General features: G+C 40.6%; 4 protein-coding genes across 8 annotated transcripts in view; 2 read left to right on the top strand and 2 right to left on the bottom strand.

Moving 5' to 3' along the window:
- LOC148428310 (carbohydrate sulfotransferase 11-like) overlaps positions 1-6,252 on the top strand; it is an 86,469-nt gene extending 80,217 nt beyond the window's left edge. For all 4 annotated transcript variants that reach the window (XM_088404361.1, XM_088404353.1, XM_088404371.1 and 1 more), the window contains 3 exons: positions 2,797-2,873; positions 4,107-4,268; positions 5,422-6,252. In XM_088404361.1, coding sequence (XP_088260487.1) covers positions 2,797-2,873; positions 4,107-4,268; positions 5,422-6,102 — 920 coding nt within the window. In that variant the 3' untranslated portion in view covers positions 6,103-6,252. The remainder of the gene's footprint in view (positions 1-2,796; positions 2,874-4,106; positions 4,269-5,421) is intronic.
- A 5,320-nt stretch (positions 6,253-11,572) lies between these two features.
- tmem201 (transmembrane protein 201) lies at positions 11,573-26,933 on the bottom strand. The gene is made up of 11 exons (XM_088404329.1): positions 26,717-26,933; positions 26,407-26,527; positions 26,121-26,315; positions 25,870-26,049; positions 23,942-24,285; positions 23,673-23,870; positions 16,268-16,485; positions 15,096-15,158; positions 14,101-14,385; positions 13,816-13,935; positions 11,573-12,672 (listed from the first exon to the last, which is right to left on the bottom strand). The coding sequence occupies exons 1-11, from the start codon at positions 26,815-26,817 to the stop codon at positions 12,578-12,580; spliced, it is 1,920 nt and encodes a 639-aa protein (XP_088260455.1). The 5' UTR covers positions 26,818-26,933; the 3' UTR covers positions 11,573-12,577.
- A 388-nt stretch (positions 26,934-27,321) lies between these two features.
- On the bottom strand, positions 27,322-31,291 carry LOC148428308 (uncharacterized). The gene is made up of 2 exons (XM_088408371.1): positions 30,716-31,291; positions 27,322-28,176 (listed from the first exon to the last, which is right to left on the bottom strand). The coding sequence occupies exon 2, from the start codon at positions 28,154-28,156 to the stop codon at positions 27,509-27,511; it is 648 nt and encodes a 215-aa protein (XP_088264497.1). The 5' UTR covers positions 28,157-28,176; positions 30,716-31,291; the 3' UTR covers positions 27,322-27,508.
- Positions 31,292-60,555: 29,264 nt separating this feature from the next.
- hes4 (hes family bHLH transcription factor 4) lies at positions 60,556-63,503 on the top strand. 2 transcript variants are annotated; one of them, XM_088407496.1, is made up of 4 exons: positions 60,556-60,820; positions 60,891-60,986; positions 61,083-61,170; positions 62,594-63,503. In XM_088407496.1, exons 1-4 carry the CDS (start codon positions 60,713-60,715, stop codon positions 63,121-63,123), a joined length of 822 nt encoding a protein of 273 aa, XP_088263622.1. In that variant the 5' UTR covers positions 60,556-60,712; the 3' UTR covers positions 63,124-63,503. The 2 variants fall into 2 exon arrangements, with proteins under 2 accessions (XP_088263622.1, XP_088263623.1); XM_088407497.1 differs by having other exon boundaries at positions 60,557-60,820; positions 62,597-63,503.
- The last annotated feature ends 8,586 nt before the right edge of the window (positions 63,504-72,089 follow it).

Raw genomic sequence — 72,089 nt, 5'->3', positions numbered from 1 at the left:
GAAATTTGCTATACTATGAAATCAAGTTTCTGCAAAAGTGGCACAATGCTGAAAGGGTGCTTTACAAAACATGTTTGCATGGATACTAATTCATTATTTTTAGCGGTAAAAACGTGAATAATGTGTCAATGATAAACTCTTTTTGTAGCAGCCATTTTTAGTCAGTCCTTTAGCCTAATGCTTAAAAACATTTGAAAAAAAAATATATAAAAAGTGTCTGGGATTGAATGGCTGGATGCTTAAAAACTTCAAATCACAGTGGACCCCCGTGTCACAGCGTTTTTTTCATGTTGCCACCTGGAATACTGAGTTTTTTTCATCCCCTCTTTATGATATTTTCCCGATTTGCGACAAAAACAACTGTCATGACCCTAGGGGCTTGGCTGTATTTGTGTTGTTTTCCCTCCATCTGCTGGCGTTTTTAGGTAATTGCACTTGTTTACTATTGCTGTCTAACTGCTTCCATGCAACGCGTCACTCCAACAATGCTGGTCTGCTATTGGTCAGCGTCTCCTCACGGAGATGCTGTCGACCTCACTCGATTCAAAATGGCAGAACGGTAAAACTTTGTTCTGTCGCGAGAGGTTACAAAAGCTTATTTATAGTGCAGTTTACTGCTTAAATCAAACTTGAATGTTAGCCATGCGTCCTAATATTGCTCGTGATGTTAAAGAGAAAAGTAAGAAGATTATTTCTATGAAAAAAGGGATGGAGATAATCAAGAATTACGAAGCTAGCCTAGCTAGCTAGCTACCCTTATTAGGGAATATGGCCATAACAAAGGTGAATAAATCCTTTCTATATTTTTTATGTATGATGTTTTCTGATTGTATACATATATGTTATATATACGTAGCACATACTATACTATTTTGGTACCAATTTTGAATTTGTATGTACAATTTTGATGTTTTTACCTGGGGTTCTAAACGCATTAGCTATTTTACATATGGTTGGATTGAACGTCGTACGGTGCATTTGAGCCCAACCGCGGAACGGATTCACCTCGTAACACGGGGGCCCACTGTACGTCTTTGGGATTCAATGAATGTATTCGATAACTAAGTCATTTTTCGTGCGCGGCTCATACTTTTAAAAACACATTTTTTCACTTGCAAAATAGAACGTGCCGAATGTCACAAGACCCACGGGTGGGCCGTGATTGGTCGTTATTTTGAACTCAAGTGACTCGGTCAACGTCAAGTAGAAAAATGTGTTTTCTAAGGTATTGATTGCCGGTGAAAAATAATTTAGTAGTTAAAATGAATTCTTGGAAGGCTCCATAATCACATGATTTAAGAAACGGTATGCATGACACATGGACCCTCCCTTCGCTTGTCACTTGCACTTTAAAATGTCGCAATCTCAAGAAAAAAAAAAAACCTTATCTTAGTATTCTCAGGCGATTTAGCGTCTGACTTCCTTATGTAGTCACATCCTGAGTACTGCTGAGTGAGAGGAAAAATTTTCGAAGGTCATTTACTCACATTAGTTTTCAATGAGCCTATCGTTTTATTTTACTGTACAGGCATATTCATTTAGCACATTTTCTTGAGCATTCCTAAAGATTGTTGATTCAGTGACCTAAATGATCTCACTTGTCTAAAAAAAGTCTTTTTTTTTACCGTAAAATCCTGGACAGTTACATAATAGCAATTTTCTCATTACTGTAAATTTCAGACTACAAGCCCCACTTTGAATCCTGCCTTTTTTAAACTCGCCACCAGGGGGCATGCACCACCAGATTCTGTGAAAGCAGCCGTTATGAAAACAAACAAATAAAATATTTACAGCCACTGGACATCAGCGTGAATCGTGAACGGATTTAGTGCAAAAGTTTTTTTGGCGTTCAATCGGGCCTGTTACTGTTGTGTTTGTGCTGCATTCTAGCAATCCGAGCATGTTGCCGTTAGGTGAAAATAGGTTAGTTTCTAAATGTGTCGACAAGTTCGGTCGGTTTTGTAAGCGTGAAGTTGTTGTTTGGAAAATGAGAAAAAAAATACATAAAAATTCTGTGTTCTGTCTGTATTCATGTGTGACGTTACAATAATGTAACGTAATTTATAATTTGTAATCTGTAATTTATAGTCCGTCGCGGCCTAAACGCGACAAAAAAATAGACTATTTGTTCAAATTTTTTTGGTGCAGTTTAGACATTTTATAGTCCGAGAATTGCGGTAATTTTTAATTAACCCTTTGTTGCATTTTCTTACGGTAAGACTCGGGTTTTCGGTGTGTAACGTGGAACTAAGCTATACATTGTTTGGGCCACATGTGCAAAACAAATCAGTTCTCTTGCTCAGCTTTATTATTTGCGCAGCCTTGGATGGGGGATGGGAGTGGTTAAGGGACTGTGCAAAGAAAAAGAAAAAAAAACAATAGAAAGTTTCCATCTTTGTATCCATTTCTGTTAGTACTGGCTCGACTGGGACTTTCTTATGGGTTGTAAACGGAGATACTCTTTTGTAATCATTACGCATTGGCTCAAACGACTGTTGAGCAAGAGGAAAAAAAATCTGAAGAAACGTATGTACTGATTATCGCAAAATTTTCCGCAGTTAATCTCGATTAATTGCATTCATGAACAATAGTTTTCCTGGAAAGTTGCTAAATTTACTTGAGTAAAACCTTGGAATTAACGTAAGATAATAAGGAATATTTCAACGGTTGTATCAGCTTTCTTTTACTGATAAATGCGATTTATAATTACAGGCTTTTTTTTTTATCTCATGGTCCTCTCGTAGAAACAATTCTCACTTTTCGGTTCCAATGTGAACTCAAAACTTGCGATTGCAGAATTTACTATCGGGACTGCGAGCAGATCTGACAAAAGCAGGAGAAGTCCACTGCAGAGCCTCTATGGTGGAGACCAGGTGAGAACGCACACAATTTGACAAATTGTACATTTTCTTGTGTTTGCTACGTCAACATATCTCAAGCCCATCAAAAAGAATCAACTCCTTTCTGTTTGGTACGGTACACAAAATGCACAATTTTCAAAATGCTTTAAGACAGAAATATAGCACAAAACAAGTATTTGGACTCATTCGTTTTGTCAAATATAAATATATATCTATTTTCAACCCAAAAAATTGTCCACTGGCATCAGCCCTATACATGCAATTTTTTTTGTACAGCAACTCTAAGAATGTGATAATAGCAAAAGTAACTACGCTGTATATTTATGAAATTGAAATAGCAATATTTACTAAGTCATAATTCGAGTTTAATGACTTATGAAGACTATGGCATAATGGAAGTCCAGGCTAAGCCAATCATCGAAGCCATTGAAAGGCTTGCAAATGTCATAAATTGCCTGGTGGTTTTGGGGTATCAACACTAAAAATTTCAAAAATGTCTATTGTGCCATGTTCACAGGTTGCCCTTGAAAGAATGAATGTAAAAATCAGGGGAAATACATGATAAAACAATGGGTTTTCAGTAAGCCCAAATTTGACACTATTTCCAATTTTCAATGGCAGTAAATGAGCCTGACATGGGCTAAATTTGATAGTGTCGCTCTCGACCTCCTGTTTGCAAGCATTTGAAGGGACGCCAGCGCAGCATATTGACAGTCGTCATATTTGGACAATCTAGGCAATATTTTAGCCGTCTGTCTAGTGTTTTTTTTGTTTGTTTCTAAAAACCTCAAAAATCCCAGGACTTAAACAAGGTTTCATTTTTAGAGGGAATGCACAATGTATGAATTTTAAATATAGAATAAAACAGACTTAAAATACAGTGGGTATTTAATATTTGTGTCTATTTTTCTTTTAACTAAACCAGACCTTTAAATAAAGCTTTGCCGGGTTTATTTCTTCCATTAAAATCGTCCAGAACGATGAGGTTTTATTCCTTTTTTTTGATTGATAGCATTCAGATTCAGAATAACCGTTCTATTACTTCCGTTCTACTTAATTAGCTGCCGCAATTGTCCCCGTTCCACCTCAACGTACGAGTTTAGCGAAGCAAATTCAAATCTACTGCGAGGAAATCAAGGCTTGGCTCCAAATTTGTGTAGTACAGCCCAGCTGTTCGCGACCAAAATTGCATTTCAAGTCAATCCTGCTTGTATATTATTTTAACCCCTGTCCTACAAACTGCAGCTGCAGCTGGTGGCCGATCAGAAATCGCTTCAAGGTCGCAGAGAACTGCTGGAGCAAGCTTGCCTGAGTCACGCAAAGAAGCGGCGCGTCCTTTCTCCGCAGGACCTCAAACACCTCATTGTGGACGACAAGCACGGCCTCATTTACTGCTACGTACCCAAGGTCGCTTTCCGTCACCTTCCTCGACGTGGTATTCCTGGTTTCTTTGGCGCCTTGAGATAAGAGTTGAATTTGTTCAGTGTCCACACTCATGACTGAAATGTGCAGTATTCAGGGTTAGGGGGGTTAGGGTTAAAACTAGTGTCCATGTGAATGTTAGTTAAATGAGGTCTGGACTCAGCACTCAGCCTCTTTGGCGTCAAAGCACTCCTGCCTCTTGAGACACTGCAAGTATTCGTAGGAAAGGTCCATGTAGAAAGCGGTGGCACAAACGTGCTTTCCGGAGAAACTTTTTCGACTTACCGGACTTGGTCGACATTTTTCCTCAGTCCTTTTTTATTTGTTATGCTCAAGACTGCGTGTGTCTGTAGGAAAGGGCCATGTAGGAAGCGGTGGCGCAAACGTGCTTCCCGGGGGAACTTCTTCGACTTACCCGACTTGGTCAACATTTATCCCCAGCCCTTTTTTTGTTATGCTGTTAGTAGCTCAAGACTGCATGTGTCTGTAGGAAAGGTCCATGTTGAAAGCGGTGGCACAAACGTGCTTTCCGGAGAAACTTTTTCGACTTACCGGACTTGGTCGACATTTTTCCTCAGTCCTTTTTTATTTGTTATGCTCAAGACTGCGTGTGTCTGTAGGAAAGGGCCATGTAGAAAGCGGTGGCGCAAACGTGCTTCCCGGGGGAACTTCTTCTACTTACCCGACTTGGTCAACATTTATCCCCAGCCCTTTTTTTGTTATGCTTTTAGTAGCTCAAGACTGCATGTGTCTGTAGGAAAGGTCCATGTAGAAAGCGGTGGCGCAAACATGCTTCCCAGGTGAACTTCTTTGACCTACCCGACCTGGTCGACATTTTTCCCCAGCCCTTTTTTTTTTGTTATGCTGTTAGTAGCGCAAGACTGCGTGTGTCTGTAGGGAAGGTCCATGAAGAAAGCGTGCTTCCCGGCGGAAGTTCTTTGACTTACCTGACTAGGTCAAAATTTTTGCCCAGCCCTTCTTTTATTTGTTACGCCGCTAGTAGTTCAACATTGCGCGCTTCTGCGGGAAAGTTGCGCAAAAGTATTCCTTCGACTTGCCCGACCTGGTCGACTTTTCCCCCTGCCGTATTCGTATCCGTCACGGTGCTCGCAGTCACGTAACGCAGCGTGCCTTGCAGGTGGCGTGCACCAACTGGAAGCGTGTCCTCATGGTGCTCACCGGCGACGGGCGCTACACGGAACCGCTCGCCATCCCCGCCAACGAGGCCCACGTGGCGGGCAACCTGCGCTCGCTGTCCGAGTTCTCCGCCCCCGAGATCAACCGCCGCCTCCGCGGCTACCTCAAGTTCGTCTTCGTGAGGGAGCCCTTCGAGCGCCTGGTGTCGGCCTACCGCAACAAGTTCACGCGCAGCTACAACACGGCTTTCCACAAGCGCTACGGAACCAAGATCATCCGGCGGCACCGCCCTGACCCGGACCCGGAGGCTCTGGAGAAAGGCGACGACGTGACTTTCCGCGAGTTCGTCCAGTATCTGGTAGACCCTCGGACCCAACGCGAGGAGCCTTTCAACGAGCACTGGGAGAAGGTGCACTCCCTCTGCCATCCGTGTCTCATCCACTACGACGTGGTGGGCAAATACGAGACGCTGGAGCCGGACGCCCGCGCCGTGCTCTCCTTGGCGGGGGTGGAGGGCGCCGTTCGCTTCCCGACGTCGGGGAAGAGCACCAGGACGGACGGCGACATGGCGGCGCGCTTCTTTAAGCACATCAGTCCCTTTTACCAGAAGAGGCTCTTCAACCTCTATCGTATGGACTTCTTGCTCTTCAACTACTCCACTCCGGAGTATTTGAGAACTTGAGGAGAGCCTGGAGCCTCAGCGCTTTTCATGTTGGTCCATTTGCACTTTTTCCATCACTGTGGACTGACAAGACTCCTCGCTGTATGTCGAGCCTCGTATGCAGAAAATTGGCTCATTTTCTCTTCTGCGATGTGACCCAGAAGTCCCCCCCCCCCCCCCCCCCCAAAGAAAAATCTGGTTTTTGATACAGTACAGTACTCATCAATTTCTGATTTTTTTTTTTTTTTGACAGTCTACACATTCAATCTCATTTATTTATTTACCTTATTTATTTACTGAGTGACTGATTCGTTCATTTTCCGGAGGAGGATCGAAAAATGGCTAATACTCAAATAATTAAGTAGTAATTCATTAATTACTTAATTACTATAGCAAAAAAGTCATTTAGTAGCTAATGTAAAATTGATTACCGTATTTTCCGCACTATAAGGCGCACCTAAAAGCCTTAATTTAAAAAAAAAAAAAAAAACTGATGGCGCGCCTTATAATCGGGTGCGCCTTATATGTGGATCAATATTGAGATTGGTAGATGGGGAATGAAATAATAAAGTAATCTTTACCTGTTTCTTTTGTGTGTTTACAGTTGAGTTATGATGCTATTGAGAGTTTCGAGTTATTATTTGAGTTATGATTGTAATTACTTTGAGTATTACTGTATTGTGATTGAAAAAGTTTGAAAATATGTCATGAATTGAGGGTGCGCCTTATAATCCGGTGCGCCTTATATGTGGGAAAAGTTTTAAAATATGTCATTAATTGAGCGTGCGCCTTGTAGTGCGGAAAATACGGTACTTAAAGAAATGGATTATTTTAGCTACTTAGTTTACTTAGTTTAATTTACAAAGTATGACTAAAGTAATTGATCACCTAAAGTAATCGAATTCAGTTTATTACTTGAATGCTAAATTCATTTAGTACCAGAGATTGAATGTTTAGACTCTTGTGAAAATAATACCAAATATCCCTTGAGATGCATTCAATATAACCCACAATAACGCTGATAAACACTTCAAATATCTTCTTTTGATTATACACAAAAGATAATCAGTCTGCGTTCATGAAAGAAATCTTAGAATTACTGTGCGTCTTAAATCAATTACTCTAATATTAAAAGTTGGTGATTCAATTGAAATTAATTTCTTGTCGATTATGATTAGTTTTGACAGCTCTTGCAGAGTTTATTAAATCAGACGGGCTTTTTTTTTGGTGGGAAGTCTTTTGTTTTTGTTTTTTTTTTTAATCTAAAAATGATTGAAAATCGGTTGAGAACCACTGGAAGAAATTGATGAGTTGCCCAGCCCGATTTGGTACATGGTCACATGACTTTTCTAAGGGCCAATGAGTGAAGTCTTTTTCCTGAGGAGCAGGTTCTCCTCCTACGTGGAGGTACTGACTGTGAACGTGAACATTTTTTTTTCCCAAAGCATCTCTGAAAAAAAAGAAAACTAAATTATACATGTCCATGTATTTGGCTATTTATTGTTGTAAAGAAATATATGGAGTCTTATTATCTTGGGGGGAGAAATATGCAATCTGATATTGTGATTTTTTTTTTTCTAACCACCAAGAACAACGATGACATGATGTGGATTATGCAATAACATTGTTGGATGAAAATATTTACTGCATGTAACTGAAGGAGGAAAAATTTTGCATGCTAAAGAAAATTAGCGAGGCGCATATGAACTCATTCAGCCCTCGTGACATAACATTTTTTGATAGATAATTGGATGGATAGATACACACACACACACACACACACACACACACACACACACACACACACACACACATATATATATATATATAATAAAGTAATCCATTACTTTCTGTAATTAGGTATTAGGGTAATCTATTACTTGAGGTAATCAAGTGCTAATCTAATTTGTAATTTAGGTACTAAATTTCAAAGGTAATAAATAGCTTTAGGGTTGGTAAATACTAATATATTATTTTCAAGTGTTTGGTGAAAGGACGAGCTAAAAATGGCTGTTGCTAAATGTATTGAGTAGTAAGGTAATCTATTACTTTCTGTAAATAGGTACTAAAATAATGAATTACTTTAGGTAAACAAGTACAAAAGTAATGACTTCAGGTATTAAAGTACTGAGATAATACATTCCTTTAGAGGTGGGTAATGGATTACTCAGGTAATCTATTACTTGAGGTAATCAAGTGCTAATCTAATTTATAATTTAGGTACTAAATTACAAAGGTAATAAATAGCTTTAGGGTTGGTAAATACTAATATATTATTTTCAAGTGTTTGATGAAAGGAGGAGCTAAAAATGGCTGTTGCTAAATGTATTGAGTAGTAAGGTAATCTATTACTTTCTGTAAATAGGTACTAAAATAATGAATTACTTTAGGTAAAGAAGTACAAAAGTAATGACTTCAGGTATTAAAGTACTGAGATAATACATTCCTTTAGAGGTGGGTAATGGATTACTCAGGTAATCTATTACTTGAGGTAATCAAGTGCTAATCTAATTTGTAATTTAGGTACTAAATTACAAAGGTAATAAATAGCTTTAGGGTTGGTAAATACTAATATATTATTTTCAAGTGTTTGCTGAAAGGAGGAGCTAAAAATGGCTGTTGCTAAATGTATTAAGTACTAAGGTAGTCTATTACTTTCTGTAAATGGGTACTAAAATAATGAATTACTTTAGGTAAAGAAGTACAAAAGTAATGACTTCAGGTATTAAAGTACTGAAATAATACATTCCTTTAGAGGTGGGTAATTGATTACTCGGGTAATCTATTACTTGAGGTAATCAAGTGCTAATCTAATTTATAATTTAGGTACTAAATTACAAAGGTAATAAATAGCTTTAGGGTTGGTAAATACTAATATATTATTTTCAAGTGTTTGGCGAAAGGAGGAGCTAAAAATGGCTGTTGCTAAATGTATTGAGTGCTAAGGTAATCTATTACTTTCTGTAAATGGGTACTAAAATAATGAATTACTTTAGGTAAACAAGTACAAAAGTAATGACTTCAGGTATTAAAGTACTGAGATAATACATTCCTTTAGAGGTGGGTAATTGATTACTCGCGTAATCTATTACTTGAGGTAATCAAGTGCTAATCTAATTTGTAAATTAGGTACTAAATTACAAAGCTAATAAATAGCTTTAGGGTTGGTAAATACTAATATATTATTTTCAAGTGTTTGGTGAAAGGACAAGCTAAAATGGCTGTTACTAAATGTATTGAGTAGTAATGTAATCTATTACATTCTGTAAATAGGTACTAAAATAATGAATTACTTTTACCCTTAGGTAAACAAGTACAAAAGTAATGACTTCAGGTATTAAAGTATTGAGATAATACATTCCTTTAGAGGTGGGTAATTGATTACTCGGGTACTCAAATATTTAAAGATTACTTTGGAACAAAAGTATTTAAAGCAATCAATTACTCTAGGTGCTAAAGTACGAAGCAATTACTTTAGCACCTAAGTACACCAGGTTATTTAATACTTGAGTCCTAAGGTAAGTGATTACTATATAATTACCTAAAATACCGAATGTAATCATTGTTTTTTTTTAAACTACCAAGGTAATGGATTACTTCAATCGATTACTTTTATTCATTTGGTACTAGCCATTTTTAGAATTCTGAAGACTAGAAAAAAAACCCACAAAAATATAATTAAGTTACCTAATATTGAGTGTTTGGACATAAAAAATAAGTCCAAATATATCTTTGGGATTGAATGAGTTAATTCACTCATGAATTGGGGCAGTTTTGTGGACGTGTTCATGAATAAGAACTTGAGTAGCTGCAAAATTAATTCATTTGAATCTTAATGTGGTTTCAAGTGAAAAGAAAGTGAATTCGAGCTCCGTTCGCAGACGTCCGATGTGAAACAATATTTTACAACACTGCCAAGGAAACTTGATTTCATAAAAAACAATAGACATCCATATGCGACGTCCATATATTAATACTAGGAGAGATGATTGCAATAACGAGCCCCAAATATTATTAGACGTTTTCGTACAGCTCGAATAACTTTGGATGTTGTTTTTTTTTTTTTTTGGTTGTTTTTTGCACATGAAGCGATGCCAAATAAAAACCGCCAATTTTGATATGTTCACAAGTGACCGGTCGCCTTCTTGGATTGCTTCTGGCTCAGCTCAGCTCAGGGCGGGTGGTCACAGCATTAAAAAAAAACTTTTTTTTTACTTTTACTTTTTACTTTTTTGGGAGTACTTACTAGACTATTTTGGTATCAAATTTTTACTATGTATGTACAATTTTGATATGTTCACAAGTGACCGGTCGCCTCCTTGGAATTGCTTCTGGCCCAGCTCAGGGCGGGCGGTCACAGCATTAAAAAAAAACTTTTTTTTTACTTTTACTTTTTACTTTTTTTTTTGGAGCACTTACTAGACTATTTTGATATCAAATTTTTACTATGTATGTACAATTTTGATGTTTTTACCTAGGGTTCGAAACGCATTAGCTATTTAACATCATTTTGGATTGCCCGCCTTACGAGCCCGACCGCGGAACGGATTCATCTCGTAACAGGGCCACCGTATATTTAAAGGCGACAAACAGGCTTTTCCAGTGTATTATTATCAGGGTGTTTATAAAAAGAATTGACGAAATTCTAGCATAAACAACAGAGTGCTAAATTGAGAGGAAACCTCCGTCAAGGTTGATATTTTGATGGAAAATCGAATTGTAGGGTTTTAAATATGAGTACAGCTGTTCATCTTGTTTTTTACGGTACGGAATTTTTTTTTTGGGGACTATAAGGCCTTGTCTACATGTAACCAGGGCTTTTTAAATCCGCATTTTCTTTTACCTAGATTTCTTTTGTAATACACTGGAATTACAAGTGTAGGCGCTATTGTAAGCATGTCTGGTCAGGCTTCACTTTAATTAGACTTCTGGGCGTCACGCTGATGTAACCGCGGCTCTCCGTGAAACTACGTTGAAAAAGAATGGGAATGAGAAGGGACAACAGTACAGTTACTGTACAAGGTTTAATCATTTAAGACTGCAGTCGTTCGACATCCGAGGAGTGCCCGTGGCAAGATCATTTATATTTAACTTGTCTGTCTGCAATGCAGGAAACTCTCACAGCAGTAAAAACATGAAAATTGTACATACATATTCAAAATTGGTACCAAAATAGTCTCGTAAGCGCTCCAAAACTTTTAACCGTGAAAAGCACTTTGAATGACCTTGTGTAATTAAAGCATTATATGGATAAAGTTGCATTGCCGTGTCTTGAATTTCGCTAGGCTTCTAGGCTAACCTACACTCGTGAACAATGGCTAACACCCAGCTAGCAGCTAATTTTTCCACTATATTTTATATATTTTGGTTTACGGTAAGCGCTGCAGCTTGGCTTTTCACTTTTGTGCATATTTACAGTAGCTTTTACCTCCGAATCCAAGAAAATTCATTTAATGGCAAGTTTATGCATGAATTAATGAATTAAAACTGGTACAGTTAGAAAAATATTTTTTATTCCCTACTGCACAAAATCAATCACTTCACTCAAAAATATTCACACAACAAATACGTAAATCATTCCAGAGCCTTCAAGATAAAAAGTTCAAGCTCAAAAAGGCTTTGACAGCAAAAATAAATAAATAATACTTGCAGTGAGCGGTCGGCAATACATTTTTACATGTTAATTATGCACACGGCGTTACTTTTACATTCAAAGGATCCAGCAGTGTTGTTTGCAATATTGCCATCATTTTGATCCAAAATATTAATATAATATAATATATTAATTAAGATCAAATACTTTGGCAATAATAATTTCCAAATGGTGTTTTTCTGCTATTTCAACTTTCACGTTTCACTGTATGACTTTGAAGACCGATGCGTCAATATAAAACGAGACGTTCTCGCGCTCCAGAAATCAAAAACAGTTTCGATTGTTTCACCGTCCTCCGCAATTCCCAACAACAACAAAAAAAACTTGGATGGGGTCAGTCCAATTGAAAATCCCCAACTCATTTAATCCCAGCGGTTCCAACGCTGGCAAGTGTCCAAGAAGTTCAAGGCCGCTAGAGGTCGCCAAAACGTCAGCAAAAAGCTGCTCTTGTTTTGAGTGTGTTCAAAATTTCTTTGGGGCGAAGAGCAGCGCAGGTGAACGCCTGGCGACCTCTGCCAACTTTGAACGAGCACCGTAGGAAAAAAACAAAAAACCGCACAGCTAAAACACGCCATAAAATATCAACTTATGTAACTGTCATTTTTAATACGACCCCTTTCTTGAGCAGTCCGCATTCAAAATCGAGCAGAGCAGTGAAAATACGCACAAGTGGAGAGCCGGTCACTGCAAACCGTAACGTTAAAGTTCCTTAACGGATGCTTTCAAAATTCTGCATCGAAATATCCAGTGACGAGCAGATCCCAAACTCCTAAAACTGGAGACCTGGTTTTGGATACGACGGAGTCTTTCTAAGCGTGTTGAACCAACCTGCTCATTTTCTGATCACCTCCATTTATAGGACATCCAGAGCGTGGCAAACAGCAGGTTGGCGCTCAAGCTGACGAACAAAAGCGCCATCCACACTCGCCGTGCAGTATCTTTGCAAGAAGAAAAAAAAAGAAAGAAATATTAGCTGTTAAGATTCCTTTGAAGTACAAGGAAGCACTCACTTGCGTTCGGCAATACACTCGAGGTGCGTTCAATGACCACATCCACAGAATGATAATTACAAACATAAAAAAAAAAAAAAAGGAACGACGAGGACGTGGAAACATTTTACTTTTTTTTTTTTTCTGACCAACCACAATAATAATTCAACACTGGTGACGCACAATCCGGGCAAGAATGTTGATTTTAAAATCAATTCACTTTGTTCCTATTCATGTTGATTGTTTTTATTCATTTTAGAATTGAACTCTTCTTTCCTCTTGACCTACGTTAGAATTAAAACTTTAGAACTTATTTGTTTGAACAGAATTATATTGAAGGTGATTTTTCACCAGGGATTTGGCACCCCCTAGTGTCCAGCACTAGTAAGCCCAATGATTTAGACCTGGGCAATACAACAACAAATTCTTGATTTTCTTAAATCGTATAAAGATTTCAATCAATTTTAATGGAAGGATAAACCAAACAAAACGTTTATTTGAAGGTTTAATTTACTTAAAAAAAAAAACCTATTCAGACAAAAACAATCCTGAACAACATAATTTGCTTAAAAGGATAGTTCATTTATTCTAGCATGTTTAGCGGTAAAACAAATATTTTAAGAACTAAAATTCATTTACATTTAATATGTTTAAAAAGACTTTTTTTTATTTGCGTCATGTGAAAATGACATCACCTGTCCTCAAGCCTCAGGGAATGACCAATCATTACTCACCTGTTGGTCATGTGACATTCATAAACTGAACCGTGAGCGATTGGTCATTTGCCTTCAGTTTAAGGGACGTCATTTTCATTGAATATGAAAAATAGTTATCAAATTAACTCATTCAATTCCAATAAATGTCACTTAAAATTTAAGAGTCCAGACATTCAATCCCAGATATATATTTTTTCCAATATTTTCTTGTTAGTTCAAAGTAGTGTCTAAAAATGGCAGCCTTGCAGCCGCATGAATCAAAAATTATTCGCTTGCATTGCTTGACCTCTCAATCTTAATTTTACGGCGTTTCCAATTTTTCTGACTTCTAACGTCTGTAAATAAATCAAGCGCGCGTGAAGGTTTGAGAGCTTACTTTGCGAGCTGGCCCTGGTCTCTGCCGATCTTGCCGTAGCGTCAAGCAGCGATGTCGAAGATCCCGACGTGCTGCTGGCTTTTCCCTTCACGCTGCCGTCTTCATGAATCGAAGTTAAATCTGCGAGACGTAAAGTTTCTTACACACGTCTCGTCTTTTTCGCAAGTGGAGGTAAATCTGTATTTAAAAGTCATTGTCAGGATCTAAATAAGGTCAAAAGGCTCTGGTACCATCTGTGGGGCTAACGCGTTTATCTTTGACCACGAGTAATTCTAAACTACTTACCGCTCTGGCTCGGAAAAAAGGCCATGCCCGGTGAAAAGCGTCCACTGTAAACGGAGGTCTGGTCCATGTGCGGGACAGGCGACGGGGAGACCGGCGGCGACTTGAACACGGATGCTGTCTTGGCGGGTTTCGGCTTGGGGCTGCTAAAGTTGAGACGGGCCGGGCTGATGAGAGGACGGGTGTGTCTGTCTGAACCTGAGCTGGAAGTCGCCGAGCCGTCCAGAGAGGGAGTTGCCGACAGTCCGGGCGATGATGGCCGACTCCAGGACTTCATTGAAAAGTAGTCTGTGGTAAACGGGGATTTAGAAATACATGTATATACACGAATCTTGTAGGAGTGCCCCAAGAGCTGTGCTTCCTAACGAAACTCACAAGCTGTATGTGTATGTATGTGTATGTATGTATATATATATATATATATATATATATATATATATATATATATATATATATATATATATATATATATATGTATAAATCTTGTAGGAGTGCCCCGAGAACTGAGCTTCCTTACGAAAACTCACAAGCTGCGAGATGAGACGCAGGGACGGGTAACGAGATCTCAGGGTATCACGTTTTATTAAAAATGATATGACATTATTAATTGTTTTCACCTGCCTTCTTAGTTTTGGTCATGTGACACTCATAAGCTAAGTCATGATTATTAGTGACCAGATCCATCAGCAAAGGCTTAAAGTCAGGTCAAATATTTTCGTCACAGTTCTTTGCAGTCCCAGTTGTGGAAACACATGATCCTGATTCATAACGCATTTTTGGAATAAGATTTTTGAAAATGACATCACACTTACCCGCAGCTCAGGTATCAATCAATAAGAGATCTGCTTGTGAATGTCACGTGATCTAACTCAACAAACAGGTGCGCCGTGATTGGCTGTTGCGTGAGTCCCATCCCATATGGAAATATTTGGTTTCAAAATCAGTAAGCTCTGCAAAGAGGACTATATTTGATCATTGAGGGTATTGCATGTAAATACCTGAGGGAGGGGATTCTTTGTAGACTGAAGCCGGTCTGCTTCCACTGAACAAGTAACCTGAATCTGAAAAAAAATGATACTTTTGTTTTTAAACATTCATTTTCAGCAGTTGTTGGTGATTTGCCTGTCTCCGTTTACATTAACAAGGTTTTTAAGTGAACTGGACAAATTGAGCTGGTATCAAAATTTTGGTCTTTCACGCCTCCTAGTGGCAGAAGATTATGAATACAGCCTTGGGAAACCGTGGACCAGGGGTGTCCAAACTGGGTCCTCCAGGGTGGATATCCTGCATGTTTTCCAGGTTTCTTTCCACAACACAACTGGTTCCAATGATCGGCTCATCTGCGGGCTCAGCGGAAGCTTGATAACGATCTTGAATATTTGAATTAGGCGTTCAAGAGGATGGAAATATCAAAAAGCTGCATATAGTATATAATGGCCCTCGAGGACTGGATTTGAACACCCCAGGTCGAAATTGCAGTGGATTGTTTCTGAAACATATCAGGTTATTTATTTATTTATTTTTTTGCGGAGCGGTTTTGTGAAAAACTAATTTCCGACTGGAAAAAAAAAGATCTACAAAATTAGGAAGTTACTCCTGAAAGACAAGGAGCAGGAGCAATTTCCTAATTTTGTGGGTCATTTTTTTTTGTTTGCCGGTTAAAACCTGAAGCAACATTTTTACTGACCAACAATAACAACATTATTATTTTATCATCAATAATAAAAAATATTAACATTAAATGCATCAATGGCCTTTTTTGTCGGAGTTGAAAATGACGGAGTGCATTTGAATGCACCGTACGGCTAATGGTCACGTTAGCAGCCATCGTAGATCAGAGATTGAATATGAATGCGTTAATGTTGGAAGATCTGTAATGTGATGGGTGCCAATTTGGGATAAAGTCATCACGAGGATGTGTCAAGCTAAACCAAACAGTGTAATATTTTGAGTAGCAATTTAAAAACTGTTACTTTTCCCCTTAAACTTAACTACGATCTTTTTTCACAGGCATTTACAGAAATTCCCACGTTCCTACTGCGCTAGCGTGGATGAGTGATACACGACGGGGGAATTCCGACTTGGGACAAAACTTTGCGCCGGGAATAGAACCCTTCAAAACCGTGAACTTAATATTGAAACGGAAAGGAGTCATCGGTGCCAAAAGTACCGTTTGCGGCGAAGCTGGAAATGGTGCCGAGGCAGAGGGCGTTCTTGAGGCGGCTCGGTAGAGAAGACAGCGACCCCTTGGCTTTCGGGGGGGACTTCTGCTGATTTATCAACTTGGAGATGTTGGGGGGAGGCGAAGGGATGAAAGAGCGGATCATTTCGGGAGTGAGCAAGGCGGGCTGGTCGCTTAGGGAGCGCATGGAGGAATCTGTCAGGTTCCTGCAAAACAAGAGGAGTGACAGTCTAATAATGGGCAACTCGAATCATGAGGAAAAAAAAGGACATGAAAGCAACTGCAAGAACTGAGTTGAGAGCAAAACTTCTTTTGCAAAATCATTTATTTCACCTTTAAATAATTAAATAATTATTTTAAATAATTTATATTTAAATTTTTTTTTTTTTAATTTTATTTAATTTATATTTAATATTTAAATATATATATATATATATAAATATACACACATACATATATATATATATATATATATATATATATATATATATATATATATATATATATATATATATATATATACTATATATAAATATACACACATACATATCCATACATATCTCTATATATATATATATATATATATATCTATATATCTATATATATATATATATATATATATAGTATACACACACGTGTATATACAGTATACACAGTATATATATATATATATATATATATATATATATATATATATATATATATATATATATACATACACACACACACACACACACACACACACACACTCACACAGTTTTTTTTTTTTTTTTTTAAGTTTGGCTGAGGGAGGTCCAAAAAATTACAAAGTAATGAATTACAATAAGTGCCCTAGTATTTAAATAATCAATCACTTTAGTAACTAAAGTAATTGATTACTCTAGTACTGAATTACGTAAAATAATCTATTTTAGTCTATTTTGCACCAGCCATTTTTAGACACACCTTTAGCAAAACAATGAAATATGTACCGGGGATTGTATGTCTGTACTCTTAACATAATAAAAATACACCATTGGGATTGAATGGGTGAATACTGAAGTTAAAGTTCATTCACTACACTCTCCGTCTTTTCACGTAAGATCATTTGTCTTACTTCCTGTGAGGACAAAGCCTGAACCAGTACATTGACCCTCAGAGGGATATCAGAAACTTAAATAAATAGTCTTGAATTTTGACTTACTTATTGTGACTCCACTTTTCTAGTAGGAAATTTTAACATGAGAAATTTTGGCCACAATTTGGACAATTTTAGCGTTGTGCCATGACAAAATTCCAAAAGTTCATAATTAGTGCGTGGTTCAGAAATGAATCTAAACAATCACACTAGTGCTGTGAATCATTTGACTTGAGAGGATGAAGACGATACTAGTACGGAGTTGAACGGCTTCTCAAGAGGCTTTTCACGGCAAATGTTTTATCCAACGGCAGCAGAGAAGATGCTGCAGCTGTCGAGCAGCAAGGCAGCACTTGCGCATGCAGCAACTTGGCGCAATAAAGCCGAGTGAGACGGTTAGCGGCAGTTAAGTTTGGCTTCGGTGAAAAGATGCCCATCGGTGCGTCAAATAACTATTTGAGCAAAACAGCTTTCCATACAAAAAAGGACACGTGCTTACATGAGCCGTTTATTAAATATTCACAGCAAAAAAAATCCTACAAAGGCTTAAATAACAAGATTACAAACAATTCCAAACAGGTGAAAAATAGGAAAGATCTTTAAAGCACGGGTCATCAACGTTCTTGGGTTGGTGATTAAGGGAAAAACTACAAGTTTGATTTCCAGTTCGAAATTACTTTCATTGTTATTAAACCCTTGTGCAGGATTTTGACCATTTTGGGATCATTTCCTTCCACATCGCCCTTGCAGTATTTTAGCACACTCCTGCTAGTGTGATAATTAAGAATTTGGCCATTTTGAACTTTGAAAATTCCCATCTGGGTGAAATTTCAGCTCCTTTGCGCCTTTCCCTTTGATGTGAAATCCCTTTTATGAAGGGACCAAAAGAATAGACAAAATAAACAATTGTGATTACTCACAATCATGATTTTACAAGATTAATTGGAAAAAAAAACCAATATGAAAGCCTTACCTCCATTTCCGTCAAGCTCTGCAAGAGCTTATATTTTCGAACGATCCCTAGGAATTCCCAAAGGCCAATCGCTGGTAAGCATTCAGAAAAAATGCCCGCCTTCCATTCATGCGACGAATGGTGCTTGCCAGCATGGTGTTGATGACCCGTGCTTGAGACTTTTTGGACACTTCACCGGCTCCTATCTGCTACTTGGTCTATCTCCAATGAGAATAGCTTTTAACTTCAGGTAAATAAAGTGTAAATTCAAAATGAATTTACTGCAGGCCGCAGGACACAGCAGCTGCAGGTCTCAGAGCGTTCTTCTTTGCTGTGTGTAATTTTAACATTTTCTTTATCGAGAATACTTCATTTTCACTATGTCCATTAGGGCCGCAAAATTAATGGGATTTTAATCGCGATCACGATATTGGCTGCCCCAAGTAATTAAGATCATCCTCGGCGATATGAACATTTAAAAAGTCAAGAGCTTTATATGTATGACAAGTCAAATCGTGCGCTTTGTTATCCTACCAGCAGGGGGCAATGTTTGACCAAAGCTTCTGCTTTTCTCACCCTAATATATTATTTACCAGCGTGAAATGGCGTTGAGTTTCTCACCTGATTTCTAATCTATACAGTGCTAACTGTCAATTGAGACCAAAAAATGGCAAAAATTGGAAGAAATTTGTGTTGAAATGACCGAATATGACATTTTGACGGCTAATTGATTCAAATTTGCTAAATAAATGGGCCTAGTTCTAGGTAGGCTTCATTTTTTTTAATTGTTTTGCACTCAGCAAATAAGTTAGCTGTGTTGCCCCGTGTACCAAATATTTTGCCATGTCTTGGGGGGTGAACTTGTTTTAATGATTATTTACTTTATTTATTTATTTTAACCCTAACCCTTCTTATTATTTGTAAGTACCAAGCGTCGAAGCCTTGTTTACTGCTTGGTTAAAAAAAAGGGCAATAAATAGACATGTCTGACCAAACGTTTGATGAATAATCGCGATTTAGAATCGTGATTTCAATATTGAGCATTATAGTTGTGATTATTATTTTGTCCATAATCGTGCAGCCCTAATGTCCATTGGACTTCACATAATGTTCAGGATCATTGGTACAGTGCATTTAAAAAAAAACATTCACTACATTAGTAAAACACAAACAAGTTTGGCATATGATGCTGTGGCTACACTCGAAATAACAGTAGTGCTTCAAAAGACGCGTGCTTAACACATACAACATCCCAAATAAGACTAGATTCACACTGCAGGGCTTAAAGCTCAACTCCGATTTATTTATTTATTTATTTTGTCAAATCCGATTTTTTGGGGTAAACTTGTTCACATTTCCAAATAAATGCATGCGCATTGAGGACAGTGTGACGTCGCAGACAACGGGCATGCTTGACGTTAGTGTTTACAGACGTAAATAAATGGCGATGTTAAAAATCCTGTCATACCGATATTATATTAATATTTTTAAATTTGTTAAACTTAAGGAGTAAATTATACTGAAGAGGGGACGGGTGTAATTTTTTTCTTTGCCATGACCTTTTTCAACGTAGAATTGTGACGTTTGTCGCTTGCTTGTTACGTGCGAGTAGGATGAATTCGACAAGGGTGTTCAAACTAAAGATTGCATAAGTAACGGATTTAGTAACACGTACACGAGTGGCCTGGATCGCATTCGGAAAAGGAGGAAGAAAAAGAGATGTGTGTCCTCCACACTACCACCATTTAAAAAATAACATAAAACATTAAGAAAAAATAATCGGAATTGGGTCACTTGAAGTTGCAGTGTGAACCTAGCTTAAAATCAGTTGAAATCAATGTTTCCCAACCTTTGAGCCAAAGGAATAAACTCGTAACACAACACCAAACAAAAATGCTAACACAAACCTGACTTGGTTTCAATTTAGCCCTAAAGTTTGAAATCTGGGCACCAGTTCCACAAACTCCAGTTCTGTTTTTAGGGTTTTCTCTCTTCAACACAGCCGAATTCCAATCATTAGCTCAGATAGATGAACAAAACGTATAATGCAATTTATCATGTCATTTCCAGGCAGATTTTGTGACATTTGTTTATAGGCTGCTGCACTCTGGTTGGGAATCATTGCCTCGGATTGAGAGTTGGATAGTTGACATCAAATCAAGCAAGTTGACAGTGACAAAGGCTGAAGTAAAGGCACACACCAGCCAAAAGAGCCGCTGTAGGCCGCTGGAAATTTGGAAAACTTGTACTAGCTGGACACACATTGTTGGCCTGGGTGGTATAGCCAGAAATTACAATCTCAATTTTCTTCAATCGTTCTGTGCTATTAAGTCTTAAATGGAAGAAATTAACTCCTAAAAAAAAAATATATATATATATATATGTGTGTGTGTGTATATATATATATATATATATATATATATATATATATATATATATATATATATATATATATCTGTGTATATATATGTGTGTGTGTGTGTATATATATATATATATATATATATATATATATATATATATATATATATATATATATACATACATATATATATATATATATATATATATATATATATATATATATATATATATATATATATATATATACACACACACACACATATATATACACAGATATATATATATATATATATATATATATATATATATATATATATATATATATATACACACATATATATATACATATATGTGTGTGTGTATATATATATATATATATATATATATATATATATATATATATATGTATCAATAAACAAATATAAATAAATAGTGACTTTAAATGAGTTCATAGATTGTGTATAAATTGCTTTGAGGGATTTATTTAGCCATTTTAGCAGTAAAAAGTTGATACTAAGCCGATAATTAATTTTAGAACGAAAGCTACCTTTAAAGATACTTTTTACTAGCCGTCGACAGAAAACGACTTCCTCTGCGCGCAAGGCTCGGGTAACAATCAATCACGGCTCAACTGTCGGTCATGTGACATTGGCAAGTGAACGGGAATTGACTGGTCGTTACCTGAGCCTTTAGCATGTAATGTCATTTTAGGTACACAGAGTGATAAAATGTGTAAAAGCACTAATTGTATGAAAAATCATTTAGCATTCAAAGTCAATTCATTCAATCCCAAAGACGTAATTTAACATTTTCCAGAGTCCAGCATTACATCCCTGGTACCTATTTACGCATATATTTTTCAAATAAGTGATTGAGTCTAAAAATGAAAGCTGAAAGCTTTTTATTGCTTTTACTGTCCTTGACTCTAACTTGTCCATACAACGGTTCGATATTTTTTTTAAGCACGCATATCTTATCAAGTGCCCAGTGAGCATATTGATTTTTTCCTATCTATGAAAAAAAAAAAAAGACTCCGCACATTGGCTGGTGTGTGGAAGACAGAATGATCAGACAGTAATGGCTGCATTCCAACATTTAACAATCAGATGGTGAAAAAGAAAAGAAAAACAAACTGCTATGTGCCTATTTAGAGCAACAAACCAATTCCTTTTCCAAAAAGACTTTCGACGCTGATCTTTCAAAAATCGCCATTGCGAAACTACGGTGCAAAATTATATCAGCAGCGATTTCTCAACTTAATTCTAGAACTTGACTAATATGCAATAAATACTTCAAAATGAAAAGTCGTCCATTGAGGAAAGCATCGTCACAGAATGTTTAAAAAAAATTGCTATTACAACGATACGTTTTTTTTTCTTCGTTTCACAAATACTGACGTTAATTGCACGGAAGAATTTAGCGTTTCCCACTGTTTTATAGATACAATTTTTGTACACTATTTGAATATTAGCTTGAAGTTATTTATGGTTTAACTATGATTAAAATGGTGCAATATGTGAATTTTCTTGATTCAAGAAAAAAAAAAGAGATTTTATAGCTTATAGTGACCTAAAAAGTAAAAGAAAAAAAATGCTACAAGTTTTAAAATAAATGTGTGCGTGGTTACATTTAAAAAATACAACCGGAGCTGCATTTTTAATAGTAGCAACACGCGACAAACTAGTTTGCGCAGTAGTGTAAAAATACTGCATGTCTTCACAATCATTTACTAACATAATTAGTAGGGATGCAGCAAAATTTGGGCCCCCAAAAATCCATCCATCCATTTTCGGGAGACGCTTTATCCCCTCGGGGGTCGCAGGCTTGCTGGCGCCTATCTCAGCTGGCGGGGGACACCCTGAACTGGTTGCCAGCCAATCGCAGGGCACGCAGAGACGAACGACCGTTCACCCACCCAATCACACCTAAGGACAATTCAGTATGGCCAATTCGCCTGCCAGTGTGGGAGGAAGCCGGAGTGCCCGGAGAGAACCCACGCGGGCTCGGGGAGAACATGCAAACTCAACACAGGAAGCCCGGAGCCAGGTGGATTCTAACCGGGACCCTTGAACTGTGTGCTATTCACTGCGCAACCAAAAATGTTTGCTGTAAAATGGTATAAAAAAAACATTTTTCGGTTTTGAGTCAAAAGATAAATAAAACCAAAAAAGAACGTGCCTGAAAAGGGCTTTATTGCTAGCTGCTAACTCCGTATGAAAATAAATGTCAGAATAGTGTGACTTTCCTATTTAATGGTCCATCTAATTAAGTAAATAGGCTTCTGCCTTTTGTTGTGGTGTTTGTTGGTATGTCAATGAATTAAAAAAAAAAAAATAAAGAAGAAGCCTGCCTTTGCTTTTAATACGTCGTAACAACTACAAAAAAATGTAGCACATTCAAATGTGTCCCCTTTAACTGGCGTTAAACAAGAATAACACTCACTGTCGCAGTGTTGATTCATTTTTTTTCTTCTTTTTTTTCCCATCAATTATTTGCAGACTTGTGCAGGACGCAGCTTGTGGCGGGAAAAGTTTATTATAATTCCTGTGCATCCCTAATAATTAGTGCTGTTCCTTTAATTGTTTAATATTGAAGAGCCAGAATTATTTTTAGACAAATGTTCACTATCGCATGTTTTAAATTGTATACAACTTTGGGTTACGTGGCCGCTTTACGAACGGAACTCCAAAAGCGAGGACTCTAGTTTACCAGCTATTTATTTAAATATGTTTTGTTTTTTCCACGTGATGATGCGGTGACGCAATAATCAAACAAGTTTCAATTTGCTATTTCTAAGTACTATTTGTAAAAACACAGAATACTCTCCACCATCACCATTAAAGGTTGATGCTAAGGTCCCTTTGTCTCAAATTTTTCGGCGTGATTCCGGTTGTTAAAGATGAAAAAATGAACATGTGGCAGCAAGTGCAGCCGAAGCACATCAGCGCCGAGTTTCTGACCTTGGATATCCGCCTCTTCGATGACTCAGGGGATTGCGCGTGGCGGCGGCGGCGGCGAAGCAGACGAGGCAACAGAGCGCCGCCGTGACGCGCGCGGCGGTCCAGCTGCGCGCGTCAGCCTCGGCGTGCGCTGCCAGCAGGTGGCAGCACAAAAGCAGGAACCACAGCACCGAAGACACAATGTCGATTCTCCTCAACCTGACGATCGCACCGGAAAAATGATTGATTTTAACTCCTCGGACGGACATCCGCACATGAGCGCCACTTACCTAGCGGCGCCGGCTAATAGGAGACCAAAGAGGCACGACGACAAGCCCGCACAAACGACCGCCGTTTGATTAGCTCGTCCGAAGAACCACAAGAGCTCGGCGTACTCTGTGATCGGAGCGGAAAGTGGGAGGAGCTCCAGCAGGCTCCGCCATGCTTGCGGGCCTCCGTCGTTGCCTTTGTTAGCAGCGGACGCATTTTGGGCGCCGGGCTGGAGAGGGGGGAGTCCCTCCTTTGCCGTCTGGCGCTCGGGCGAGAAGAACGTGGCGAGCAGGAAAGCACATATGAGAAAAGACAGGCATCTGAGGAGGATGACTGCCAGAGGGCAGGATGCGGAGAGGGAGCCCTGCGGAAACATAGCGCAAGGCTCAAAATAAGCGCTTTCGCGTCGCTGTTTGCAGAGGTAATTTTGGACTTCCTGCTTGATATAAATACACGGGGTCCCTCAAATGAGAACCAAGCTGGAAGGTCCCAAATGGTTTTTAAAAGAAAACTACTTTGTGTTCAATACTGCGGGGGTTTGTAAGAATTATTCCATGATCTGGACGGATGATTCGCTTCACGTGCTTTGTGGATTGCTTGGCGGGAAAAAATGTGAAGGATGCATGAAGGATGCATGTTTAATTCATATTGCACATTGGCTGTCGGAGGAGGGGCAATTGTGTCAATTGATCATGTTAATTCAGTGGTGTCAAACAAATTTTTATTTTGGGCCGCATTATAGTGATAGTTTCTGTCAGAGGGCCTGTGAATTCAAATACATTTTAAGTGTGTTGATCACACATTTACCAAGATTTGATATCAGAAGCCGGCAAAAACAGTTCAAAAGAGATTTGGAGAATAAGATAATGTTAGTTTTTCTTCCCCCAAATTTTTAAAAGTTAAAGACAACTTGCAATTTTGGTATTTTAGTCAGAAACCTGAAGTCAAATCAGCATTTCAAGGGCCACAAAAAGCGAGGTGGCGGGCCGGATCTGGCCCCCGGGCCTTGACTTTGACACCTGTGTGTTAATTGCATGAATGGGAAGACTTCAGCAACATGGGGTGAAACAAGTACGTGAGTAACGAGGGTGCTTAAAGGGACACTGTGTAAGATTTAGACCGTTTTTCATTAAAAAGGAATATATTAAACAATTATAAATATCAAAAACTTGCAGATAAACGTGTTTTTAATGACCAACAGTATGTTTTAAATATAATCATAGGCCGAGTTCTCATTAAATTATAATACGTGGGGGGTGGCACTCCTCCGGAGGCTGCCGTGTCTGTTATAGCTACAGAAATGGTAAATGCAGCGCCTCCTGCTGTTTGCAATGAAAAACGGTTGAAATTGTACACATTGTCCCTTTAAACTATGGGATTTTTGGTATTCCTGTGTTTATAATTGATGCCCACCAATATAACACTAAAATAATGAAACACACCTCCAACGCTATTACGTTGACCTACTTCAAAATAAACACAAAATTTGATGCCAATGCTGGAACGCTTTTGTTTTGAAGTGTTTCCTCCGAACAGTGTTTGCATTTTGATTAGCTTGACTTGTCATTGTGACTCAAATATCTGAAATTATCATCAGTTATTATCAATTATTATCACGAATGAAAAAAAAATGGTGGTAATAAAAACAATCGCGATTATTTTTGCACTATGTCTCAAAGCCATCAAGTCTTTACCACCTTTCAAAAATCATATTCAATTGACGATAAAGGAACTACCAATCTGTTACATTGTCATTGTGGGAAACGGCAGAATATGCTGCTAACAAGTAAGAAATGTAATTACGTCTTTGTTGTTTAACCAAGTTTGTTAAACATGTAAATAGAGTTTAAAAAAAAAACATACTGGATAGGCATTGGACTCTGAAGCGTTGTGCAAATTCACACTTTGTTTTTCCGGTAACATTCCCTCCTGGCAAATCTGCACATACGTTTATGAAGCCCTTTAGCGATTCTTGTGTGCGTCTGAGATGATTGCTGAGCAGCACGGTCCTAAGTTGGCGGTTCTGATATTTGATGTAATAATCCACAGCTGCCTGACACGGCCTGCACAGCTTATAGTGCTCCTCCAGGTGACATTTGTAAGCGTCGATCTCCTCATCATATTTGCCCTACAGAATCGAGAAGAAAAGATTACTCTCGCCGGACATGACGGCGGCAGATCGAGCGATTTAATACGCACGTCATCCTTTGGGATGAAAGAAGCAAGCAGCTTGATCTTAGTTGACTGGTTGTGATTGCACTTCCTGCAAAGGAGCATCTTGGAGTTCACCCATTGCATGGTACCAAGAGTCACTTGCGTAGGAATGCTGCCAAACACTCCGTGGTTCAGATCCTCTGTGTACTGGGCCGGAATGGGCTTGTTGTAGTCCCCGTTCTAATATCAAGGCAAACAAACGTTTAGCTACGGAGAATTGACACATTCTACTTCTTGTGCAATCAATCATGAAGATTGAGGCGAAACTTACGTCCTGGAAGCCATTGTACTGGTCACAGCTGGGACAATCCCAACAATTCCTGTTGCCATATGGAACTATTGTGTCCTGATTGCAGAACCAGCAGTTCACGGTGGCATTCAAAGGCTTTTTCCTGCAAATTGATGAGTCTGTTTTGAATCATTGCACACGAACGGATACATGATGCAAACTCATTAAAAAAAAAAAAAACACCATATCGAAATCAGTCATTTAGATACAGCAACATTGCATCATGCATGTTCAAATACTTTTGCTGGTTGTGTTGACACGAGGGGGATAAACAATCGTGCCATGTTGTTACCTATTAGCAAGCTTGTAGATAATAGCGCCGCCGGTCAAGAACGCTGTAGCGCTGCACAACACTTGAGGGTAGAGTTGTATAAGGTCCTTGAGCGTCTCCATTGCAAGAACGGGAAAACTGGTTGCGGGAATAAATAACTAATTTGTTTACTTGTAAAAACCGTCAACATTCATGGAAAAAACAGAATCAAAACGCGGCAAGTAAGCCTGTCTTTGTCTACGCCCATGTGCCGGAAACGGAAACACGTCATCTCTAGGACGCGTCCTAATATGAATCTGCTAAATTATTATTTAAAATCGCATACGCACTCAAGGAAGTTTTTTAAAATATTCGTCGGATTTATTTTTTTGTATTCGAATTAATAAACCACTAAAACCATCATTTCGCGTGTTTCGATGAAATTCGATGTATTGTGAGGCATTGGGGAAAAAATTTGAAAAATAACAGCAACTCTACTCCTAAATGTCTTTTTTAGCATAACTTAGGAACGAAAATAATCCAAAATGTGAAGATACTTTCGAGAACGGCGTGCTTAATCAAAACACAATTAATGGTCACTTATAAGCTTGCAAAAAACGTTTATTTAACAAACATGATGCAGTTTACCTTCAAGTAAAAAAAAAAAACTTGAGGTAAAACGTGGTTGAACTGCTAACAAACATAAACAACAGCATATGAACATCAACCAAAACAATATGAGCATCAAGTATCAATATTCGACAATTATTCCGGAACTCGGGAGTGAGAATTTGAAACGAACGTCTCACAGCTCAAAAGTCTCCACTTTGCCTCCTACAGCGGTGAAAATTGGTAGGCGTACTCCAGCGAGCCGGTGCCCATATTGGGGTACACCTGCGGTATCACTTCTCCGCCCCGCTGCACCAGAACCGGCTGCGGATGGTAGACTGGGCCATACTGGGTCGGCATGTAGTAGTTGCTCCCAGCAGGGTAGTCGCTGTGCTGCACGTGGTAAAACCTCGGTTGGTGCACGCTCCAAAACGGGCTCACGTACGGCGCCGGGTTGTTCTGGGAGGTCTGACCGGAGCAGTCACCCTGGGCGCTGCCGCGCACCTTGGGGCGACGCCTCCGCCTGGGCTCGCTCTCGGTCGCTCTTTCGGCTCGGTCCAACATCCAGTAGTTGCCCTTCTCGCTCTCGCCGTAGCTCGCCCTTGGCACCTTGACGAAGCACTCTTTCAGGGACAAATTATGCCGGATGCAATTTTTCCAGCCGTGTTGGTGCTTCTGGTAAAAGGGGAACCTGGAGGTGATGTAATCGTAGATGCCGCTGAGAGTTTGCCTCTTGTCCGAAGTGTCGTTAATGGCCATGGCGATGAGATCAGTGTAAGTATAAGGCGGCCTTTTTTCCTCCTCGGCGCCGGCGACTTCGGGCTCAGGCCGGTTCGGGTTGATGCTGAGGTCCAGTGGAGATTTGTCCACCATGGCGACGTATCGTTGGCGTCCTTTGAATATTGAGCAAAGCAGGTTGACGACGCAGATGCCCCGCACTTGACCCTTCTTGTATGTAGCTATGATAACACTTAATTGTCACGTGATGATTTTCCCACGGCAATTAAGCGTGTGAACTGCATCTTCAAAGCTCTTCTTGGACCGAGTGATTTATTTTTTTGAAAGTACGTTTTAACATTTACAGTGGTGCAGGAAAAGTTTGCACGTACTGAATATATTCATATGTTGTAATATCTTTCTCATTGTGTGTGTGTGTGTGTGTGTGTGTGTGTGTGTGTGTGTGTGTGTGTTCAATACATCTGTATTGTGTTATCGTTTCTTTTGGAGATGGATTATTTTGTTTGAAAATTGAAAAATAACAAGACATCTGACCCCACAGCAGCGCTTCCCAATAAATATACTTTTTTGCAAAGACACACTTTTTCACTTGCTGGTTCATTAGGGACAAACTATGAAGTTTTATCGCTACAAATGACAAAACAAACGGACAAAAGTTCAATCTCTTAGTTAAATATGTTTTAAAATCACTATCAGGCATAAACAAAATGAAAACACGACTCTTAACAGGTCAAGTAGAATGCAGGGCACAGATTAGCAAACAAACCATCGATCGGAATTTTCCAAATATAAGTTACACTTTTTTTTCCCAAAAAATAAAGGTCAAAAATATGGGTGCATCCTATAAACAGCAAATTGAAACTTCACAGCTAATAGCACTTGTGTTATAGCTGAGGTTGTTACGGTGTTATTTTCAAGAAAAGAAGCAAGCAGGCTGAACCGCCGTCCGAGTCCATCTTTGTTCACGCGCAGGAACGTTACTAAAACAAAGAGTATCGCGTAAAGGTTATAATGTCTCATGCTTATTAGAAAACACGGAAAGATATTCCATTTGACTCGTTTATTAATTTCGGTCATAATGCATATACACACAATCATAAACTTATTTGAACAACAATGAATCGAGCCACGTGGGAAAATCAAGAACTGAGCGAATTCAGTTATTTTTACCTTACTGAAATTTATTGTGGGTTTTCAAAACGAACAACGGTCGAAATATTACACACTGTCACTTTAAAAGCCATTTGGGAAGTGTTTGAAACTTTATCATTGTAACTTTTCCTTTCGCTACGCAAGGACATTCCATAAGATGAAGCAACCATCGTGAAGTTCACCTTCATTTCCTCCATGTTTTCATTAAGGTGTTGAAAGACAATACCAGCCGTTGTCAAACAGGATATGTTATTTGTCGTTTTCGGTTTAAGACAACGCTAGATGGTCAAATCTAATAATACAACATGATTAGGAAATGATTGAAATCCTTTTTTTTTCCTTGCGTGCAAAGGAAGTGAAGAGATGATCATTTATAGCAATTTAGAATGTTTTTTTGATCTTTTTTGAAAGAAAATATTTCATTTTTCTATCATTATTTCAAAATGGTTAGCGATAAAGGGATACTGTCAAAGTTGTTTGCGGCAATATTGCGACTTTAGCACTTAAAGGGTTCAGATAGGATCGCTAAAGCAAATAAATAAATAAATATAGTCCAGTGTTTCCTCGTTTACGTTCCTTCTCAAAACCCGCTAAGTAGAATTTGAACTTTTTTTTTTCGCTCCTGTTACCTTTGACTTGTTTGACTTAAAACGAGGAAATTAGATGTGATGTGAACCAACAACAGAAAAGGTTTTGGTGATATAATTCCAATCGTGACGTATCGAGCGCCCAATGTATTTTTTGTTGTTGTTATGCGAGTGTTTTTTTTTTTTAAACTAGTGCTGCTGGTCTAGGTGACATTTGACATGAAGCCCACTTATTGTCATTCTTTTCTCATTTTCAATTGGTCCTTCTAAGCGTCCTGACTCGGCAGTGCAGCCTTAGGCGTCTGAGCTATGACCTTCTGACTTCCACACTGCTGTCAACATGAGTGTCTTGAATTCAAAAGCGAAATTGACATCTCCTTTTTGACCGGTGTAACATATTTTTCAAACGGGTTATTCCTGATGGAAGACAGAGATTATTTAAGCACTACATGCATACGTGCAGCATTGCAACAACCAGGCAGGTCCTAACACACCAGGCAAGCGGGTATGCCATTATTGGGGGTGAAAAAAAAAAAAGAAGTGTCCCAAACATTATTGAGCCATAGCACTCATTTTGAAAGAAAGTTTTGGGAAACTGTTACCTTGTGTGCTCTTGTAATAAATCGGAATTTCAAGTTTTTAGCTACAGTCAAGGGATGGAAACAGGAAGGGATAACAGAACAGTTACTGTATAAGTTTAATCATTTAAGATTTGATTAAGTAAATATGTGTACTGCGGTGATCTTTATGTCAAATATGTAAAGTATAAATATATCCTTTTCTCATCTATAACAATCTTGGTACCCACATACACCTGCATGAAAATTCCTGGGGGTTGGGTGTTCGATTTTGCAGATTTCAGTTTTCGCAACGGATTTTCGGTTCCATTAAGCGCAAAAAAAAAAAACGCGGAAACAACGTAAATACGTAAATATATTTCTTATTAAATACATACCTCAAACAAATGAAGTGATGTAGCTCATTTCCCGGGTCAACCATGATGATGATTCTGCTCCCCCTCGCTCTCTATCTCTCTGGAAAATAAAAATACATTACAGTATTGTCTGAAACACCTTTGAACCCAGATGAATTCTTGACCACCTCCGTCCATCCATCCATCCATGTATTATCTATCTATCTATCTATCTATCTATCTATCTATCTATCTATCTATCTATCTATCTATCTATCTATCTATCTATCTATCTATCTATCTATCTATCTATCTATCTATCTATCTATCTATCTATCGCTAGCTAGATTGCTATATATACAGTAGCTGTCTATCTATCTATCTATCTATCTATCTATCTATCTATCTATCTATCTATCTATCTATCTATCTATCTATCTATCTATCTATCTATCTAGCTAGCTAGCTAGCTAGATAGATGGCTAGTTCTCTAGCCAGCTTGATCTCGAACAAGCTTCTTTTTAAACTGCTTTATCTATCTATCTATCTATCTATCTATCTATCTATCTATCTATCTATCTATCTATCTATCTATCTATCTATCTATCTATCTATCTATCTGTCTGTCTGTCTGTCTGTCTGTCTGTCTGTCTGTCTGTCTGTCTATCTATCTATCTATCTAGCTATCTAGCTAGCTATCTAGCTAGCTATCTAGCTAGCTATCTTTTCATTAATCATTTGTAATTCTAACCAGCAGAGGGCAGCAGACTGTCACTGATCAGGCTTGCACAGGTCTCAAAAGCTGGAAAAAGGAAAAAGAAGCTGATGTAGCTAGTTTATGAATAAAGTTCACCTTATATATCTCTTTATTTTTCTAAAACAGAAGTTGTACTGGATTATTGCAATATTTTGGACATTTTTCCGAAGGAATTTCTGGAAAGAAAAAATAAGGATTACCTTTGTTCTTTCATTCATCGATTCCCTGTCAGACGAGGGAGACGCATTAAAAAAAGTCCTCTTTTTTATTTCGTGTGTCATTTCGTGTGAGTCATGAGAAGAAAAAAAAAATCCCTGTGGTGACTTTATAGTTAAGGTTGGTAAACAACTTCTAAACACTTGCCACTGTGAGGCCTCTGTTTCTTCATTCTGACACGTCCCTTTATGAACTTTGAAGTCCAAAACAAAAAGAGGAAAATGTGTCCCGGGGGTCTTCAGGATTCATGTGAGGAGCCATAAAAACAACACTTCATCAGAGGCGCCGTTGAGGAATGGCGATCTGCAATATATTCAAATGAGAAGCATTGTGTGCGGCCGGGAAAGACTTTAGGCCTTTGTTTTATCCGCCGCCCCTGTCTGTCTTTTTGCCCACCTCTTGAGGGTAACTTAGATATGCGCGAGATGACTGAAAAGCAACGTCGACTCCAGTGCAAAACAAACTGAAGGATGAGTGTCAGAACATCTTGGAAAAATTCGAGACCATTTGGGCTAGCTGAGGAAAAGGAAAAAAAAAAAAGGATGCGAAAACCAGGCTGTGAGAAAAAGGAGCTCCGGTTTGTGGCTCTTTAGAAAAGGCCCCCAGCTCTCCTGCTGGGTCTTACTCGGCCCTTGTCCTCGTGCTACAATGCTAGCGTCCCCTCCCCACATGCGGCAAACTGCCCTCCACATGCTGGAGCGCAACGGCTACAGGCCGCGGCCCAGACCTTAGCATATGGAGAGCCGCTCTCCAATGTGCTCCACAGCTGGGACCCTGCTGGAGAGGGCACTCGTCTTCACATCGCCGCATGCTGCCTGCTAGTAGCACGCTTCAAGCACATGGGACACTTTCCAAAAGCCTATTGAGCTGCAAACAGGGAACTAGTATCTTACAGGCTTTATGACAAAAGAATGATGACACTTTATACCAGTTCTTCTCAATTATTTATTTTGCAAAGCTCCAATTAAGGAAAGAGAAAATATTGCCCCCCCTTACTCGCAGTGACATCATCAGCTCTGAAAATTGGATAAGGAAAAAGCAATATAAATCAACTTTCAACAAATGTTCACGTTTTACAGGGGTTTACACAGGTTACGGCTCATTCTGAATCCGAAAAAAATAAATACAGTGGACCCCCGGGTTAGGGCGTCCCCGGTTTATGTTTTTTTCACATTACAAAGTGGAATACTACGTTTTTTCGTCCCCTCTTTACAGCATTTTTATGGCATCAACAACTCATAACCTGTGGGGTTGGCTGTGTTTATGTTGTTTTGCCTCCCTCTTCAGGCGTTTTTACATAATTGCTCTTGTCTTCTGTTTGCGTCAAATTGCTTGCGCTGCAACGCATTACTAAGATGCTGGCCTGCTATTGGTCGGCGGCACGGTCTCACTAGGATGCCGACAAGACTTGATATTGTGACAGTGCTTACAATATCATATTTATTGTGCATTTTAGTGCAAAATTGAAACTTGAATTGGTTAGCCATGGGTCCCAAGATTGCTAGTGATGTTAAAGGGAGAAGTAAGAAGATGAGTAATATGGAAACGAAGCTGGAGATAATCAAGTAATATGGAAAAGTCAAGTTACGTCACTTGAAGGAAAATAAATCCTTTATATATTTTTAATTTTTGATTTGATCTGCTTGTGCACGTGTATATTACACATAGGTAGCACTATTTTATGTTACCAGTTCCTATATTTTACATTACAAATTTTTAATATACTATATATATATATATATATATATATATATATATATATATATATATATATATATATATATATATATATATATATATATATATATATCGTCATATGAAGGAAGCAATAGTACACTAAATTAGCTAGCTAGCAGGAACGGCACTGAAATTGAAACTCTTTTTTTCAACACAGATACGGCAGACACAAAAACTGTTTACATTAGTCTCTAAAAAACTGAAATTGCATTTTATCTGCTGAGCAAGCGTTTTGATTTTGGTCCACCTTTCAGTGCCGACTACAGAACCAACGTTGACTCTCGGCAGGAATATTTTGCCATTCTCATGCTAATTGGAGATTTAACCACCTACTTAACCACGCAGGCTTTACTCTCCATACATCTCCACTCAAGCAAATCCTACTGCATGGATGAGAGTGAGAGAGGGAGGGAGACAAAGAAGGAAAAAGGAAGGTGAGAAGAATACTTTTTCTTGGCCGCAGTCCCTTATCGAGCTTACCGAGCTTTAATTTAGAAGTTTTTTTCTCGGAACGATGTTTGGGTTCCGATTAGCTTGCCACTCCTTTATTTCTAATTATTTCCATTAAATTGCATGGCTACCGATATCATCACTGTCATTAAAGAATCATATCCAATTGCTAATTAAGGATGCTAAAAAAGCGAGTGTCAGTTAGACTGGCATCGTATGACACAGCACAAGTCGACAGCTGCTAATGTGAGGACGGGCTGCATGGTGCATTCAAATCCAGCTGAAAAATAAATAAATACATTAATAATAATGTCATACCATATTTTCCGCACTATAATGAGCACCGGATTATAAGGCACACTTTCTGTGAATGACCTCTTTTAAAAGTATTTTCATGTGGTGCATCCTATTATAAGGCGCATAGAATAGAAGCTACATTGGGGCTGGGGTTGCTAAAGGGAATGTCAATTTATGGAACAACTATGAAACAGAACCGGAAAAAAAATCAATGGTTGTGTTAACAAGAGTTTTAAAAACATAGTTGTAAAAATATTAAAATTAAGTTAAAATGGAATAAAATCTATAAAAGTTTGTGACGCATCAATTTGATATATATGATTGTACATACGGATGATTGTAGATATGAGTTATGTGCAATGTTTTTATATGTTCACTAAAATAATCAATCAATGAAACAAAGTGAGACAGAAGAAGTTGTTTTCGAAGTTTCGATTTTGCGTTTTAACTGCTATTTAACTGCAGTGCACTGTCGATGTTATGCTGAAAATATCAACAAAAATCAAACAAAAACTCTATGCACCATTTTTCTGCATAAATATCTAATGTTACTTATAGTCCTATGCGGTATATTATTTACATAACATATGCTATAGCGGTGCGTCTTATAGTCCGAAAAATACGGTGAAGTCAGTGATTCACATTAATGCTCTACAAAAAAAAATTTAAAAATGTGGTTGTGGCAGTCAGACTTGTCCTGTCGGAGACAGGGGTCACCAGTTAGCATTATGACCTTTTAATACCAGAAAGGTAGACTTGCCGCTCGGCCTGGCGCGGCACAATACGTCGGCGCTCCAAGGACAGGTGGTCATTAAAAGCGGCGTAATCCCCCATCCAATGAATAGCTCACGGCCACGGGGACGGTCAAAGAAAAAGGGGAAAGTCGGAAAGATGGGACGGGAGGACCAAAAGGGGGCAGATAAACTCCCTTTGGAGAGAGGGGGTACGTTTTGGACGGCGGGCCGGCAGGCCGCGCTTCAGAGCGGATGTGTTAACAGTTTCAGGCTCAATGGAGGGAGAAATCCTCACAAAGGGAGGTGTACAAATATTGTGGGAAATCCGTCCGCTCTTTAATATTTCATGAAGGCCCGCAATCTATTCATGGGACTCCATTCCTTTGGAGGGGCCCGCATTCAGGCTCACTCCCCAAGCTCAATGGGCAGTCCTTAATTGAGTGCCCGCTCATTCTTGCTCCCCCTGCTAGATTGTTCCCCCGTGAATGCCCTCGCCTCTTCTTCTCCCTGAGAGTGGCCCAAAGAAAAAGGGGGCATGCCTTGCTGGTGGTGCTTGTGGGAGAGTGATGAAGGAGACGGGGGTGGCGATGAAATATGATAATGGGGGCAATAGGGGATGCTCCGGAGCTTGGGGCGGGGGGCTAATCCTCGGGGCCTAGGTGGCAGAAGCGTGTGCGTCGGAGGGACTCGAATCAGGGAGGGGATTTGTTTCGTGACCGAGAGTTTATCGGAGAAATAAACGCTTGGGCCTAGACAACGCCTTACCTGTTTCATTAGCTCTTTTTATAGACTCCTTCGGTGACAATCGGAAAAGGAAACCTCGAGAGGCCCGGTGTGTTTAGCGTTTTCGCTCATCTTTCAAGGCCGACAGAATATTGTGTGCTTTGTCTGTAAATATGGGTGCTTTCATATGAAAGATTGATTTCCAATCTTTACTTTGAGTGCATGTAGGTAATATCCGTGTTGTAAGTGTGGAAACACTGCCATCTAATGGGCACAGGTATCACTACAGTGCACCTTTGGCTTATACAGTCGACCCCCAGTTCACGACATCCCTGCCTTACGTTATTTTTACCGCGACGTTTTTTGTCCCCTCTTTACATTTTTTTTCGCCTTACGACATCAAAAACAACAAATTCTACTCTCAAACATGGCGCTTGTCTGCGCTGATATGTCATTATCCGCATCACCGCTTACGTCACTACAATTCTGGTGTGGTATTGGTCGGCGTTACGGCTCCCTAAGTTCCTGGTCTGCTATTGGTCGGCGTTACGGTTTGAAAATGGTGGCATGTTAAATATTTTTTCTCGAATGAGTGCTTACAATTTTGTATTTATTGTGCATTTTAGTGTTTAATTCAAACTTGAATCGGTTAGTATGGAAACGAAGCAGGAGATAATCAAGGAATAGGAAGGCGAGGCTAGGCTAGGCTAGGCTAGGCTAGGCGACCTTCGCTAGGGAATATGGCCATGACAAGCTGGTCCCGTCACTCAAAGGTAAATACGTCCTTTGTAGCATAAGTACGGTTCAATTTGAAGGACTGGCTGACTTCTTCACAACATTTGGCTTTGACTATGATTCCGTGACTTGACGGGAGGAAAAATTTTGGGCGGGTGTAGACGACACCTAAGTTAGCTCAACCAACAACAATACTTTTTTTCAGGGTGGCACCCATGTACATTTGTTAATATTTCCAACTTTTTGAGGATGACTCAAAAATGCCGATAAGTACGGGACAATTGAAAACAAAAAGACGGACCTTCCTTCACCGGAAGCTAACAACTAGCATTAGCACAGGAGCTAACCAACGGGAAACAAGGATGACAGAAATTAGTCTAAAGTCAGCGGTTGATTTTTCAGATTTTTTTTCCTATTATGGGTCCAAAAAATCTTCGGATTTTCTTTTAGTATTGAGTTTATTTGTGAGTATCTCCGAGTACCGCGTACTCTCAAGCGATACCGCATGCGTCCAGCTGGAGCCCATGCACCCGATCCCGAGATTAAAGGTCATCCAATGCTTTCTAAGGGCCTGTAAGACCCTGGGAGCCTGACCGGGTCCCAGTGACTCGCCTTTAATGCTCCAAACTGTGTCCAACAGGCTTATGTGGCAGCTCGGGAGAGAGCCTGGTGAGTGGAAAATCCTCCTCATCCAACACTCGCAACCAGAATCTACACACACAAACGCACACAATCGGTGGATGCATGATTTATCCCGGCCCTACCGCACCCTCTGCGCGGCACAGGACCCCCTAGGTAGAGTGCGGCAAAGCCGTACTAAATGGATTTTGCAGAGGAAGAGATTGAAAAGCTTTTCATTGGCTTCACTTTGTTTCCCTCCGGTGCATCTCAAGCCTTTGAAGGCCGCTCTCGCATTCTCTTTCATTCGTCTATGAATATCACCGCGCATGTACCGATAGATCCGACTCCATGCGGGCGATGCGGGTCTTGTGAAAAACAAAAACAACAACACACGAGGCTAAAAGCTCAAATACATCGGGAAAGTTCCTGGGTTGAAACATGAAAAAAATGAAGCCTGCACTTGGCTCGGTAATGACGTTGAGAAGAATTTATGCTCCGATTTAATCCCTGGACGACCACAGGCTCAGGAGGAAGAAGTCCGGGAACAGTCTAATCCAAACATCCCCGGATACGGAGGACTCTCACCAGGTCGCAGCGCCGGGCCTTTGTCCTACTTGGTATTAACGCCGCGAGTGTCGGCTGAGCCTCAGACAGACTTGTGATTACCTTAAGAATTGGCCGGAGTTTTTACCATTCAGTACAACTTCTAGTGAGTTCGAGTACTTACTTATATCAAGTAATCAATTACGTACTTTAAATTCGTACTTAATTAGCATAAGTCATTCCAAAATTCAGCTGTATTTAATTACTTTAACCCTCGTGCATACCAATGTGGGACCTTTTCAATGATTTATTTGTGAAATCAAAGGAGAAAGCACTGAAAAAAAAACATCAGGGAGTTGAAATTTCACGCTAAATATATAATCACGTTAAAGTTCAAAATACAACCATGCGGCAAATTCTAAATTGTTGCAGCTTGGCGTACGGAATAATTATGACGCATATGTTCATGGGTACCAGGTTGGACATGTCAATGCTTTAATTGACTTGATTATATGCAAAATTTTAAATGATTTATTTTCCAAATAAATTCAAGCTTTGACAGTCTTAAAACCTTTTTTTACCGTTAGCTTTTTTTGTAGTAGAGTTGAGCTAGTATGATTTCAAGGTTTTTAAATCTTTCAAGGCGTTATTGAAGTTGATTATATTCGAGTTTGGGTACATTGCGTACATTTCAAATGTCAACAGAACAAAAGGCTATCGATACATCAAAAAATGAGTAACTATTAAGGTCTCTTTATTATTGTTTGATGACAAAAATGTTGCTTGAGGTCCAGGGGATAAACCTGCAAAATACTGCTCGACAAAATTTGAAGATTGCTCCTCAAATTTAGTCAATGATTCTCATCAAGTCTTGTATTGATTTGTCTTTTCACAAAATCAGGCTTATGTTTCTGAAAATGAAACATAATGTATTCTATTTTCTGATTCTATGCTTACTTCCCCTAATAATGATGTATAATACACGGGGGTAGCTTGAAAATTGACAGCAATTTGAATGCTAATTCAAATGCTAACTGAATGCTTGGCTAAATCCCTAGTTTGGAGAAAAACACATTAAAAGTATACATTGAAAATGTAATGGGAGGAAAATGTAATCGTGTAAAGCTTTAATATCCTTTGGCAGTAACAAGTTTTGTGTAGTCCGTAGACCTGAATAAAAATCAGAACTCTCCAAGTACCGTTTGATTCATTCCGAACGAAACGAGGCGTCAGATCTTTCATGGTGAAAAGTCTGCCGACTGAAGTCTATAAATTATTTGCGCTAAGTGGCAGTCGGCGAGCCTCCATATTATTTCTACTTTTACTATAGGAGACGGTGTCACTTAGATAAACACGGCAGAGGTTCATCTCATCGGGCACACAAAAAGCCAGAGTGTGCCACTTCCAATGGCTGTGCCGAACTTTGACCCCAGCGGGTCACAGAGAGCATTTGTCCCTCGGTAATTGGACAGAAGGGCCCTTTCGCTCTTCATTTAACCTTTGGAGTTCCAGATCTTTTTTTTTTTTTTTTTCAGGGCGACCATAAAGCCCACGGTCCTGAACCGAGTGTTTTCAGGCCTGTTTTTCCACCCCCATCGCAGGCCTTTGAAAGCCAAAGAAAAGCTGAAGTGTGCTTGCCCTGTTGGACACAATGGTAGAGTTAGTGACCCCTGACCCGAGGGTCCCGGGCTTTTCTTTCTGGATCAGGCGCTGCCTTTCGCCACGCTGGGTTATTGCCGCACAGCTTGGCAACGGAGACAGGGTAAACACTTGTTAAGATTGCACTTCTTTACTTCACTTTAGGGCTTCCCCCACAACTTGTTGTCTCTCACTGCTTCTAAGATTGCTTTCTTGTTTGGGAGGTCCGTTTGAGTTCCTTCCAGCAGAAGCTTTAGCATCGATCATTCTGACGTCTCTTTGTCACTGCGCCAAAGGGGAGCGCGGTTGCTCAAACACACATCAATGTATTGGACATGAACACGCTTTGCTTGGAAGCGTTTAGTGTCTTAGAACAGGGGTCCCCAAGAACCGGTCCGCGGCCCAGTACCGTTACGTAAATCAACCGGTAACGGGCCGCATGGGCCGCACCCGAAATAATGAGTTATTTCCGTTTTAATGTATTATCCGAGTATGAAAAATTGTGAAAAATCTGGAAAAAAATTCTGTTGGATTCGTTTCGGTCACTCGAGCGCCAAAATTTCGCTCACAGAGAAGTAAAATAAGTATGAATCAGACATCTTTGGGGAGGGGGGAAAGGCTCAGTCAAGAGACAGGAGACGAGCCGACATCTTTGAAGTATGAGAAAGCTTTTAACAGGCAATACCAGGAGTTCTACTTGAAAATAAATTATTTCTCATGGTAAGGACTTCAAACGCTACTTCCCAGCCAAAAGGACCCACAAAATTACGAGTAATGGATCCCCGACCTATTTGTTACCAAACCAGGTGAATCTGGCACGGCTTTGCGAGAAGATGAGCTCACAAATGATGGCAGCCTTAAAAGTATGTTTAAAACTTCAGATACCACCCATCTCACGTCATATTTTGAGCGATTTCGCATAAAATGCCCCAAGAAAGTAGCATATGATAGCAGGTTAGCCACATTAGCTGTACTAATTAGCCCGCGAAGCAAAAGTGGATAACAGCAGCTGTAATGTGATTGGCCGGTCCAGCCGAGGAGGACTCACGTATGATACACAATGAGAGGAGGCTTCCGCTGCACAGTGCAGTTGTCCATTAAGGCACCGACGGAGAGGGGAAAAAAAACTCAAATAACTGTGACTTTTAAAATCACGATATGTTCGCCAAACAGGTTATCGGCACATGCCTAAGCGGAACATTATGGTGATAGGCCCCGGTGCACAAATAGCTTTTGAACCGACAGATCAAATTGCTGTAACTTTGTCAATTGTTGAGCTATGTATTATATATCATTCTAAAGGGAATCAAGTGTAGAACCAGAATATATCATTTTACAGACATAAACCAGATTTTTTGAAAACGCATTTAATGAATTGCAGAGCAGTTCACTGAATTACAATAAATCAACCTTTAAATGGCAGGTGTATTGGACTTACTAAATTGGTGTGATTGGGTGCGTAAATGGTTGTTAGTTTCTGTGTGCCCTGCAATTGGCTGGCAACCAGTTCATGGTGTCCTGGGATAGGCACCAGGAAGCCTACGACCCTTGTGAGGGTAAGCGGCTCCAGAAAAGGGATGGATGGATATATATAGTGATTAGTTACGACGTTTTGCTGTAGAAAATGCCACAGAATACAAATAAAGCAAATAAAACTTGTTTAAAAAAAGGTTGATAAAGCCATTGCATTTAAATTATTAGTTTGTTTATTTTGACAAAATTGAACCGCCTTTGAATCGTTTGGCACCCGATCAATAAAAAAAAACACATCAAATCGTCTCTTGTGGAGAGATGCAGACCCTAAGCACCACGTTGCCAATTAGCAATGGTGAAGTGTTTTAACATTATTATTTTGGCAGGACTTCCCCGAGTGACTTAATCTTATCATTCGCTAATTCCAGTCTGGTATGTTAAGCGTCTATTTTCACAGTCCGCTTGTTGCCGAGCCTAAATCCACCCTAATTGGGAATCCACTACATCTAAAATGACTTCCTTTTCTTAATCTCTCAAGTGCCGCCCTTGAATTTTTGCGCATCGCCGGCACGGTTGCCCGGGGGACCGGCCGTCCGCGCGCTGCGGCCAGATGCCGAGCGCGCGGCGGCGGTACGCCGAGCATCCTGTGAGGCGGCCGCAAACATATGGGCGGAGAAAGGAGAACTCCTCCGGAGCCGCCGGCCCCTCTCCTCGGGGACGCGGATCTTTTGTCGCGAGCCTGTCCACCGCGCCGCTTAATGGCGCTCAACAGCCGCGTACAGTATTGTCCACCGCCTTGGGCTTCTGCGCTGCCTTCAGGGCCCGCTCCCTCCCGGCTCCTCATTCCCACCGGGAGTTTTAGTGTCCTTTTCTTTCATCCTTTTCTCCAGCTGCCTCCTCCCTTTGCTACTTTTGCTCACTGTTCTACTGAGTGATGGTCTAATTGTCGGAGAACAATTAAGCCATCTGATTTCGCCGCTATTCTGTTGTCACGTGCGCTTTGTTTTAAAACGGGGCCGACGGAATGCAGGGAAAAAAAAAAGGTCAATGGATTGCGGGAGGCCGAGGGGCTTTGAGGCGCATGGCTCGCTTTCAAATGTGCGCTATGAAAAATATAGGTCGCAAAAGTCGAAATTCATTTGAATAAACGGCGCTCTGTAACAATTCTGGCGTTTCGATAAGAGGATTGAATTTTGCTACATCTAACAAAAAGCATTAAAAAAACACTAGGGGGCCAAAAAAGACTAAATTGTCAAAACAGGAAGTGATTCAAAACAGCATCGTCATGTGTTCATAACCCAGGGGTGTCAAACTCATTTTTACTATGGGCCAAATTGTAGTTCCAGTTTCTGTCAGAGGGCCAGTATGACTGTGAAGTCAAATCTTTTTTAAATGCTTTTGTAAAACGCGTACCAAGTTTTGAAATCAGAGGCCGGCAAAAACTGATTGTGAATTAAAAAATGCTTGTATTTTCTCCACAGATTTTTAAAAGTTAAAGACGACTTGCAAATTTGCTATTTTAGCCTGAAAAAAAGTCAAATCAGCATTTCGCGGGCCACAAAAAATGATGTGGAGGGCCGGATCTGGCCCCCGGGCCTTGAGTTTGACACCTGTGCCCTAACCCAAATGCATGGTCAAAAATACAAATCTGAAAAATAGGGGTCAAAATAACCAATTATTTGCCATAAAATAAGTGTGACGCATTTCACAAAACCAGTTTTATGTTGATGAGTTTTGAATTATTGATGAAAATAAAACTTTTCGACAGATGTCTGCAAAAACAACCGCCTGAAATCTTGTTCAAGTTGTTATCAAAGTGTATGAAAATGAGTGATTAATACATGATGCATATGCTTATTGAATGCTGTCGGGAAAAAAGGTGATGTCACACAGCGGTGTCCCTAATTGGTTGGCACGTGTGGCTGGAATCTAATTTAAAACGAGTGAATATTTGCAAAAAAAATAAATAAATAAAAGTCAGTTTATACATTAAAGGGACAACGTGTAAGATTTAGACAGTTTTTCATTACGGACAGCAGGAGGTGCTGCAGGTCCTGTATTTATCATTGCCCGTAGCTATAACAAACATGGCCGCCTCTGTAGAAGTGCCACCCCCCCATGAAATATAATTTAATAATAACTAGACCTATGAATATATTAAAAGCATACTGTTGGTGATCAAGAACACATTCATTAGCAAGTTTTTGAAATTTAAAATCATTTAATGTATTCCTTTTTAATAAAAAAACGGTCTAAATCTTACACACTGTCCCTTTAAATGTCTTGTCTTGTATCAAATTCAATATAAATTGATGAATTTTTGCAAATCCTTTTTCTGCTCCCGTCACATTTCACACAATTTCCCAACTTCATCGGAATTGCGTTGGATACTCATCGTTTCATGTTACAATAACCTAAATTATAATCAAACATAGTTGTTGTTCGGACGAGAATAAAAAGTGATGAATTTGATCAATTGATTACAGATCTATTTTCACCTTTTTAATCTAAATATAACGAGATATTGAAGCAACAATTGAAACGGGCTGCAAATGCAAGGAAGAGTAATTTCATGGGAATATGACCGAAAATACGGTATTATTATTTAGGCACGCTTTAAATAAACAGTGCGCCTTACATATGAACGAATAATTGAAGTTGAAAAAAAGTCTGACAATTTCCTGATGTGATTTGTTTTCTTTTATTTGCAGTAATTTGAATTACAACCCATTGGGCATTTATACAGTACAATATATGGAAATATCTGAAAACTGATCTGTTCATTGAGACTGTACCTTATAATTTGAATAATACAGTCAACGAAGAAAAAAATACAAATATGTAACATGTACTAATATTTCCAAACCTCCTTGTTTAACTTAGTTAAATATTTTATTTATATTTAATAACTATTATAACTATTTTATTTATAGTTTGTATTACATCTTATTTATGCCTGCTTCTTTTTTGCATTGGTTTAGTACAGAGGTGTCAAACTCAAGGCCCGGGGGCCAGAACCGGCCCGCCGCATCATTTTATGTGGCCCGCCCGCCAAATGCTGATTTGATTTCAAGTTTCTAGCTAAACTTGCAGATTGTCTTCAAAAATAACCATTTTCTGTTCCCGATCTATCTTTTGAACAGTTTTTATCGGCCTTTGTTTTCAAAACTAGGTCAAGATGTAAACCAGCAAATACGGCGTTTATTGGACACGTTTTTCTATTTTTAAGTACTAAATTTTCAGGATTTTAGAGAAAGGGGTACGTTAAAATTGAAGCTTTTTTAGACTTTTTTTTAGATTTATTCCGGCCCTCTCACAGACAACTTAAGGACAATGTGGCCCACGATAAAAATCAGTTTGACACCCTTGGTTTAGTACTTCCCTTCTGTTTTTAATGCTTTTTTTAAAAACATTTTGAGATGATTAATTTTGTGTAACGTGCTTTAGAAGTAACTTTTATTTATTTAATTATTTTTAAGCCCGTATGTCCATGTTAGTTAGGCCAAAGAAGCGGAAAAGTGATTTATTAGGCCCGGTTGAATAACGAAAGTGGTGAAAGGCCTCCCACGTGTCGGGGCCAATAAATGTGTCTGTGTCCTTTAAGGCCTCAAGAAATACGTCCCCTCTTAATAGACAGGTGACCCAAACAGCTGGAAGACAGCTTTGCCCAAGAAGGAAGGTCTGCAAATTTTTACCCCCGCCGCTCCCATTGTTAGCATAATGTCACATCTGTGACCCCGTCTGCTCCCCTCCGCCATTTAAGTTGTTCATCCTCTTCTCCGCTCATAGCTTCCGCTACATTACATCCTGTCTGGCTCCCTCCCGACACGTGAGGGTGCGAGCTTTGCAATAAGCCGCTATTCTCCATGTCTTTAATCCTGTTTTAATTTGACACTCCTCGCTGGACACGCGGGGCCGCTTCCCACATCCGATAACACGGAATGTCATGAAAATTCTCACACAAGTACTTTGTGGGGGGGGTCGGGAAGTGTTTCTTTTTTTCTCGACGACCCGGGCAGAGGGGAGGATGTGCAAATGGCAAAATTCAAGGCCTGAACCCAGATTTGAACCCAGGACTTCCTTGTAGTGAGGCCAATGGGTTGTCCGCCGCACTGCCAGGATCCAAATACATTTAAAAAAAATTACGATAATGATGCCGTTCTTTCATTGATTTCTATGATGATTCAGTGGTTTGACGCACATATTTATGTATGAAATACCATGGCAACCAACACACACATCAAAGAACAGAGTCTGTTTCCCTGCGCCTGGATCAACGCCACCAAAATGCCGTTACACCCCCTGTGTCACAAACCTGGTTTCACCTGGTCTGCATTCTGTCACAAAATTGCCGGGTAAAAGCTTAACCAATTAGTTTTAAAATTGGTCCTGACACGCCAGGTTTATATGTATGCTTTCTCTTGATCATTGCAACATTTTTCCCATACGGTTTGCTTTAGTGCAGTTTTAAAAAAAGAATTGATGCGAAAATAAGGGGTTTGTTACTCGATATATTGGAAATTGAGTGTTGTATTCCGATACGCTTATTGCATCACTTCGTATCACAATATAATGGTATTATTATTATTAGTAGTAGTAGTAGTTGTAGTAGTAGTAGTTGTAGTAGTAGTAGTAGTAGTAATAGCAGTAGCAGTAGTAGTGGTAGTAGTAGTAGTATTATAGGTGCCTTTCAGGACCCTCAAAGTCATATTAACAACATTAACTTAGACCATGCATACAAATAAGTTAAAAATGGCATCAGATAAAAGTGGATCTGAGTAGGCTTGTCTGAATAAATGTTTTTAGCTATGATTTGAAGGTGGAAATAAGAGTGAGAGTTTGGAAGTGCGTACGTGTATAAGGTGTATGAGGTACTGAGGGGCCAGGTGGTTTATTCACGTGAAAATGTGAAGGAGAATTTTAAAGGGAAATGCGGAATTCGACAAGGAGCCGATGCAGTAATCTAAGAGTGTTTTGGCAAGGCTATGGACCAGAGTTATAGCGTTGGTGAGTGGGGGTGGGGGGTGGGGGGGGGGGGGTCCCCGGGGGGGTCCCCGAACCTAAACCTAAACTCTAAAACTAGGACAAAAAAGGTCTGGATTCACGGGGCCCACCAAAATGTCCCCACAAGTACAAGAGATCCCTAGCAACCCCAAAATATGAGCCCTATCAAATCGCAAAAAAACAACACACACACACAAAGTTAGCTGGGAGCGCCATATCGCCGAGAACACCCAGTTTTCCACATGGCAGCTTGTGGTTAATGATCTGCCTGTGCGGCCTGGCCGCGTGACAGCAGAGGCGAGCACTGTGGTGTTAATGAGAGAAGAGGACGGACGAGCCTCCACCTCTCGCACACACGGCCCTTTGTCTCCGTCGCTGCCCCCCCCCATCATTAGCCTAATGTGGCCCTCTCCCTCCACTAAAAAGGCCGCTGCCAGTTTGCCAATAGGTTCACAGATGCAAATGTCAGCCCGGCGCTAATAGAGGTAAATGAAAATTAATTGATTCTCATTCAAGGGGCTTTTCACTTTCCTGTTCTACCTCTGTGTTTTCTTCATATACAGACCTTGTAGCCTCAACAATACACACTCTCCCTGAACCTTAACTCCTTACAAATATTGCAATGGCCTGGCTATTGCTATGCAGAGCGGACGGCACAAAAGCGAGCACGGGAGAACGGCGTCCAGCTGCCGCGTCGCTAAGCAAGAGAAACAGGGGTAAATATCGTCGGCGACCGGGGCCTGTGGAGAGGTATAAAAACCAACTAAACAAAAAAAACGTCCAGAAATGATTAGCTCCATACGGTAATAGCAACTGGCTCATCTAAATGCACTGAACCATTTGCCAGAGACAAAAAACAAGGAAGCAGGTGTTTTTCGGAGAAATGCTATTCATGAACATTTCTTAGGTAGGTATCAAACTCCCACAATCATGTTTGTGTTATTCACCCAATAAAGACTTGGGCACAGGCCACACATAGCCGAAACAGGCTCCTACAAATGTATCTTGTCTTACTAGCATGACAGATTAAGCTAGCTAAAACAACAAAATGTAGCTTGACCTCTAAATACTAATTGGTCTACAATCATTCCAAATCAAACAGAAATAGGCTCATAAAATGTTGCATACAGGTAGACGTAGCTTAATTACAGCATTAGCTTGACAGATTAACCTAGCTAGCGCCACATACAGTAAAGTAGCTGCACATCATCTGAGTGGGAAAAGACAAGTTCCCTTTTCTTTATCAGGTCGTCAGCGTGCGATGCAGCCGTCGATAGCCGCATCTTGGAGATAAGACTGCCTGCCTGTTTGTTTACCAATCAATTGATCGCTCTTTGTATGCCTTTTGTCATTAACCAGGCTTCCTCGTGCACCTTTTTCCTTCTCGTCTTCCTCCCGCGGGCATGGAAGCAAGGATTGCTCGTGAAACATTAACCAGAAGATGACAGCGATTGAAAAGGGCCCGCGGGGATGATGCGGTTGTTCGCTTCCAAGAGGACGATTGTTCTTGGGCCTGTAAACTGTTACTGAGGGTCAGCTGAGAGGTCACATTGGCTTTTTAGCCAGTTTTGATGAGACAGAAGCTCATTATGCTGTTACTAGAGAAAACTTTATGGCTACGGCCCTACAAATAACGTGAACCGGTTTGAGCGAGCGTTATTGAAATACAGGAGATATTTGTGAAAATTGCAAACATGGGTTAGGGTTAGGAATAGGGTTAGGGGTTAGGGTAAACGATAGGCCTGATACAGTTGTTGGCACCCCTGTACGTCCGTCTGGTTTCTGTTTGGTCATGTTAAAGCATAGGTGTCAAACTCAAGGCCCGGGGGCCAGATCCGGCCCGCCACATCAATTTAGGTGGCCCGCGAAATCCTGGGCAAACTTCAAATTTCTGGTTAAATTACTAAATTTGCAAGTTGTCCTCAACAATTAAAAATTTGGGGGTAAAAATAACAAGCATTTTTTTGTTCCCAATATCTCTTTTGAACAGTTTTTACCGGGCTCTTATTTCAAAAACTAGTTACACACCTAAAATTGATTTGATTTAACAATTATACCGGCCCTCTGACAAAAATTATAACTATAATGCGGCCCCCGATAAATATGAGTTCGACACCCCTGTGTTAAATGGTCAAGGTGCTCTCAATTTTTATTGATGATTTGTCTTTCTGTAAATAATTCATGAAATGAAGTTGGAGACGAGGAACCCGCGGTCATTACGTGGAAACTTCACAGGAAGGTATGAGCTACCTTGCCATTTTTTAAAAAATCACCAAGCTCAAATCAAGGTAATGAGCACAAATGCGCAAAAAACAGAAAAAAACGCTTCGCAACACTCCCTACGTTCACACGTACAAAACGCGACGTGTTGCGGGATCTCCGACGAATCGAGGCCAGTAAAACCAACAAAGCCGGGCCATGTTTCTAAAAGGAAAAGGAGAGATGTCCCTTCAATGGACGGCGGTTGAAAGGCCAGCCATTGGCTAAGCTATCATTCATCGGGCCGGCTGTACACGCTTGCTCCCAGCTCCACGCACTTGTCACCGTGACACGGCGGCCGAGCGAAGCCTCTGTAGTCTCGGGATCAATTGAGAGCCTGACAACGGCACACTGAAGCGGGGTGCCATTTGTTCGGGCGCACCACCCCCTTTCCTTCTCTCCCCATCTGTCAGGAGGCCTCCGAAGCCCTTTTTTTGTCCTGCGTGGACGTGTGAATGTAAGTGGGTGGGAAAACGGAGGTTCATCAAGATTTGGATGTGGACCCGGGCGGGAGGGGGGGCGCGCATATGAGAAATTGAATGTGCGCTAAGTCATTATGTTGATTTCCTTTTTTCTTTCCCTCCACAAGACATTGAAAGAAGGGTTCCTTTAATACGCATTTCTTCTCAGCCGGACAATCTTCTACCTCCTGCGTTGCCCATTTTTGTGCCCAGAGGGACGGATATGTGGGAATCGGGTCAATTAGTGATGACGGCGTGCTGATAAGGGAAACGGGCGCAAAGGTGCGCTTATTTCGGAAGTCTGCTCGCCATCTATGGTCATCGCAGTTCTTCCGAACAACCTTAAGGGGCTCCCTCAACCCCGAAATTAACTCAATCAATCCCAGGCATTCAATCCCAGGTACCTATTTATATTTATTTCCATTTTTTTAAGGGCCTGACTATAAAATGGTTTCAAAATGGCTGATACTAAAAGAGTTAAGAACCAAAGTAATCAATTACATAAGGTAATTAAGTGCCTAGCGACCCGATTATTTTAGATAAGTATTAAAGTGAAAAATTACTTTAAGTACTAAAATAATCAATTTAGGTACCAAACTACAAAAATAATCAATCAAAGGTACTGAAGTAATTCATGAGATTGACCACTCTCACATGCTCTTCCATTTTCACGTCTTCCTTTTACTCCCGAACTTCCCCTCCCACCCATCAGGCCTATCAGGTTATGCCAAACGCAACGACAGCCAATCAGGATTCACTTCAGGGCTTGATTGACATTTGTTTTACAACTCCCGACAAATCAAGCACAATAAATATCGATCGCAGAAAGCAGATTGTCAGAGATGAAAAATGAGATAAACTATTAGCAATAAAAATATAATGCTCTATTTATGACTGTATTTCATCGATCCCAATAAAACTGTTATCCTCACACCCTTAAATGATCAAGAAAAACATAAAAAAATGAAATATCCATGGAATAAAAAAGTTAACATTAACTCCATTCTCAATGGCATAAAAGCAAATATATGTTGTGGTTTATCAAGATTTACATAAGGAAATTACGGCCAAGCGATTTTTTTGCGGGGTCAAAAATGCAAATACTAAAAAACGGGGGGAATTTTTTTGCGGGGTCAAAAGTGCAAATACTAAAAAACGGGGGGAATTTTTCAAACGACTTGATATATTATTCATATGTTTTAACATCATGGATGAAATTCCGGCTCAAAGTTCTGTGGTTACGTCGTTTGCCGCAACTCGATCGACAGCTCAGAAAATCTTAACGGTAGTACAATTTCCTAGCAAAATAATCGATCGAAACAGTTGGATGTTCGTTATATTTCCACTACATTTCAAAACATTTGGACGGACTTCCTATTGCTGTGAGGCCCCATCAAGAACTTCTTGCATCTCTTTTCATGCAGGCGCACCTGCAAAGTCTTAAACCCACAACGCTCACTTGGACATGCCGGCGCTATTGACGATTGACAAAACCCAAAACAACTATTTATTCTTCTCCTCCCGTCCCGGGCTCACCCCGCGAGTCGGTGGCATGAAAAACAAAGCGCTTCCTGCTGACCGCCGTCTTAGATTGGGGTTCATGTTGGTTCTCGCTCACAAAGGGACACGTGGTGACCTTTGAGCCGCGGTGCCGACCCCGCTCTCCTCCAAGGTTAGGTGCAGAAACAGATGTGGCTCGACTTCCCCCACCGTCAACAGAATGAGCCCCACTCGTCAAAGGACTCGGTCTTCTCCTTCGTGCGGGTGAAAGCGAACCTCAAAGTGGATGAAGGTGGGTCTAATTGGGATACCGCATTCTGCTTGCGCCACTAATTGCTGCATGTTATTCCATTCTTGTGTACGCAGCCAAACAGAATACAAAACTGGATTTTTCTTGGGGTGAATAGAATGCTCAGCGCCTACCGCGACCATGTTGCGCCAGTAGGTGGCACTCTCGACTCGAGAGCTGAGCCTTTTGGTCACGCGTTGTGCGCTACGGGAAATACCCACTTATCCCTGTCGATGCAGAATACATTGGATTCATTCATGTTGTGAATGGCGGGACACTAACTTGTACCAAAACACTGAACATTTGCTTTTTATGAACCAAACAAGTACTGTAGTTAAATCAGCTGGTCTTGGACTCAATCAATTGGTCTGGTTTGTCCCAAAGCAGAAGCAGATACATTTATATATATATATATATATATATATATATATATATATATATATATATATATATATATATATATATATATATATATATATATATATATATATATATATATATATATAAAACTAATGTATTAAACTTGATAGAAAAGACCACAAAAATGAGGCAATATGGCTGACAAACGTCTGAAAACTTTGTGGGAAATATGTAGGATAATGAACGTTGGCCTAACACAGTGTTTCTCAACTATAATTTACCCCCCCCCCCCCCCCCCCCAAGTTGATGCACTGAATACAAACAAGATTATTATTGATGAAAATTGTTGAAGTATACCTTCACATGTATCCTTTTTAACATTAACAACAGAAAAACGCCAACTAAATCAACTTTTAACAACTCTTAATTATTTGGATCGCGTTTATACGGGTTATAGCTTAGTCTAAAACGGAAAAAAAAGGAGCAAGTGCACCAAAGTGCCTGAAACTAAAAGAAAATGATGACAATTATTACTTTTTTGCAATTACATTCCACATGACCAAAACAAAGCCTTTTTCCTGGGATCGCCCCCCCCCCCCCCCCCCCCCCCCCCCCCGTCCCCAGGGGGGCCCGCCCCACTATTTGAGAAGCACTGGCCTAACATAAGATTTATTCACTGTTCAATATTTGTTAATTAGAACTGCACCATTTTTACCGCACATAAAGCACCGGTAGTGCGTAAAACGAGATACGGTTTTAATCAACTGCTTCATGAAACTGTCATCAACACTTCATTTTTGTAAACGACATCTCGAATCATTTATTTTGTCCCACGAGAAACAACGCAAGCGACGCAGAGTGCGTCCAAGCGGTTGCCCGGGTTATGTCGGCAAATGTTTAACATGCCTTTGAAATTCCACGCCGCACTTCCAGCGGCTCCCGTCTAATGAACGGCGACCCTGCTCATAATGAAAGGCGTGGTGAGACGGGGAAGACGGTCGCGGGACAATGGCTGGGAAAGGTAATAACAAGCCATTTAAATCACCCCAAATGGGACACATGCTTGGACGCGGCGGAGACTTTCTATTGCCTTTCAGGCAGCGCTCGGGCATCTTTCTCCCAGCGTGCCGCTGGGGGTATGAGGCCCATGAGCATCCTCAGCGTGAACCCTCTCCATTTTTTTCCTCCAGAAGAGTCATAAACGTCTCGCTCCTATTGTGTGGGAACTCATTTTGGACATTGTCCCCGTAGCTCTGCCCACCAGTAGCCAATAAGTGGAACATGATCTCCTATCGAGCGGCGGTCTAGCATTCCTGACATTTCCAGTCGGCTGTCTGCCATAAGGTCGCAAGAGGCGGCGTCCGACACCGAGACACCTTGTTGCCGTGTCCTTCCCCGGCGCGCTCGTCTCCGCGCCGGAATGCTTTTGTCTTGAGCCGAGGAGCGGGCGGCGTCTGAAGGGCTCGGGCGACGGCGGGCCGCCGTTTTCTTTGGGCGGTTTCGAAAAAATAAATAACAGATGATGGAAAACGACATCAAACTGCGTCAAGGTTTCAAAACAAAAATCTTGGGGCGATATCGGAATTAGGCCTTTAAGCGCCAAGGTAGCAATTGTGCACCGAGGAACTTACCTCCAAATATTTTTAAGCTACACCCTTTTGAAATGATACGATGAAAGAATATTTTATCTCTGTCAGGATTTTCGGACTCTATCAGGATTTTCGGACTCTATCAGGATTTTCCGACCGATCGCCAAACACTGAGTTTAAAAATAAAGGATGGCGATCATGTGACTATTTTCTGAGAAGAGGAGAAAGTTGATAGGAGACTTTAACTCTTACTTGTGGTCATAAAATAAAGTGTTAAAAAAAAACCGACATATTTTATGGCTGCCGGGACCTCAGGGTGTGGCGTTTTACCGCTCTGGATTTAAAGTCTCGTTACTGGCAGATTATTAGACTTAATCTAGTAAAAGAGCGTAGCGTCGCAATCGCCCCGAAGGCTCCCGGGAGCCTCCTGGAACAGTCGGGGGATTCATCTGAGGCGGCCATATGCCGCCTCCCCCGCTTAGGGGGTCCGGGGGTGACCCGAGTAAAGTCCATTCAAACATCACCTGAGGCGTTTTGCTAGCAGCTAGCGTCTCAGCTAGCGGTTTCATGTGTTGCCAAACGGCGGGGATTTTGCTGATGGAGCACCGGGTCACCCGCGGTGTGCGCTCAGGGGTAGGGGGTTGAGTTTTGCCTCGGGGCAGGTGCTGGCCGCTTAGCCGTGGAGCAGTGAGGTGTGGTGGGCCGTCCTCTTTGAAGTGCGGGGTGCAGGTGGAATGCGTTTGGTCAGCAGGTCCCTTTTATGCCCCGCTTAAAGGATGAGCCTGGAGAGTCATGCTAATGCTAATTGTTCTGGATGCGATGTTCTGCCCTGTGATGGAGGTTTAGCATCACGGGACGTGGTGACGTGGACACAAAGGAGAGAAATCCACCCCGACTGGACCTTTAAAACTTAAGCGCTATTTTGAGACTTTTTGGGTCATTTTTCTGCACGTCTTTCTTGCAGCGTTTTAGCCGAGCAATGGCACTCTCCTGGTAGTTTGATACCCAAGCGGTCGGGCCGTGTCCAACAATTAGTGACCTTGATGTAAAAATGGCCGCTTTCGATGCAAGCATAGAGGAAAATCTATTCTCAAGGGGTACGGACTGGTGAAATCATAGGACGTAAATCAAAAAGGAGGATATATATATATATATATATATATATATATATATATATATATATATATATATATATATATATATATATATATATATATATATATATATATATATATATAAAATTTCCCTTTTGGTCTTCTATATATATCGAAATATAGCATTTGTCCTTAAATTGCATAAAATTAATATAGGATTTTTATGATCTTTTGTCTATTTCTTCACAAAATAATTTTTTTTTTTAATAGAACACATAATATGATGAACTAAAGGTAAATAAGTAATACATACATGAATAATAAAATGAAACACAACAATCTAGTGGAAGAAAAAGCCCCAATCAAATAAAATGGTTGTGCAACTTCTTTTCAAGGAGCACAGTGAAGTGCAAAGCATATTTTTCAGAACTTGGATTTCTAAAATATATATATATATATATATATATATATATATATATATATATATATATATATATATATATATATATATATATATGAATGAAGCATCTTGACCCAAGTGCAAAGCAGATTCTAAGAATTTTGAGAGAATCAGACTCTGCAATCTGTGTTGAACTCCTTAATAAGGAAAAACTGTAAACCCAAATTCAAAAGAAATAAAATGAAGGAACGTTTCAGAATAGTCAAAGCTTTTCATACCAAGAATGACATTTTGGAAGCTTTTGAAAGCGGCACTCACCCTTTGCACGCGTCAGGTCTCCTGCCGTGCCGGTCAGCCGGACCGGACTGCCCTGCGTCGCGGGTTCAAGGCGACGCCATTAAGGCCTTTTTTGAGTGAGGTCATCGCTCTTCTTCGCCGGCCAATGAATTTTCATGGTCTCAACTTTTCTTATGATTTGGTTTTGTCCCTGCAAACAAAGGTGCGAAGCTTTGAATTATTCAGGAAAATGAATAAAGGATTCATTCGCATTGATTTTTCAGCTCCATAACGATGACCGTCTTTTATTGTCCCACAAAAATAAATGCAAAGCTTTTCTTTGACTAAAAAAGAAAAAAAAAAAAAAGGACAAAACCATCAATGGTGGCGGTTCAATATGACCATCAGGGTGGGAAATGACTAACTTGTGCTTTTTTGTCGTTTGAGCTGCTAAGTGGATTTTCCCCTTGGATTTCGCGTCAATGCTCACTTTTGTGAACAAATTTTGCTCTTGTGATAAAATGACACAAAACATTTGTCACTGAAAATGTGAATAATTGCACTTGTGAATGTTTAAAAGGGTCGGCAATAAATCACAAACGCAATGACAAATGTTCCTGCGCTGCCTGTTTTACTTTGTTCATCACATTCAATGCGAGCCACGTGAAAAAAAAAAAAAATCCTTCTGAAAAGATTTTCTGCTTGAGTTTGCTCAGATCATGTCATAAAAAAAATATATATATATATATATATATATATATATATATATATATATATATATATATATATATATATATATATATATTTATAAATAAAGAATAACAAAAATTGAAAAAAACGAAAATTTTAATATGTATTTACAGTATAAGACCAAATTTGCGCATTAGAAGCAGAGAAGTAACCCACAGATCTTATTATGGTTTTCAAAACCGAAATATGAGGATATTCAGGTTCTATAGATCCTTACAGACAGTCTTTTTTGTAATCTTTTTAATAAAACGAAAAGGCCCGATAAAATGGGAAGACGCTCTACCTCTTTTGCAAAAGATTGTACTTTGCCTTTGCTCAGGTCGCTTTTAATTGACAACGCTGACAATTATTATCCTTATTATTATTACTATTATGACGATGCTGACGATGATGATGAAGATTATTATAAACAAAAAAATTCCCCACAATTAATAGCAATAGGTACAGTTGTAAAAAAGATGAAAATAATCGCGTCAATATAGATATAATTAAGAATTGGGACTAAAAACTATGTGCGAGAAAAGCCAAACGACCGATGAACTGAAACAACAAACAGGAAACGGTCAACAACAAACAGCAATTAAAATAAAATCAACTTAACAAGTTGCCCCGACTCCCAAACAAGCGCGCTCACAAAGATTGAAATCGCATTAGCCTAGCCTCGTACTTTGCTAAACAAATCCCCGACGTCTATTTGAGAGTTCAATTAAAGGTTCCAGCAATTTGCAGAAGTTGATTTTGCGCCTTTCGCCGCTTTGTGTTGAGCCCATCTCCGACATCGACACAGACAAACTGTGGAAATGTCTAAATGCGTCAGCGCGCAGCTTTAAAGGTATTTTCCCGTGTATTGCAGCCTAGTGACCCATTCAAAATAACCTACATCATCGGGGATCCGCGCTTTATAATGAAGTCCATTGGGGACCGTGTTGAAAGGCTTTTTTTTTGGGGAGGGGGGTGCAGTCTTGGATAAAAAAAAAAAAAAGTGCAATGAAAAGGAGAAAGGAAAAGTATAGGAGATGTCAGGACGCCTTTGGAAGGAAAACAAACTGCAGAGAGCGATGTGAGTTGACTTAATCTGATTAGGCTAACCTCATCAACGGCCTACTTAAAAGAGAGAAGAAAGACTTGAATCGGGGGCGAGGAGCGAGAGAAAAGACTCTCTCGGTCCACAAAGCCAAAAGCGGCTGCGTGAATACAACGCATTGTACTGCGCGTGCTGGTCCGCAGATGGCAGAAATGACAGCGAGCCGTTTCAAAAGTCAGACGAGTATAATTGATCGCAAGGTTCTTGTGCCCCTCCCTCATCTTCACGCAGATATGAAAACAGCCGAAAGAGAAATACGTGAAATAAAATGGCAATTTTGGCCCCGGGTTAGGGTTAGGGTGCCCCAGAAAATATTCGAGCATTCTTGATCTTGGCATGGCATCAAACGAGAGAACCGCCATTTTAAGACCAAAGAAATTGAAGAAATTGAACAATTGTGACGTCAACTTTGATTGTTCCCTTCATCCTTTTCCTAAGTCTTTATAGTTCCACATACGTTCTGACTCCATATTCCTCTTTAACGTGTGGTGTGTTTTTGTATCATTGCAACAAAAAATAAAAATGTCTTTCTGTGTATAAAACGTTTGTGTTTTTTGTTCTGGTTGACGTTTCAATTCAACTAACGAACGGGGCCCCAAACGTAACTCATTTGCATGTAATGGAGCGTCTGTATTTTCCTTTTCCTGACTTTCCTGACTGTTTTCGCTGGTGCCCAAACTTTTTTGCTAATTTGCCAACCTCCTGCGATCGGGACGGGGTACGGTGCGTGAACTTTGGGGCGTGACCTGTATATTTGCTTGTGTGTTTGAGACAACGCACTGCCTATCGAGCCGCGCTAGCGTAATCAAAGCTAAACATTGTGAGGAAGTCGGCTAATCCTTCAAAATAAACCGTACCAATGGTACAAGTAACACAAGACACGATTGAAGACTCGACAGAGCTCGCTAATAAGCTAATTAAAAGAATCGGGTGTGTTGGTGGGAGAAAAACGCAAAACATGCATGATACCGGACCTTGAGGACTGGAGTTTCACACCTATCGGTCAATCGGTAAACCCCGGGCGACGCACCCCCGGTATAGAGGATCAGCGCAGAGCAGAACTGGATCCTGCGGTACACGGCCATGTATCGGACGAGGCTTCTCTGCAGGGATGGCAACAAGCGCTAGCTAATGGGGATGCTCTTGAAGTGCTGTTAAATACCGTGCGATAACATGGAAAGAATATGATGCGTGTCAAACCTCTCCATTTTAGATTAACAGCAAATGTTCTTTGTTTTTTATTTGAAGAGCCCTGAATCAGCGGTCTCAAAGGGCTTCACAGATGAAAAGAGGTCATGTGGAGACTTCTTTCGAAAAAAGAAGTCATACGGAGACATGGTAAATGGACTTTCACTTATATAGCGCTTACTACCTTAAGTACTCAAAGCGCGTTACACTAACTAGTCATTTACCTAATGATGACGCAGCATCAGGAGCAACTGGGGATTCAGTGTCTTGCTCAAGGACACTTAGACATGGTCTTGATGGTAGGGGGTTCGAACCCACGGTCTTTCGGCTGGGAGATGACCACTCTACCACCAAGCCATGCCGCCCCCAAGACATCTTTTCGGAGGAAGGTACACAACAGCATCCCCTGTCAAAGCTCCCACAAGGGGAAGGAAAAACTCCAAAACCCCAATTTGTGGTAAATCAGAAACCTTCAGAAGGGACCACAGGTGGGAGGAGTCCCCTTCCAGGCCCACAGCTTGTAGTGGATGCTGCGTGTACCAAATACACACAAATAGATACACAATAGAGGCATCCCCTGTCAAAGCTCCCAGAAGGGGAAGGAAAAACTCCAAAACCCCAATTTGGGGAAAATCAGAAACCTTCAGAAGGGACCACAGGTGGGAGGAGTCCCCTTCCAGGCCCACAGCTTGTAGTGGATGCTGCGTGTACCAAATACACACAAATAGATACACAATACAGACAAATACAGGTGCACAATATAGATTACAGAAAATATCGTGCTATATAGTGCAATGATTTGACAGCAGGCAAAGCCATTGGGCAGGAACCTTCCCACAGTCCAACCAAGTGAACCGTAGACGGTCGATCTCTTAACCCGCGATGGTCGATCAGCGCAGGGCCAAATGGGGGCGGTCAAGTCAACCTTCACCATCTAGCTAAATGTTCTGAGGCCAGTCATTGCTTCAAAATAAACTGTACCATAACAAGAAATGTAAGACGTTAATGGCCTAGATTTTATTTTGAAGTTGATAATCAACTTGATCGTCTTTTCCTGTCACTAACAACTGACCAACAAATTCAGCTAGCCCGAAACGCGACTCATTTGTATGTAGAGGAGCATCTGTACTTTTGGCTCTTTTCTAAGGCGATTTTGATTCTCTGCATTCCTCAACAATTCTGAGCTCAGCTTGACAAGAGTTACTCTAAAAGTGTCCTTGTCCTCGAATGAGAATTCCTCCGGCCTTTGATGCCTCAGCCTCAGCCGCCGGGCCTTTTGATAGGCGCAATCGAAGGAGGGGCGGCTATACTTCCAAACGGTAAGACTTGAGCGACTCCTTCGGTTTCAGCAGGTGCCACCCTCCACCTATACAAAGCCAGTTAACTTCAATACGGCGTATGGGCGGTTGAGTAATATTTGCCGAGCTCCGCGGTATTAGATCCGCATCATTTGGGGCCGATCCCAAAGCAAATAAAGCACGAGAGAGTCCGAGCGCACACAGCTGGTCCTTGAGACTCGAGATCCTGGGTAAACAGGCGTCCGGCATGCCTCGGCGCGGATCGGTCTTGCCGGCGCATCGGCCGCCCGACAATGGCTCATGCACTTCACTATAGCGGGGTTTAACAAAATTTTATTACATTTGGCCCCTTTCAATAGACTGAAGACCAAAAGAGGATCACGGAATTTGTCATCGGTTTGAAGATTACGCCGACATCTACGCCTTCTCAGACTCGGTAATGCTCCTTTTGTTGGAGAATATCCTGTGATTTACCGCGGAAAGCCTTTCTTTTAATTTGGAGTTACGGTTGCAAAATGGCGGTCAGTGATATATCTGCAACTTATCGTATTGTCATTTCTCTTGTAATTTATTACAAAAACCGTCTGAGCATATCCACGTATCGGCATTAGCAAAAAAAATCAAATTCACAACACAGCTCATGCTGCATGCCGACAAAAATGCAGTTCGAACATATTTAACTTTGTATGCGTCATGTTATGCCTCTATTGCAAAATAAAACATTACTGTGCTCAATCGAAGCGCTTCTTTTAGCCTCTAGCTCTAACGTGACACATCTCCAAAGACAAACGACACATTTGCACACAACGCGACTAACGTAAGCGTTTGCTGTTGCTTTTAATCATCTTTAGCGCGATGAGATATACAGCGATGCTCCTCCTTGTGGCTAACGTGGAAAAGTACACACACGTCCACACGCGTACTTAAACACACACGGTCACACGCTCGAACAGGCATAAAGTCAATTACTTCTAGCGTTTGGCCATATGCCACGGTTTCCTTGACGTGCGCTTGGGCGTTATTAGAAAGCAACGGGTACACTACTGCATTATGAGTGGAACGACATCAGGTTTAAAAATGGACGCTAGGTGGCGACATTCTCCCTCCTCAAACCCCTGCAGCGTTGAAGCACGCAATGTTGATAGATAGATAGATAGATAGATAGATAGATAGATAGATAGATAGATAGATAGATAGATAGATAGATAGATAGATAGATAGATAGATAGATAGATAGATAGATAGATAGATAGATAGATAGATAGATAGATAGATAGATAGATAGATAGATAGATAGATAGATAGATATCAAGCTAGCTACTGTATATATAGCAATCTAGCTAGCGATAGATAGATAGATAGATAGATAGATAGATAGATAGATAGATAGATAGATAGATAGATAGATAGATAGATAGATAGATAGATAGATAGATAGATAGATGGATGGATGGATGGATGGATGGATGGATGGATGGATGGATGGATGGATGGATGGATAGATAGATAGATAGATAGATAGATAGATAGATAGATAGATAGATAGATAGATGGATGGATGGATGGATGGATGGATGGATGGATGGATAGATAGATAGATAGATAGATAGATAGATAGATAGATAGATAGATAGATAGATAGATAGATAGATAGATAGATAGATAGATAGATAGATAGATAGATAGATAGATAGATTGTAGTCGATTCTTGGGTGGATATAGTTTGTTTTACTACTCGTCCACCTTTCGTAGACCTTCCCTCTGACACTATTGGCACGCGGACAGATGTGCTGCCGCCCCCCACCCCCCCTTTTTTTCTTTTTTTTTTCTCCTGCTTGAGCTGCTCCCGCGTCGGAATGATTGACAGGGAGCCGTCGAGGCAGCCAATCGGAGGAGGAAGCGCCTGTTTTGCATAAAGCAGGCGCGCGCCATTGGCCGGCTGCCCGCTCCTGCGAAAACCCCCTCGCGTGCCATCATCCCGCAGGCGGCGGCGCACGTCCGGATGCTGACATAAAAATAGACGTTTATTTAAAGCTAAAGCACGCTCGCGCGCGTATATATTTTGCGTTCTGTGAAACCCTGTCATGAATAAAATGGTGTATCCTTCGTTTGCAAAAGCCCTTTTTTTTCACGAGCACCGACTAAAGTTGGAAGCAAACATCCAAACGCATTCTCAGCGCCTCCTCCCGAGCCAGCCGGCCCGCTCCGCCGTCTTTGTTGTTTTCCCCCCGCGGGTTGACTGAGCTGCGCGTGACCGACGGCGCGCGCGGGGGGGGGAAGGGGGGTGTCGGCCAATCGGCGCTCGGCCTCGCGCCCACTTGGCGAGGAGGCGCCGCCATTGGCTGAGGCGAGTGTGGGAAAGAATGCAGAGGAGCGTTCACACGATTTGGGAGCAGGCGCGCTGCTATAAGTATTGCACGCCGTTGGCGCGTGTCGGCTGCACAAGTCGAGACGACGCCGACACACGAGCGACCGCAGGACACTTTTCCTCTTACGGCAAGGCGGAAAACAAAAAAAATCATCCGATTCTTCCGCGAAAGGATTTATCCAATTTGACCTCGCTATGCCGGCGGATACCATGGAGAAGCAAACGGGGTCCCCGATGGCCGGTGCCCCCGCAAACGGAGCGCACACGCCGGACAAGCCCAAAAACGCCAGCGAGCACAGAAAGGTAACCGACACCCCTTGAAAGCAAATATTTACTGCCGCAGACAACTCACCCAACGATGTCGCGCTTGCAGTCGTCTAAACCCATCATGGAGAAACGACGCAGGGCAAGAATCAACGAAAGCCTCGGCCAGCTCAAGACGCTCATTCTGGACGCGCTCAAAAAAGACGTAAGTCCGCCATCCACCTCCCGTGGTTCCTTTTCTACTGAAAACGCAAAAAAAAAAAAAAAAGTTGCACCGATATTGAAACGCAGTTTTCTCCAGAGCTCCAGACACTCAAAGCTGGAGAAAGCAGACATCCTGGAGATGACAGTGAAACACTTGAGGAACCTGCAGCGAGTCCAGATGACTGGTAAGTTCTTCTACTTCTACTAAACTAATTCGCATAAAACAAACTGTATAACAAAACGATATTTTGTGGCTAGTGGAAGAGCTTTTATTTTTCATCTTCTAACAGTCACCATACTTTGCTGGAATAAATAATACAACACCGGTCAAAAGTTTGGAAACAGCAGAGGGTCTCACGCACAGGCGTTTCTAAATCATTATGACTGACAGATAAATAAAATGACACTTCAGGGGGTAACGCATGATTTTAACAGCGTTTCTGGAGGTATCAGCTAGATTTATTTAATACTTTTAAATGTTGCTACAGGAAGAGCACATTTTTTCTTTTCAAATTAAGAACAAATTAATGAAACAGGAGGGACATTATTGTGATATCGCGTTGACACCTTTGCAAAATGCCTTTGTTTTACCTGGTAGTTTCTACTAATACAACAATAACAAGAATCAATAATAATAATAATTATAATAACCAAAGTAGGGACCATAAATAGAATCTCAATTTTATTGAGGCAGTCTGGAGAATTACAACTTGGATCCATTTTAATCAAAGTAATAAACACAACAAACATTTGTCTAAATAAGAGTTTATTTAAAAAAAAATCTTTTAAATTTTGTGAATGTTTGGAAAACAAGAATAGATTTAAAATTATGTAAACTTATTGCTTGTGCATAACCTGCTGAAATGCCACAATGAACTCATTCAATCCCCCAAACATATTTTTATGTTTTTTTTCTTTTGTTTTAATGAGTTCAAACATTCAATCATATGTATATTTATATATTTTACCTTTATTTATTTTAATTTTTTTTAAGAATTTGTCTTGAGTACTGTACTTAAAAATGACTGGTGATAAATGAAGTACTAAAGGATACATTAAAATATTTGCTTACTTTTGGTACGCAAGCAACTAATTTAACTACTTTAATTATTTTAGTATTTGTGTACCTAAAACTGAGTATTTATACTTTGATTACTTTAGTACTGTTAGTGTTACAAATTACTTCAGGACTTTTATACCTTGAAGTAAGTAATTAATTACTTCAGTACTTTAAGGACCTAAAGTAATCCGTTATACTTTAGTACTTCTGGTACCTAAAATAAGTAACCAATTACTTCAGTGCTTTGAGTATGTAAAAGAATCGATTTTACTTTAGTACTTAATTCATCAGGTGCTGTTTTTAGAGGCTCCTTTAGCAAAACATTTGAATGAAAACCATGTCTAATTATACCTGGAATTGAAGGTCCGGACTCATCCGATGCCAAAACGTATTTTAACGTCGTTTGTTAGTTCTAAACTACAGTGCGAAACCACAATTTCACGATTAGTCTCCTTTTCAATGGGTCGATCTCGAAAAGGGCGACCCGATGAAAGGAATGGGATTAAAAGGCGCGTTTTGGCGAGACGCTAAGCGGTGTTTTTGTCCAGCAGCCGCCCTCTCCCCCGACGCCACGGCGCTGAGCAAGTACCGGGCGGGCTTCAACGAGTGCATGAACGAGGTGACCCGCTTCCTGTCCACTTCGGACGGGGTGAACGCGGAAGTCAGGTCCAGGCTGCTGACTCACCTGTCGGGCTGCGTGAGCCAGATGATGGCCGTCAACTACCCGCAGCAAGCCCCGCCCCCGCACGTCCAGCTCCCCTCCGGCCTGCCCCTCAGCCCCGGCGCCAAACTGGGCCCGGCCGACGCCGCCTCCCCCAAGGTCTTCGGCGGTTTCCAGCTGGTGCCGGCGTCCGACGGCCAGTTCGCCTTCTTGATCCCCGGCCCGGCTTTCGCGGCGGGCGCCGCCCCCGTCATCCCGCTCTACGCCAACGCCGGGTTGCCCGCGGCGGTCAACGGGCCCTCGGCGGGCCCGGCGGCTTCGCCCGTGCACGGCATGACCTCTTTCTCCGGCGGATCCCAGGCGGTCAGCCCGCTTCCCGGTCCGGACGGCGGCGAGGCCGTGTGGCGGCCGTGGTAGCGCCTCGCCCGACTCCCGCGTGAATCGGGACCCTCGGCCGTTACCGAGAGCTAACCTGTGACTTTTCCGTCACGCCGCCTTCCAAAAGTTCCCGCGGCGTGCTTTCCTGTTTTGTTTCGTTTTATGGAACAGAAGCCTTAGATGATACTTTACCATTTATGACCGGTTCCGGTTGGATGTTGGTGATAAATGACCTGTACATGCAGATATGTTGATTTATAGGATTTTTTGCTATAAAGTACTTTTTATAAAAAGGTTTAGTTTTGTACAGAGTTGTTCTCGATCGCTATACCAAAGCTGTTTTATAATCTTCTCCTGTTTGTTCAAGAGAAAAACTGGCGTTTTCCCCAGAGTTTGAATAAATAATGTCGAAAAATGCACTTTCCGGGTAGATGCTGTATTTATTCCGCCGTCAAAATTCCAACTTGAATATTTTTCGGGGTGGGAATTTTGACTTGTGCGCGATTTGAACTGGCAATTTTTCAGTCAAGCTTGGCAGGATTTCCTCACATCTGGCTGTCCATGGGACTAAAATCTTCCCCCCTGTCTCTCATTTTAAAGGTACAGTACAAGTCAAAAGTTTGGAAACTCTGCAGGGGGTCACTACATTCACGCAATTAACTCTGACAGTACACGGCTGTGAAAAATACCAAAATGTGCAAAAAAAAAATCTAAATGACAAAACATTCTGTTTTGATCAACATTTTTCAAGTAATTCCATCAACATTGTTTCATAATATTGGCAATTTAAGTCAGTAATTTTCAAATGTAGGTATAAGTCCACCTTAGGAGCACATGAAGACAATTTGTGTCAGATCAAATCAAATTCAACACTTTTAATATTGTTTAGGGAACAGCGCATGTTTGTTTTCAAATTAAGAACAAATTAATTGTAACAGAAAACACAAAAAATAAACGTGCAAAGCGCTTATCCATGCAAAAAGTGCCTAATCGTATAGTCTACGATTTTGATTAGTATTTATTTTGTTTACCAAACAAGTAATTATTAATAATATCTTCAGAATGTTGATGGCTTAAGTCAGTAATTTTCAAATGTAGGTATAAATCCACCTTAGGAGCACATGAAGACAATTTGTGTCAGATCAAATCAAATTAAACACTTTTAATATTGTTTAGGGAACAGCACGTTTCTTTTCAAATTAAGAACAAATCAATTGTAACAGAAAACAGCGGTTACCCATGCAAAACGTGCCTAATCGTATAATCTACGATTTTGATTAGTATTTATTTTGTTAACCAAAGAAGTAATTCCTTATTATTTCTCCAGAATGTTGATGGCTTAAATTCAGTTGTTAAATGCGATCACTGCACTCCATTTTAATGTCAATTCCCTTCATGGGTGTAAACGTAACCCCCCCCCCCTTGCAGTAAAGTGGGCTCCACATCCGGAAGCTGTGTATGTATTTCTGCGCGTGGTGGCGTGCTGCTTGCCGTGTGCCGCCCCCCCCCCCCCCCCCCCCCCCCCCCCGACACACACACACGCTTGGAATTAAGTTACAGCAGCAGCTCCAGTTTTATGGCTGAGCATGAGTGCATGGCGGAGAGAACTTTTGATTTTACGCAAGCACTTCGAAAAACAGCGTTTGGGGAAAAATTGATTTTAGCGGGAGGGGAAATCCTAGAATCCTAATTTTGCTGAGCTATTAGCCAAGCGTGAAAAAAAATTCACCGTTTCGTACATTCGAATGCAATTTTCTTCCAAACGACACCTTTTGCTTATTTAAATGATTGAGCCTGAGCAAAAAAGGAAAGGATTGCAATCATAAAATAAACATATCGCCCCCATTTCTGGGAGAAGACATTTTGTTTGAATACAACACATGCGCATTTTTATCTGAAATAACCCAAGCCCCAATTGTGAGCACTGAAAACGGACCTTATAAAGTGTTATTTTAAATGCAATATGCGATAAATAAAACACATATAGAAGTAAGCTTTTGTGAAGAATATAACATAATAATAACAACATATAATGGGATATTCATGCAATATTTAACAAAGGGATGGCACACTTCTTGTAGTGTGACAACTATTTGGTTGTGCCATGTTGAACTTTGAAATGTTTGCACCATCTGGGTGAAATTTCAGCTCCCTGGTGTCTTCTTTGAATACTTTTCCTTTTATGTAAAGTGCCTTTGATATCAAAATTTAAAGGATTGGATAAAATAGCAGACAAGGGTTAAAAACGACACTTTTTGGCATGCTTGGGAATGAATAAAACCACAATATGCGGATTTGTGTAGCAGCTTTTTTTTTTCTTTTAATAAACAGACGTATATGGGCAGATTTTTTTGTTTATTTAAACACACAAACAAGGGAGAAATACCCAGGTTTAAAAAGCCTAAATCGCTGAAAAATTGGATTTATTTTAGCGCCAAAAAGTTCTTATTAAGCACCCGTAAAATAGATGGAAAAAAAACCCTTGAGCAACTTTGTGGGGTTTTTTGTTTGTTTGTTTTTACCTCGGTGACTTTTTTTTTTAATTCTTTTTTTCAACTGTTGCGCGGTGTTCGTCACGGCGTGTGATTCTCATTTTCCTCATCCGGCGCAATGCCCCGCGGATGACATCGCATCGGAACGCCACGCGGAAAGGAGCCGCGCTCAAACAGCATTTGGCAGCGAGCGCGGCGGCCTCTGCGGTTTTTCTTAGTGCCTGCGCGTCTGAGTCAATAGTTCAGCGATGCCTTTGAGGAGCCGAGGTCGTGAGAAGCGAACCAACTAGTCCGCCCGCGGTCGGGCACGGGGCCAGCCATTAAATCCCCGCCCACGGGCCGCCAGCGCCGCCGCTCGGCCGACGCCCGCGAGTCGGCCTCACGCTCGGCTGGAAATGAGCAAATGAAAAACATTTCGATGGGTTCAAGCGTTTATCTAAAAGTCAACTGTTAAAACAGGTCGGGTGGCTCTATTTTTAATCGGTATTGTGAGCGCTTAAGCAGTACACGGGTTTGTGTTACATTGAAGGGCCCCCTTAAAAGACCCCCGTCATGGAAATTCTACTTTTCTTTCACTTTTAACCGTGTAAATTTCTCACACTAAACCATCGGTCCCCAAACGACGGCCCGTGGGCCAGATCTGGCCCGCTTTTGCATTTTTCCCGGCCCCCGGAATAATACTGGGGATGCGTGATGATTTTTTTTTTCTTTCTGACGTGCCTGAAAGGGGTATAAATATTTGGTTATGTGCGGCATTAATATTGTTATTTATTTTCATTTTTTTCCTAGGCTAGACCCCAAAAAGGGGTATTGATATTCTGGAAAAAAAATAAACGTTCCAGTTCAGACATCTCTGCGATCATCACACTTTTTTCTTACAAGCTGACCCGGCCCCACATCTGAGAAGAATAATACGGCCCTTGGATGAAAAACTTTGGGGACCCAAGCCCTAAACCCTGCCAAAAGTGCTATTTTCCTTTCTTGATCCAGTCTGAGAATTTCTTGATTGTTCTGCTTCTCAGACCCGGCCTCACTCAAGGTGACGAATAAGGACTTCCGTTTTTGAGTCCCTTTATGTAATGTCACAGTGAAGGACACAGTGACTCCTGTGCAGAGTAAATACGCACCCACATTATTATTCGTTTTCATTCTGGAGTTGAGGAGAGGAGATTCTGCAGAGATTCTGCAAACAATGTTTCATTTATTAGTTGAACATTTTTGACGTAGAAAATGTCAAAGTGGCAAAAATGTGTTTGCATGTTTTCTGATTACGTTACGTAATCATGTTACGTGAAGTTCTCTGATCAGTTTTTTGATTCTGGGAGTCAGCGAACACACAAGGCAAACTGAATTCAAGGTTGCGCTGTCGACTTTTCAGTCCTTTTACGTTTTAAAATCACAGTTCCGCACTTAAATTTCCATACCCCAATTTTTTATTTGTTATTGTTTTCGTGGCCGGTCAGCTTTAGAACGACGTCTTAAATGGGGCGGTCGACGAGACGTTCCACTTCCTGGTTAGAAATGTCCTTACCCAAAAATTCATAAGAAATCAAATCGCCAATATGCCAAAGGTAAGATTCCATCTTTTATATATAAACATGTTCACATTGAAAATAGCATGGAAGGTCCTTTAAATGATTTGACTCATAAGAGGTAGTTCAGTAGAACCAAACAGGCGGGAAAATCCCTTCCCCGATCATGAAAAGGATTCCTATGGAGGGTTGAATGTCCCTCAGGGACGTGGCCTTCATGTCCCATGGGAGCTGTGTCTATTGAGGGGGAAGGGCCCGCGAGAGGAGCGACAATCTATCACTCTCATTAGCGACTCAATGGGCTGAACGCGCGCGCAACACGTTGCCGCCAAACGCTCGCCATCAAATCTCCCTCCAAATTTACAATTGCCATTGTCGTTTACAGCCGGCACTTGAATGCTTTTCGTATGCAAGTTGCGCCGCTACAATGACAAGTGCATCGCTCTCACGCCCTACTGCGCTGTTCCCAAACCTGTTAGATGTGCGGACCATTTTACTCAAAAAGAACCTATTGGCGCAACAACACACAACTGTCAACGTTATCAATAAAAACAATCTTTTGCGAAAGAGAGAGCAACAAGTCTTGCGCTCTTCTCGGACTCTCCTCTTTGTTTTATTACAAATATTACAAAGAAGGCGGTTAGTAGTTTCAAAGTACAGTGGGCCTTAGTGTTACGAGATGAATCTGTTCCGGGGTTGGGTCGTAAGGCGAATTCACCGTATGACGAGCAATCCAAATCTATGTTAAATAGCTAATGCGTTTAGAACCCCAGTTAAAAATATCAAAATTGTACATACAGATTCAAAATTGGTACCAAAATAGTATATTAAGTGCTATGTATATGTAATATACATGTATACGATCAGAAAAAATCCTAAATAAAAAATATAGAAAGGATTTATTTAACTTTGAGTGGCGCTTGTTATGCCCATATTCTCTAATAAGGTTATATCCAGCATGGTTTCCAGATAAATCATCTTACTTCTCTCTTATCATCACTAGGAATCATGGGACCCATTGCTAACCCTTTCAACTTTGAATTAAGCAGTAAAATGCACTATAAATACGATTTTGTAACACACAATCGAACAAAGCTTTAGCGTTCCGCCATTTTGAGGCCGACCAATAGCAGACCAGCATTTCCGTGAGGAGACGCCAACAAATAGCAGGCCAGAATTGGGGTGACGTGTTTCAGGGACGGTAACAGAAAATAAGCTGAATGTCTGCAGATGGAGATGAAACAACACAAATACAGCCAAGCCCCTAGGGTCATGACAGTTGTTTTGTGCGCAAAACCAGGAAAATATCATAACTAGGGAATGAAAAAACTTGCAATTAAAAAATAACATAAGTCAGAAATGTTGTAACACGGGGGTCTACTGTAATACCATATAAGTAATTGTGTGTGCATATAAGTGTGTGCATGTGTGTGTTTACACATATATAAACAATTATTCCGTCAACAACATCACAGATAACGCGCGAGGAACCTACAAACTTAATGATCTCCTCTGTGTGAGATCTTGGCCTGCAATTAAACAGAAAGTTGAAAAGTTCTGTGTGAATTTAAACAGACGGATACAAAGTTACCAAAGTAACTACGAATATTTTCGTGAACCTAACCCCCGCAAATAAAGGAGGCAATGCTGTATTGCATTTATCTGCCTGTGTGTAGAATATGTGTCAAAAAACTTCCAGGATTTGCGTCAAGTCGCAATAACGTGTTACAATGTGTCTTTTGGTGAAATTTCTTTACACATTTTTGTTGTTGTTGTTGTTTTTTATGGAGACGCAAAAGGAGCTAGACAGGCGCAGGGAGGTGGCGACATGTTAAAAAGCTGTCGAAGCTCAAGAAAGTACAATTCGATTCCTCCCCCCCGTCAGACATGTTTACAGGCACCCCTCTATGAGGGAACTTAATCTTCGCCACGTCGCATTTCCTGTCCGCCTTTGTATTTATAGCCTGAGAGGGCCGAACGGCGAGGTTATCCCGGGTGGCATGGAGCCTTATCAAATATCACGCGCTCCGTGTGCCACTTGGGCTCCGGGCTTTCCCGGCAGTTGGCGGCAAGGCGTGCGTCTGAGGTCGGCTTTGGCTTTTCAACAGCTTCTCCGCTTTCACTGCACGAGGTCCGCATGACTCCGCAACCAGTACAGAGTCCAGTCAAGAAAGTTCCCTTTGGCACGGGTCATCCGGGAGACTGTCTTGAAAGAGTTGAAGCATGTATGATTTATGTATTTATCTACCAAGGGATGATGGGCAGCTGTTATGCTATTTTTGTTCTCGATTGCGGCGGCGATAAGTCCCAGCAGAGAAGGTCGACTAATGGCACTCCCAAGTTGGCGATGTGAAAATGAAACAGCTTTTAGCCGTGCTTGAAGTCTTGACCTCAGAGTTCAAACATAAGTTAAATGATTTTTTGAAATGTAGAACCGAGGCAGAATTGTATTTGGATTTATAACTACAATGACACAAAATAGTAAGTATTATTATAGTAGAAGTATTTTTCTACAATCGAGTCTTGAAATAAGCAGTTTTGCATCGCCAACGCAATTTATTAAGGTATTAACTTTATACTTCCTGTAAACACATAAAGCGCTCAACTGAGAATCAAATGCCCGCAAATGGGTCCAAGTGGGGTCCGAACGGCAGCTTAGTTGTGTTCAAGGGTGCAAGGTTTTGTTAGGTAATCCATGACGCGTACGAAAAAATTGTCAGAGGAGGAGAAGACATGGACGTGCTATGTCAACTTCAACCTCAGCAATACTTTGTTTTACTTGTAGTGTATGTGACGGATGAAATGTAGACAAATTTAGACAAATGTTCATGAAACCGTCTTCTATAGCTGTAGGGCAGGCAGTTATAAATGAAAACTGCCATCCATCATTTGAGTATCATGTAATGCAGGGGTCACCAACTCCGGTCCTCGAGGGTCAGTGTAACCCTCCTTGGCTGCACCTGATTCAAATGATCATGATCGTCATCGTGCTCCTGCAGAGCTTCCTGATGAACTCATCATATGAATCAGGGTTGGTTTCCCCTGATGTAACGCATTATTATTATTATTTTTTTAATGCAGTCATATCTTAAATATCATTAATATTATTTGTTTGACACAATTGAATGCTCTTTTTCCTTTTTGGACCGTGAACTGTGTTATGTAATTGGATTATCAATACCGATATAGTTTCTTGCAATGGCACGCTCTTGGGAGTATTTACATGACACATTAGAAATTAAAATTTAGAAAAATAGATCATTGCTATTTCATGAAATTTTAAGAAAACTGCTATAATGGAATAGCTGGGAAAATACTGTATATATCTCAAAATTGTTCACACAGCGTGTGCCAGTTTCGCAAAGAGACCTGCTTTTCCTTTCTTTTTTTCCCCACTCTTTTTTTCATACCATGGGAAGGTAAACACTCGTTTCTTTTCAATGTTGTACTTGTCGCAACTGTTGAACAGTGTGTGCCCACTTGTGGTTTTATTGCCCGGATTGTCATGCGGGAGGCGCAGGAGACAAGTGTCAATAAGTGGATGGGCCCTCGCCAAACAAATGCGGCCAAAGAATGGACAAAAATGCAGCTGGGTACACACGCGTGGTAATATATTGTTTGTTTTAAAAAATTACGCATGCTTGAGCTCAGAGATATCAATTGACAACACTGTACATTTATGAATGAACAATAATTTTGGACAGAGTATTTCTTTGGCAAAACTTGCTAAAGAATCGCTTAAGAATTTCTGCTGTTAAACTAAAACATTTGAAAGTTAAAGTGCAGTGGACCCCCGGGTTACAGTGTCCCTGGCTTACGTTTTTTTTTTTTTTTTTCTAGAGGGGGCCAGGCAAAATATAGTTCAGGAGGGTTAAAATATAAATTATAACTGCTTTTGTACGTAATTCCTAAAGCTCAAACCGTCGTCCCCGCTGTTCAGTGATCGTTTCTGCGATGTTTGACAACGACGTTAGAGGAAGCAAACGTTGCTATGCCCGTTTGTGTTTTGATCTGCGCAGAATGGATCTCCGTTGTAACACAACTCTGCTAGTCTGCTCTCCAGACTGGGCCTCATGATGAATGCGTGGACCGATGATAAGATTAGCGCTGGGCGCACACACGCAGTCTCACATGTTATTCTCCGTCTCGGGCCATTCGCAGGGGGAATCCCACCTTCTGCGAATGTCTGGGTGTATGTCTGCATGCTTCTCATTTCCCGGGCGCTTGCTTCATTGCGGGAATTTGGCGACTGACATATTCCGACAAAAGCGTCGTGGAAAAACTTGCTGCTGGTTTTCTTTGCGAACATACGTGCATGTTCGAGTGGTGGGACGAGCAATTTGACAACGCGCATGCGACGTCACCATCCAGCGGTTAAGCATCTGTAACGGACTTGTTTATATACATATATATACATACATACATATATACATAGTTACGGCGTCCCTAGCTTACATTTTTTTCACGTTAAGAAGTGGAATATAAAGTTTTTCGTCCCCTTGTTACGGCATTTTTCCCGCCTGACATCAACAACAATTTCAACAACTATCGCGCAGCCAAAAGATTCCAAAATTAAACATGGCGGACAGTGTGCGTGCGTATGACTGCGAGACACAAAACGCTCATACGTCACTACATGCATTACTGCATAGGTCACTGAGATGCTGGTTAGCTATTGGTCAGCGTCACAGGGTTACTAAGATGCTGGTCAGTTATTGGTCGACGTCACAGTGTCACTAAAATTCCGGTCTGCTATTGGTTGGAGTCACTAAGATGCCAATAAGCTAAAGACTTGATCTTGTGTGAGTGCTTACGATATTTATTGTGTATTTTAGTGATTATTTCAAACTTGAATTAGATAACCATGGATCCTAAGATTGCTAGTGATGTCAAAGGGAGAAGTAAGATGATGATTAGTATGGAAACCAAGCTGGAGATAATCAAGATAAATGAAGCAGGCACGTGCATCGTTACCCCCGCT

Source organism: Hippichthys cyanospilos, chromosome 2 (genome assembly GCF_059441005.1).
Source record: "Hippichthys cyanospilos isolate Australia breed blue-spotted pipefish chromosome 2, RoL_Hcya_1.0, whole genome shotgun sequence".
Taxonomy (NCBI): domain Eukaryota; kingdom Metazoa; phylum Chordata; class Actinopteri; order Syngnathiformes; family Syngnathidae; genus Hippichthys; species Hippichthys cyanospilos.
Note: the sequence above shows the minus strand (reverse complement) of the source record. Positions and strands in the feature narration are given on the sequence as shown.

Excerpts from the sequence above, each read along its gene's own strand:
- LOC148428308 (XM_088408371.1), bottom strand. The coding sequence starts at position 28,156 with ATGGTGGACAAATCTCCACTGGACCTCAGCATCAACCCGAACCGGCCT.
- tmem201 (XM_088404329.1), bottom strand. The coding sequence starts at position 26,817 with ATGGAGACGCTCAAGGACCTTATACAACTCTACCCTCAAGTGTTGTGC. Across the intron at positions 26,316-26,406 it reads AGTACAATGGCTTCCAGGAC|AACGGGGACTACAACAAGCC; the intron begins GTAAGTTTCGCC and ends CCTTGATATTAG. Across the intron at positions 23,871-23,941 it reads CTATTAGCCGGCGCCGCTAG|GTTGAGGAGAATCGACATTG; the intron begins GTAAGTGGCGCT and ends TGCGATCGTCAG.
- hes4 (XM_088407496.1), top strand. The coding sequence starts at position 60,713 with ATGCCGGCGGATACCATGGAGAAGCAAACGGGGTCCCCGATGGCCGGT. Across the intron at positions 60,821-60,890 it reads ACGCCAGCGAGCACAGAAAG|TCGTCTAAACCCATCATGGA; the intron begins GTAACCGACACC and ends TCGCGCTTGCAG. Across the intron at positions 61,171-62,593 it reads GCAGCGAGTCCAGATGACTG|CAGCCGCCCTCTCCCCCGAC; the intron begins GTAAGTTCTTCT and ends GTTTTTGTCCAG.